The sequence below is a fragment of the Muntiacus reevesi genome, chromosome 12 (assembly GCF_963930625.1).
Source record: "Muntiacus reevesi chromosome 12, mMunRee1.1, whole genome shotgun sequence".
In the NCBI taxonomy this organism is placed as follows: Eukaryota; Metazoa; Chordata; class Mammalia; order Artiodactyla; family Cervidae; genus Muntiacus; species Muntiacus reevesi.
The window spans coordinates 32,574,831-32,646,919 of record NC_089260.1 but is presented as its reverse complement, the minus strand read 5'-3'; the positions used below and the strand labels follow the sequence as shown (position 1 = coordinate 32,646,919).

General features: G+C 40.2%; 1 protein-coding gene across 1 annotated transcript; it reads right to left on the bottom strand.

Moving 5' to 3' along the window:
- Positions 1-25,946: 25,946 nt before the first annotated feature.
- On the bottom strand, positions 25,947-62,927 carry SLC30A8 (solute carrier family 30 member 8). Its single transcript, XM_065903618.1, has 8 exons — positions 62,857-62,927; positions 53,698-53,897; positions 42,350-42,496; positions 39,016-39,169; positions 34,765-34,915; positions 32,311-32,416; positions 27,306-27,440; positions 25,947-26,092 (listed from the first exon to the last, which is right to left on the bottom strand). The coding sequence occupies exons 1-8, from the start codon at positions 62,925-62,927 to the stop codon at positions 25,947-25,949; spliced, it is 1,110 nt and encodes a 369-aa protein (XP_065759690.1).
- Between the last annotated feature and the right edge of the window lie 9,162 nt (positions 62,928-72,089).

The window sequence follows — 72,089 nt, the reverse complement described above, 5'->3', positions numbered from 1 at the left end:
ACAAGTGTCCCTTGCATTGGCAGGTGGATTCGTAATCACCAGATGACTAGGGAAGCCCAGTGCCCGGCACTTCGAAAGTATTATTTCAGCTTTGTGCATATGTGCTCAGTCACTTCAGTCATGTCCAACTCTTTGTGACCCCAGGGACTGTATGTAGCCCACCAGGCTCCTCTGTTCATGGAATTCTCCAGGCAAGAATACTGGAGTGGGTCTCCATTCCCTACTCCAGGGGATCTTCCGAACCCAGGGATCAAACGTGGGTCTCCTGCATTGCAGGCAGATTCTTCACCCTCTGAGCCACCAAGGCTCTGGACCCTTTTAGTAAACAGCACATCAAACAGAATCAATGTGTGATGTCTAACCATTGGACACATCACAAAGACAAGGGCAAAGTGAAGGGCGTTAGGAAAGGAGCATACAGAATCCCAGGACTGGCAAGAATGGGAGCCACTACCAGTCCCAGCCTCCAGCAGGTGAGGGTGGTGACCTGTGCTGAGTAGAATAGGAGCTGGAGTATAGTAGAAAGATCCAGTTGACACATGATAAACTAGCCCACCAAATTCCATCGTTTTTCATCTTAACTTTTCTGGAAAGGGAAATCACATTTTCTTTATCTTTAAAGCCAAAGAAATTTCTCCTAATCTGCACCTAAGAAAAAGAACTTCTGTCTTCCCCTATCATTTAGTTTTTGTTTGATTTATAGACCTGACTGTAGTTTCCCCCTTCCTGCTTTGTGACTATGCAATTCTGATTGTTTGGATCTTTAATGATAGGGATGATGTCTTTCTCATCTATGTATTCTCATCAGTGTCTAACAAAATTGGTGCTCAATGAGTTGAATTGGATACAAAAATTTGATTTACCCACTGGACTTTCATGAGCTCATTGAGTGTTACGTCAGGACTGATGAAAAGATAAAGGCATCAGACAAAATCACTGGCGATAAAGTAGCAAAGATGAGAATTCATTCATTAGAGATGATGCAAAGCATGCAATCTATTTTACTGAGTGCTATTTTTCTGTCAAGTACTCTTTTTCCAGTTTTCTATGGGGCAAGACAAGTATATTGGCCATCCATTCACTTATTTGTTACTTTCACTAATATTTATGCACATGATCAAGATAGGGAATAGGATACAGAGTGGTATATCTAGTGTGGATCAAGTGTGAGGTGGCTTTTATTCAACTTGATGAAGACCAGAGGTAAAGAAAGAGTGCAGTGAACTCACATAAGAGACTAGAAGGGCATGACCACTAATGCCAAAAAATTAATATCTTCTTGTGGGCCATCAGCTCTCTCTGAGCATTTGCGATTAACAATGAGGAAGAAAGGCAACAGCTTTTATCATGGAGACAAACCAACTACAACCCCTATTAACACATAAGGGCAGACAGAGGAAGCTTCTAATGGTAATTCAGGCAGAAGCAGTGAGAGAAGTATGGCTGACAGAAAAACAAACAGATTGATGATGACAACAAAACTTCCCAGATGGAGAGTGATGTTTCCTGGGTAGGAAAAGGAACATGGTCAGAGCACTCAAATGAGATTGTTCTACTGTGCAGGAGGCAGAAATTTTGAATTGCCAAGGGGCTTAGATAGACAGTTACTCCATTTCTAATGTGTCACTTTTAAGGACTAAAAACCCTGGACAAGAGTTTCTTTGGTAAAAGTTATATCAGGAGAAGGTCTCATAAACAAGATTTATATAAAGATCAGGTTTTGACTACAATTTAGAATCATGCCTAGAAGCAGCTACCTTGAGTCTCGAGGGGTTCCTCACCTTGAAGAGGATAACTGCCCTATCTCTGGGGTGAAAGCACTTTGTTAGTAAGTATCTTAAGGACTGGAGTTTCCCATGGACTGGTCAGCAGAATGAAGTTAATTTTCCATCCCTGAAGATGAGTTCATTCAAGGGAAACTACAAACATCCTGATTCTGGTCCTCTTGAGAGAATCAAATGGAAAAGCCGGCTTTGGGGGCGAGTGCTAACATCAGTCACCCCTAGCTGCTGTGGCAGTGACAAACAGATCTATTAGCTCAGTGCAGCGCATGACCTCAGTGCCCTGACATAGAGAGAACTTCTGAGAAGAGCCAACTGAGCATCCATCCGTGAGAAGCAGTATTCCTTGAAATAGAAATGGTGTGATACCCAGGCAGACATGGGTTTGAATTCTGACTCTGACACATTCAATAGTTCTATAACCACGGGAAATGGGAGCTGGGGCTGCTGGAAATAGCAAACGAACTAATATGTTCATTTAGTCAACTTCTGTTTATTCAGTGAGTAAAGAATCTGCCTGCCAATGCAGGATACACAAGAGACACAGGTTTGATCCCTGGGTCAGGAAGATCCCCTGGAGGAGGGCATGGCAGCCCACTCCATTATTCTTGTCTGAAGAATCCCTGTGGACAGAGGAGCCTGGTGAGCTACAGTCCATGGGGTTGCAAAGAGTCAGACATGACTGAAGCGACTTAGCATGCACACACACTCACACATGTTTGGTGCTAGGGACACAGTGATGAACAATAGAAAAGTTTTAAAACACACCTTTGGAGATTTTATTTCAACTTCAATCAGATATCATGCAGGAAAGTGAATAATTATGATGGTACCTAGAGTTATGAACAAGAAGATGTGCTCAATAGTAACTACTTAGGAGCAGGGGGATGGGCACCACTGTACATAGTGTGAGCTTAGCTGTGAAGACGTAAATCATGGGAAAGAGTGAGGGAAAGGATATTCTTAGCAAAAAAGGAGCAGTAATTCCAAAGACGCCTTGAGCAGAGTTATCTACTCTCATCCTCGTTGCAGCACTACTCACAATAGCTGGAACACGGAGACAACCTAAGTGTGCATGAACAAATGAATGGATAAAAGAAATGTGGTATATCCATAGTGGGGATATTTTTTAGCCTTAACAAAGAAGGAAATCCTATCATTTGTGACAACACAGATGAACCTGGTAGACATTATGTTAAATGAAATAAGCCAAACACAGAAAAATGACTACGACATGATCCCACTTGTATGAGGTATCTAAAGTAGAAACTCAGAAGCAGAGAATACATTGGGGGAGGGAGGAGGTTGGAAATGGGGAGTTGTTTACAGTTATACAAGACAAAAATTCTAGAGATCTGCTGTACTAAACATAATGCCCGCAGTTAACAATACAGTGTTGTGCACTGAAAAATTCGTTAAAGGTAAGTCTCATGTTAAGTGCTATTGCCACACATACACACAGAACAAACAAAAGCAAGAGGTCACAAGAAATCTTCTGGAGGTGACAGATATGCCTATTACCTTGATTTTGGTGGTGTTATCATGGGTATATGCTTATGTCTCATCAGTATATATACATTGCATCTGTACTAAGTTGCTTCAGTCATGTCCAACTCTTTGCGACCCCATGAACTTTAACCCATCAGGCTCCTCTATCCATGGGATTCTCCAGGCAAGAATACTGGAGTAGGTTGCCATGCCCTCCTCCAGGGAATCTTCCCGGCCCAGGAATCGAACCTACATTTCTTGGGTCTCCTGCATTGGCAAGTGGGTTCTTTACCACTAGCACCACCTGGGAAGCCCCATGTATATATTAAATATATGCAATTTTTTGTATATATGCCATTAAAACTGTAAAAAAGAAAATAAAAATTTTAAAATTAAAAGTATATAAAATAAACAATTATATTTAATAGCACATTCCAGATTTTTAACAAAAGATTAATACTACTACTATTACATTGATAATATATGCATGTTTAATTCTAGTTTAGAAAAAACAAAGTAAAATTTAAAAATCTTAGATTTTCACACTACTACAATTTTTTTTTTCCCCTCCAATCTCTTCTGCATTCTCCTTTCCAAAGCAGAATCTGAGAAAATTACCCATAATGTGCATTGGGTCAACACTATGGTATCATGCTACATTAGGTGCCAATGTGTCAACTGGCACCATCTGGACTGAAACACGTTTTCTTCGCTTGATATCAAAAGAGCAAAGACAGCAGAAGTCATATTTAGTGTGCTGGAAACTTCTAAACATCCATCCACAGAAGGCTCCTGAGGTTGAGAAAGCAGAATCCTAAGAGTCACATATAGCCTGAGAGTCCTGGAGTTGGCCAGGAAGCTTAATGGAAGACATAGACAGAGAACACAGCCTGCAGTCTTAGGTGATATCACTTCCCTCACCTATAGATGAGAAGTGGAAAAGCTGCATTTGTCCTTCACCCCTGGTGTAGACAGCCCCAAATGGGATCTGTGAGTCGATGGGTTAAATGAAGACCAGAATCTCCAATGTCATGTTGGGAGGAGGGGCTCTAGAACTTTCTTTGGGATTATTGTCAGGCTGTAACGACTCCAGGCCCCAGTGACTTTAATCCCATGTAAAGCAGCTACTGTTTCCCCATTTTGTTTTGAAATGCTTTTAAACATGTTTTATTGAATTTGTCATAAATAAGTAATCTCTCTTTTGGTGTTAATTTTTTATGATTTATTTACTTTTGGCTGTGCCTCATCTTTGTTGCTGCACAGGCTTTTCTCTAGTTGCAGTGTGAGGGCGTCTCATTGAGGTGTCTTCTCTTATTGCAGAACACAGGCTCCCGGACGCATGAGTTTCAGGAGCTGGGGCCCATGGACTCAGTAGTTGAGGCTCGGGGGCTGTAGAGCACGGGTTTGGTCACTCTGAGGCACGTAGGATCCTCCCGGATCAGGGATAGAACCCGTGTCTCCTGCATTGGCAAGCAGACCCTTACCACTGAGCCACCAAGGAAGCCCTGAGGTTTGCAAGCACAAAGTGTTCCATTGTATAGGAAATTTCTGACTTCCGAGAAAGTAACTTCTGAGTCCTCAGACTCACGTGTCACTGAGCAGTTGGTCAAACAGGCATTAACTTCCCCATGAGGCTCTCACAGCCTGTGCTCTAGAGTGGATGTTTCTGAAAGCATCTGAGTTTTGTGCAGTGGGCAGGCACACATACAGCAAATCATAGACAATTCTTAGGATGGCCAGAGAGAGTACACTTTGGGTCTTGCTCCTCCAAGTAGCCCATTTTTGCTTTATTTTTTTTAAGCAATTAGTAAAAATTTACTAATTGCATTACTTATTTTTACACCATTAGGAGCACATTGCGTGTGAAATTTAATGTCATATTTCCACTTTCCTTAGTGTTATAACATACATTTTTCTATGTGATTTTTTAATTGAAGTTTAATTTACATTATGTTAGTTTAAGGTGTGCAACATAGTGATTCAATATTTTATAGATTATACTTCAAAGTTATTATAAAATATTGGTTATGTTCCCTGTGCTATACAATCTGTCCTTGTAGTTTATTTATTTACTTATTTATTCATGTATTTTATTGAAATATAGTTGTGTACAATATTGTATGTTATAAGTGTACAATATAGTGATTCACAATTTTTAAAGGCTATTCTCCATTTATAGTTCCTTTAAAATGCTGACTCTACTTCCTGTGCTGTACAATATATCCTTGTAACTTATTTTATACATAATGGGTTGTACCTCTTAATCCTCTAATCCTATATTGCCTTCCTTCCCTCTGTCCTAACCACTAGTTTGTTGTCTATTTCTGTGAGTATGATTTTTTGTTATATTCACTAGTTTTTTGTATTTGCTGCTTATTTATTTAATACACAATAGTTTAAGCCTCTTAATTCCATACCCCTATCTTGCTCTTCCTCACTCCCTTCTCCTTGCTGATAACCAGTAGTTTGTTCTACTATGAATCTATTTCTCTTTTGTTATATTCACTTTTTTCATTTTTTAGAGTTCACGTACAAATGATAACATAAAGTATTTGTCTTTCTTGGTCTGACTTATATCCCTAAGCATAGTACTCTCCAGATCACCCATGTTGTTGCAAATGGCAAATTTTCATTCTTTTTTATGTCTGAGTACTATTCCATTGTGTGTATATTTCATATTTTATCGATTCGTCTATTGATAGATGCTTATTTTGGCTATTGTAAAGAATGCCACTATGAACTTTGGGGTGCATTGTATCTTTTCAAATTAATGTTTTTATTTTCTTTGGATATATACCCAAGAATGGAATTGTTGGATCATATTCCAAGTAGCCCATTTTTGAAAGTAGTAGGGCTGAAAGTAATTTTAGCTATTGATACCCACATTCCTCTTTTATTTTGCATTCAACATAGTAAAAAATTACAGGGGTTTAATGATCAGCTACCCCACTGACAATTATATTTTCTATGTTTCTTATAGCTCCTTCTCCAAATTTCTATATGCTTAGCTTATTTTGACTTATATGGTGACTTATCAGAATGGTACTTACAAATCCCTAAGACTCACACTTTGTTGGATCCCAGAGTGGGGCATCCTGATCATGCTAAACAAGATTGAGATGAAGCACAATGGATCAGACTACCAGGGCCCTTAACCTCAACCAAACCAATAGTTTCTAGCCTCCAGGTATAGCTGTGCTTGAGCATAAGCGCTCGTAACAATTTAAAGAAACAGTACGACCTGACCTACAAGCTCTCTGAAAGATGAAGTATAAATCAGCATGACGGTGGGGCCCTTGTCCAGAGGAGGTGAGCAGGGAAGCCCCACAGTTGGATAAGGTAAATGTGCCCCTAACCGAGTCTCACATCTGGAATAGGTAGTCAAGGCTAGGATCAATCACTTTACCATCAACGCGCATGCCCAGCTGAGCAGATTAAAACAAGCCATCCAAGATGGAAAATCCTGTATGTACCATTCTATTTTGAAATTCCATATGAAACACCTTTATTAGTGGCTCCTCTGCTTTAGGAGCCTAAAGTGCTGCTCAGACCCTGACACCAGGAGAAAGGCCCTCCGTTTGAAGGCTACAAGTCACCATTTGGCAGGAGGGCAAGGTGACAACCATATCTAATGAAGGTCCCCATGCCTCTGTCTCTGTTCTCCACTGGTCCCAAAAGCCCTGGGGTGAAGTTGTCTATGCTCTCAAAGGAGAATTTTAAAACTCAACTCCCAAACAGGAGCCTATATGTCTACAGGAGGATGTATCATATGCATGTTTATATACTTTCAAAATGGATTATCATGAAAAGGAAGAGTAGTCACAAGATCACCAAAATCCTGCTTCCCACTGACTTGCTAGTTGGTAGAGCTAAACTTTTAGGAAATTTAAAAAGCACACTAATTTGCAAAATAGACAGCAAGGGCTTCCACATGATTCTCAACTATAACTTCCAATTTACAAGTCTTTCATCTGTCTTCATCTATTATCTGCCCTTTTCCCCTTCAACATTATTTGAACCACAACATTCCCATCAGCATGGAGGTTCTGAAGAATTGCCTGAAGGCTTCCCTAAGGAGTACAGAACCATCTATTCAGATATTTTAGGGTACTTTCAACTATAGGACAATGGTCTCTGGACACATGACATATGTCAAATCGATTGGTGAAATCCAATCAGCTCAGGATCAACTTGAAATAATAATAATCATAGTACATATTAATAACAGTAGTAGTGGTATTAATAGTAACAGCGGTAGTGGTAATAATAATAATGATAGTAGTAATAGTCCTTGCCACCATTTTGATCGTTTACATTGTCTCATTAAATGCTGTTGACAAGCTGTAAGATAGCACTTTTAAAAGAGGAAGAAGCTGACTCTGACTTCTAAAGCTGTGTAGCTAATACATGACAGAGGCAGAATTAAACCCAGGTTCAGTTACCCGTGCTGTTAACTGCTTCTCCACGTTGTTCCTTGAGAGACAAAGATCAGGCTAATTTGCATGTTGCACAAGTGCTAGACTGAAACCCTGGACCAAGATTATTGTTGGCTTTACCCAAAGATGCTCAAACTGCAGCTCTTAGGGACCCAACAGTCACAAGGCAGGCAGAACACAGATAAAGATGAACCGTACACCCGACATGAAGCCCCGTCCTGGAGCTTGGATCATGCCTGGGAAGAAAGACACATTGGAGGGTGTGGAAACTTGAGAGAGACTGACTCTGAGTGGAGAGTATTTTGAGGGCAACCAGAACAAAGGAGCAGAGCAAAGTGACAGGTGGCATGCAGCAGAGGTCATGGCTCCTTACCAGGAATGTGGCGTGGCCAGGTCAGATGCCATGCTCTTAACCTTGGGCGCTGTCAGCACTCAGATCATTGTAAGTCACAACATCCCTAAAATGTCAACTTCTAATTTGAGTTCATGCCCATTAGACTTTCCTTTATAGCTGTGATTATTATTCACTAGGCCAGGTGGCTGTGTAAAACACTGGTTAACCAACTTTGCTATTATTTTTCATTTAAATAATTTCTACATACTTTTTATTAGGTTCAATATATTTCTGCCCCTGGCTTCTGTCTTTGAAGACTATAGAATCTAGTGGGGAGTTAGACACATAAATAGCTACTAGGATCTATAAAACATGTTAGAAGCAGTGTAGTTGAATTTTTTTAGAACCACTTTCTTGAGGTATGGTTGACATACAAACAGCTGTACATATTTAATGGGTACAACCTGATGAGTTTGGAGATAAGTGTACACCCATGAAACCATCACCACAATTTATGCAGTAAAGCTATCTGTCATCTCAAAAAGTTTCTCCAAAGACTTGTAATAACAGGTGCATATTGATAAACTGAAAACTGTATTTTTTATTATGTAACGCAGGGTACCAACCATAGCCAAATAGCATTTATTTATTCATTTATTCATCCAAAATGTATTTCTCAAGTCTCTGTTAAATGTCAGATACTACATTCATTGCTTGTATATACTTACAGTCAATGTAGGGTGACAGGGAACAGACTTTTTTAAGGTCTATATTAATTAATGCTACAGAGAGAAGTTCAAGAAGCTATGGGGGTGCAACATGGGGGATCTACACCAGGCCTAATTGAGTGTCATTTAAATCAAGACTTGGCTGAAAACTTAGTCCCTTTTTTGTGAGAAAGAAGATCAGAATCTTCCAGGCAGAGGACTAGAAAATGCCAGGTGCCTGAAGGAGAAGACTGGGATGAGTAGAAATGTGGCTGAATTAAGAACAGAGGGAAAGAAAAGAGGTACCAGGTGAGGCTGGAGACAAGGGTCATGGAAGACATTGTCAACTGTAGTTTATCCTATGGTTGACAAAGGACTTTATTCTAAGGGTACTTTATGTATGTTAACTCTATGGGTGGAAATCTGATCTTCTGTCTTTTGTACTTGGGGAAGCTCATCCTTAGAAAATTTCAGTGAGAACTTGGGTTCACACCGAAGCAGTCTGGCTCCAGAACCCAGTTGAACTGTTACTTGACACGGCCTCTGATGATTAGCTTTGTGTTTCAGAGAAGAGTGCGTGGGTAAGCATGTTCTATACATCAGTCATATCAGCTGGATATGTGAGTGAACAAGAATAGACTCAGATTTCAAGAAGAAATCACTATTCATCTATCTGCCTTGAGTACATAAAGCTAGAGGAGACCTTTTGACAAATGCAACCATCACTGGCCAAAGTACTTTCTGTGCCTATAAGACGTTTTGCACTTAAGAGACTCTGCAAAAATAGGAGTGGTCCATATTTCAGCCACTTCCATTAAGCTGTCATACACCTTCTCTGCATTTCCTGCCTTATAGCAAACCATGGATTAATAAAAATTTTCTATGTTTAATGAGGGTTTTCCCCTCTCACCTGCCCAACCATTCTGTGTTCTGCTTCGGCTATCACAGTTTAATAATTTTAATGTGACCTGCACAAGATCAAACTCAGATCTTGGGCCTTGAGTGATTGTGAATCATTTAGCAACTGCAAGCCCATCTTTAATGAAGGCTGGAAAGGATTGAAAGTTTTGAGCTTTTCTTTTCCCCAAATGAACTGTGCCATAGAGTAGTGATAATCATTCTGATAAGCAAATATGCCTTTTCTGCAATTCTAGATAAAACTCTTCCCCACCCTAATACCTGAGTATGAGAAATTTCTGGGAATATAATTTAAAAAAGCTAGTCATTTTGTGTATTTTATATATATGGGAAAGTTGATACACTATAGATACTCAATAGATGTAAATGTATTTTAATTAAGCACTTCAAGCTATTGAAAGTGGTTTTCAAAGTTTATTTTTCAATAAGTAATACAGTCACTCAAAACAATTTTCCACCCATCTCACTGAAACATTATATATATTTATGTCCAAATACATATATATATATATATATATATATATATATATACCTATGTGCATAAACAAAATTCTAGTTTCTCATTATTTAAGTAGAAAAATTGAGGCCACATTCAAGATCAGCGAGTTATTTAGGTCATTCAGTGTTTTCAAGACATTGCATGTGTGGGTTGCATTTATAATTCTACAGCTAATGACCCTAAGTAATATTGTGAGTATTATTCAACAGCTGATAAAATTTTCTCTGAAGCTGTATGGTCATCATCATCACCATTATGATCAGTACAATTGCCTTTTTCAAATGAGGCAGAATTCACTACTCCTCAGGGTAGTGGGTCCAGAAGACAGAATGCAAAAAAACACATATATATAGCTTTACTTGACTTTCTTCACTTCTAGTCTGCTCACCTCAGTCCCACCTTGTCACCTCACCAAGAAATTTTGCTTCTTTAGTGTTAAACAAGGAAATTGAAGGCCATCTCTCTCTCTCTCTCTCTTTTTTTTTTTTTTTTTTTTGGCTGCACTGTGCAGCATGTGTGATCATAGTTCCCCAACCAGGGATTGAACCCCCAGCTCCTGCAGTGGAAGCACAGAGTCTTACCCACTGGACAACCAGGGAATTCCCTGAAGGCCTCCTCTTGACCCTCAAGTCAGTTTTCATGTTATTTATGTAGCTATAACGAACTGGGGGAGGAGTATAAAGTTTTAGAGCATGCATTTTGGAATATCACAAACATGGACTTGAATTAGTGCTATTATGTGTTAGCTTTGGGAAGTTCATTTATACCCTCTGAGTTATTTCCCATCTGTAACATGGAGGTTGGGCTTCCCAGGTGGCTCAGCAGTAAAGAATCTGCCAGCAGTGCTGGAGACCCAGGAGACTCAGGTTTAATCCCTGGGTCAGGAAGATTCCCTGGAGGAGGGCATGGCAACCCACTCCAGTGTTCTTGCCTGGAGAATCCCATGGACAGGGGAGCCTGGTGGGCTACAGTCCATGGGGTTTCAAAGAGTCGGACACGACTGAAGTGACTGAACATGCACGCACGTACAACATGGAGGTTATACACACGTCATGAAATTTAGCTGAGAGTCAAATAAGAAAATTTATTTAATTTCTCAACCCAGTACCTGATACCTTGCCGGGCCCTATTAATGTTATCATCAATGTTATTGTCAACAACATATCACTATTGTGATTATCCTTTAGAAAAGGTTAACCCTAGTCTCTCCTTCCAGCCATCAATTCAGTATCTCCAGTCTTTTCTCCAAGATTTTTGAAGAGACATGCCAAGTTCAGGCTGTTAGTGTGGACTCACTGAGCACTGAGATGGGGTGGCATTTGTGGGGCACAGAAGGAGGTGGGGGCAGCCTCTCTCGCTCCGAGTGAAGCTGGAACATGAAGCTGGCTGGATGTGTGGCTGAGGGTAGCACAGCCAAAAAAGGCCATCTGGACCAGTGCAGAGAGGGCTTTCAGGAAGCCTGTGGGGCCTCTGACTGAACCAAGTTATTTGGCTTCTCATCAACTTAATGTTCAAATTCTCCAAGCCCTCCTGTCTGAGATGATAATTCCTCCTAAAGAGGTGTGTGATGTATAGAAACCCCTATCAATCAGGACAGTGATTTTTCTTCTGCTTCACTTCACTCCTGTCAGCTGAACCGATTCACTGGAAAGCAGAGATTTTCCTTTATAATAAAGCAAAACCCTAATTTGAATAAACACTGCTGCCAGACCCTCACTTTAAGAGCCTGAACACGTTTGTTTGTGGCTTTGCCACTCCAATAATAATTCTCATAGAATAGATGCCAGGTTCGTTTTCCTGTTAGGAAAGCGGTCAAGCTTTCTTGAACCAACCGTACCTTCTGGAAGCACCCAGCCCTTGACTTCCAAACCTTCTAAAAATTGTCTGAAGGTCAAGAGTATCCTGAATTCCAATGTAACATTAATATAGAAGCTGTCTCCTCCAACATGTTAATTAGTGGTAGGATTCTATTTTAAGTCACAGAATGCATCCTGTAATTACTTTCTTTACTTCATTACCTGCTTCAGCCAGGTATATGGCATTCAGAGATGTCTAATTGTGTCAACTTTCCCACAAGTTAATCAAGACCTTCCTATTAGAACCCTGTATTATAAGGTTAGCCTCTGGTGCTGGGGCAGGGGGAATTTGAGATCAGACACTCTACTTCATTTTCCATTGCATCACCTTGAGTTCCCCAAATACAGGGCCAGGCATATAAAACTGCTTAGCCAATGTTTACTGAAATGATAACAGCACTTGCCACAAGAAGAATTATTTCTGAGTCTCCATGGATTTGCAGCCTTATGGTCAAGTAGCCTTAAAGGAAAATCTCGGTAAGCAATTCGCTACAACTCAGACAAGCAAATAGTGTATATGTGTGTGTTTTAGGTAGATTGAAGGTTGGAGAGGGGAGGCAGATATACTCTTGTGGAAAGAGATAGATCTATTATATAATCTCTACAATATAGTGCCTATAGTAATTGCTGCAATTAGTAATAATAAAAATAGATGCTGATTATATGATGGTTTGGGGCTTTGATATGCAGATGATACCACCCTTATGGCAGAAAATGAAGAAGAACTAAAGAGACTCTTGATGTAAGTGAAAGAGGACAGTGAAAAAGTTGGTTTAAAGCTCAACATTCAGAACACTAAGATCATGGCATCCGGTCCCATCAGTTCATGGCAAATAAATGGGGAAACAGTGGCTGACTTTGTTTTGGGGGTTCCAAAGTCACTGCAGATGGTGATTGCAGTCATGAAATAAAAAGACGTTTACTCCTTGGAAGGAAAGTTATGACCAACCTAGACAGCATATTAAAAAGCAGAGACATTACTTTGTCAACAAAGGTCCGTCTAGTCAAGGTTATAGTTTTTCCAGTAGTCATGTATGGATATGAGAGTTGGACTATGAAGAAAGCTGAGCACCGAAGAATTGATGCTTTTGAACTGTGGTGTTGGAGAAGACTCTTGAGAGTCCTTGGGCTACAAGGAGATCCAACCAGCCCATCCTAAAGGAGATCAGTCCTGGGTGTTCAATGGAAGGACTGATGTTGAAGCTGAAACTCTAATACTTTGGCCACCTGATGGGAAGAGCTGACTCGTTTGAAAAGACTCTGATGCTGGGAAAGATTGAAGGCAGGAAGAGAAGGGAATGACAGAGGATGAGATGGTTGGATGGCATCACCAACTCAATGGACATGAGTTTGAGTAAACTCCGGGAGTTTATGATGGACAGGGAGGCCTGGCATGCTGTGGTTCATGGGGTCGCAAAGAGTTGGACACGACTGAACGACTGAACTGAAGTGAACTTGGGGCTTCTTTGGTGGCACTAGTGGTAAAGCACCTGCCTGCCAGAGATGTAAGAGATGTGAGTTCGATCCCTGGGTCAGGAAGATCCCCTGGAGGAGGGCATGGCGACACACTCCAGTGTTCTTGCCTGGAGAAGCCCATGGACAGAGAAGCCTGATGGGCTACAGTCCATGGGGTCACAAAGAGTCAGACACGACTGAAGCAACTGAGCATGCACACGTGATGATTTACAGGTCACCTATGATATCCCATTTGGTCTCCATAACAACTGAAGGGAGATTCTTATTCCCATCTTACTTGTGGGGAGATAGAACTCCAGAGTTCGCTGTGAATAATTTACAGAACACAATTGGCTCTGTTGATGTCTCTCCCGATTAACTTACTTCCACCTATTCCATCTGTTCCCTTACACTCCCTTTCCTTAAGGGTGTGATCAGAGATCATGAGCCATTCCTATGTTTTAGAAGTTGATGATGTGAACTTGGGCAAACGTCGGGAGATGGTGAGGGACAGAGAGGCCTGGCATGCTGCAGTCCATAGGGTCACAGAGTCGGACACAGCTAGGTGACTGAACAACAACATATTCTATAATCACTCATTTGACAAACTGTCCCATGATTACTTAAATGCTGGGCACAATGATAGTTTCTAGGGGAAAATAAAAAACTAATTAAAAAGCTACCATGGGCTTCCCTGGTAGCTCAGCTGGCAAAGAATCTGCTTGCAATGCAGGAAACCCTGGTTTGATTCCTGGGTTGGGAAGATCCACTGGAGAAGGGATAGACTACCCACTCCAGTATTTTGGGGCTTCCCTGACGGATCAGACGGTAATGAATCAATGCAGGAGACCTGGATTCTATCCCTGGGAGGAGCCTGGTGGGTTATAGTCTATTGGGTTGCAAAGAGTGACTTTCATTTTAATATAAAGATAATTGCTTTTAAGGGACTCAAAATCTAATTGGGAAAGTCATAATTGTAAATAAATATTTTTTGTGGAATGTGATAAGTGCCTGCTGCTGCTGCTGCTGCTGCTGCTGCTGCTACTAAGTCGCTTCAGTCGTGTCCGACTCTGTGCGACCCCATAGACAGCAGCCCACCAGGCTCCCCCATCCCTCCCTGGGATTCTCCAGGCAAGAACACTGGAGTGGGTTGCCATTTCCTTCTCCAATGCATGAAAGTGAAAAGTGAAAGTGAACTCGCTCAGTCATGTCCAATTCCTAGCGACCCCATGAACTGCAGCCTACCAGGCTCCTCCATCCATGGGATTTTCCAGGTAAGAGTACTGGAGTGGGGTGCCATTGCCTTCTCCGTGATAAGCGCCTACAAACTGTCAAATAAGCAAGAAAGGTGGATGAACTAACTTTCTGAGAGAATAAGGCAGAAAAACTTCAGAGTCAGTCTTTGGTGAGACTCTGGAGGATGAATGGGAGTTTTTGTTGTTTTGGTTTTCTTCCAGTTTTATTGAGATATAATTGACATACAATATTCTGTAACTTTAGGGTGTATAACATAATGATTTAACATATATACATGTTGCAAAATGATTACAGTAATTTAGTTAACATCAGTCATCTCACATAGTCACTTTTTTTTCTTGTAACCAGAACTTTAAAGATATACTCTTTCAGCAACTTTCAAATGTATAATACATTATTGTCACATATAGTCACCCTATTGTATATTATATCCTCAGAACTTGCTTTTTTATAACTGGAAATCTGTAGAATATGAGTTTTTTAGGAAGAGAAAAAGGGAAGGGAGGGTTTCTCAGGAAGGGAAATGAGCCAAAACCCAGAGCTGTGAACTGTGATGGCCTGCTCATGAACAGGTGAGATGCTCACTGTTACAAGTACAGAATACTTGTGAACAGTGATAATAGTTGAAACTGGAAGGCGAAATCAGGTCAGACAACCTCAGCTGAGCAGTCTAGTTTTTAACCCTGTGTGAGATGAATATGTTCAGAATGTAGTTTCTTAAAAGGCAATAAGTTTTGTAAATAATAAACTTCACAATTCCTTATCTGGAGAAAGACCAAGTTGTCCCAGATTAGGTATGAATAGGATGTGGGCCTTGAAGTCAATGGTGGGGATTGTATGGGTACTATGACTTTCCCATGGTGGTTGCATGGAGAAAGGGGATATCTCCTACAGACCCATGAGAGGAATTCATGCCTTAAAATACACACACACACAGAGTAAGCTAAACACCACACTCAGGGAACTACAGCCCATGACCAGTGTCAGGAGGGTCATGAGGTGGAGGTGAGAGCCAGATTGACTAGATGACTAGTGAACCTGCAGGCTCCTGAGATGCATCTCCCCTTTGGAGCTTTTGTGCTGTCTGCCATCAGCACCATTTAAATAAGATAATAATAAAATAAAGGCTTCCCAGGTGCTGCTAGTGGTAAAAAAAAAAAACCCGCCTGCCAATGCAGAAGACATGAGGGACACAGGTTTGAGCCCTAGGTCAGGAAGAGCCCCTGGAGGAGGGCATGGCAACCCATTCCAGTATTCTTGCCTGGAGAATCCCCATGGACAGAGGAGCCTGGTGGGCTACAGTCCACGGGGTCACAGAGTCAGACACGACTGAAGCAACTTAGCATGCACACACACACGTAATAAAATAAACCCACACTTGGTTTTATTTTCCCCTGTTTCATTTTATTTTCACTTTTAAGGCATATCTGTGTCTGTGTGTGTTTATGTTTTAAAAACCAAAGCATTTCTTTACAAGGGATTTTTTGATAGTCGGTAAATCTTTGATGAATTTGTCTGAAAATGTATTTTGCCAAAACAACAAAGCTACAGAATTGTAACAAACCACATTTCTGCTCAGATGGTAAAAAATCTGCCTGCACTGCAGGAGACCTGGGTTTGATCCCTGGATTGGGAAGATCCCCTGGAGGAGAGCATGGCAGCCAACTCCAGTATTCTTGCCTGGAGAATCCCGTTGTCAGAAGAACCTGGCGGGCTACAGTCCATAGGGTCACAAAGAGTCGGGCACGACTGAGCGACTAGGCACAGCACACAGCGCGTTTCTGCTGTAATTCCTCCTTCCATCCGATGTGGGTCTTCCCTCTTTACTAAGCTTCCAGCTTTCCTCCCTGTGGTGTACAGGCCTCTGTCCAGCTGAGCCCAGTGTGCCCTCTTCCCCTGGCCTTATTTTCTTTTCTTCAGACAGGCCCAGTTCTTCCTGCCTCATGCCTTCACACATGCTGCCTACCCTTCACTCCACCATTGTGCATGACTGGCTCCTTCCTAACATCCGGGCTCCGCCCACATGTCATCGACTCATAAAGGACCTGCATGATCACCCTGTGTAGATATCCCACACCAGTCAATACCATATCATCTGCTTTCATTTTCTTCTTACCACTTGGCACCATCTGAAAATGTCTTATTTACATCTTTATTTCTTTATTGTCCATGTCCCTACTAGAACATGGGTCCATCACCATCCTTGGATCCTATGTCTACCACAGAGCCTGGCACATGTTAACCGTTAAAATCTCATTAAATAAACAAGTATATTAAAAAGCAAACTCAGTTTTAGGGTGACTTAAATTTTGCCCTACCCTGGCATTAGTATTAAAATGCTCCAATTTCTGTTGGCTTTGCTAGTTATGGAGGGAAATGCTGTCTGTTACTATACTTGCATCAAGTTATTTCAGTGTCCTCCATCCAAGATATGAGTAACTTATGAATCAGTTTTACTCTATTATTCTCAACCTCTTACCCTTCTGTCTCCTGTATCCCATTCTTCATCACGTGTCCCCACTTTCCCAGTTTATTCTATTTTTGTGCACAATAGGAGAGGAATTTACACTTATTACCTGGGCCAGTGACCTAGCAAACGAGACACTATGCTAGGCATCTTACATGCATGATCTCAATGCAGTTTACTTTAAACACCTTCCAAATTTTGTCAGGTCCTACAAATTTGCATTATAATCGCCTTCAGGGTTATATCCAAAACAGTTATTGCCCAAACCTATGTCAAACTTTTTCCCCTTTGTTTTCGTCAAGTAGTTTTATAATTCTTGATCTTCCCTCTAAATCTTTAATCCGTTTTGAGTTGGTTTTGTACACAGTGTGAGATGAAGATACAATTTTATTTTTCTTCACATGGATCTCCACTTTTCCCAATATCATTGATAAAAGGGACTATACATTCCAAACTGTGTGCTCCTGGTACCTTACTGGGGTTCAGTTGGCCATAAATGCATGGATGTATTTTGGGGCCTTTATTCTGTGGTGTTGGTCTATAGTCTGTTTTTATGCCAGTACCATATTGTTGATTCCTGTTGTTTTGTGATGTATTTTGAAATCAGGAAGTGTAATACCTACAGTTTTGATTTGCTCAAGATTGTGTCATTTTTTTCAGGGTCTTTTGTGGCTCAGTATGAATTTTAGGATTTTTTTTTTCTATTTCTGTGATAAACTGGAATGGAATTTTGATAGGAATTACATTCAATCTGTAGATAATTTTGAGTAATATTAATATTAATTTTGAGTAATTTTAACAGTATTAATTCTTTCAATCTATGAACACATGATATATTACCATTTATCTGTGTCTTCTTCAGTTTCTCTCATCAGTATCTTATGGTTTTCAATATACAGATTTTTTTTACCTCCTTGGATAAATTTATTACTAAGTATTTCTTTCTTATATATTCCGGCACTAACATTCCAAGCTTATCTAATCCTCAAGTCATTGCCCAGTAATTTCTATTGTACAGTGAGAGGCACTGATATCTCAGTAATTGGAGAGAGAAATGAAGTGAAGTATTTTAGAGCCATCAGTAAAATTTCATTAGGAAATGGGGCTGATTTCATGATTTGATTGCACCTGAGCAATGCCTCTATAAAATACATTTTTAAAGGAAGAATGCAGATATGTTTACTTCTCAGAGTTGATGTCTAACATATGAGTATTAAGATGTTTTTCAGGACCTCTGAGGTTTATCTAGTCATTTCTTAATCTTCGATATAAAAAAAGTCTTCTAGACTATGTATCTAAGCAATATTATACTCCCTTACACTATGTCTCGTGTGTTCGATCAATAAATATTAGTAAAATCAGTTGAAAAAAATGGATTACATGAGTTAATAAATTAATGAAAAGTTTCAGGGTGGAATTAGAAGTTTTCTTTAAAAACTGTATACTGAAGTATATGTTGTGCAAATGTTTATACCCACATAAAACACCGTCCTTAGTTGGTGTATAAATGGTAAAGTCTAAGCTATTTAAAAGCTATCAAAATAATATTAATTATGATAATAAGAAGAAAAATAATTGCCTCCCTCAGAATTTTCTCTTTAGTCAACATTAAAGATGATCTCATCTCAAGATCCTGAAAAATCTTCTCCATGGTTTTCTGTTTATAAAGGAATGGTGATTGAATGGAAAAAGAATCTGCTTCTTACTTATGAATTCAGGGCTTACTGAGCCAGGGAAATCTGAACTGTCCTTTCCTCATCCAAATTCATACAAGGTGCTGAACTTTATGAGACAGTAGAAACCAGAAGAGGAGGCTTCATCTTTCTGGTCTATTAATTATTCATAGAATGTATTCCACTAATGAAATGTCAACACAGGGTACTCATATTTTTCTGGTTGTGGATTCTGCCATGTCAGAGACACATTTGGAGTGGAGAGTGGGACAGTAACAGAAATTATTGTTGATAAATCCCATGTTCAGCCCAAAGAAAATCCCCTATTCATCACTGCAGAAAATAGGAGAGGGGATGGAAAAGAAACAGGGCATTAGTTGATGAAGTTCCTACTGAATTCCATTTGAAAAATGCAGTTCAACTTCAAACAAAACCCCCAAATCACATCTGATGCTGATTTTATTGTACAGGTTAACTCACCATGCTTTAGAATATCTTCAGTACGGCTGGCACCCTTTCTTCTTCTGTAATAACCCCAAACACTGAAACTCTACAGGTCTAGGGACACAACATTTGATGGTACCACTGGACTGTGTACAACGATCACATGGTTTTAATGGCTCCAAATAGGACAATTATGTTTTCAGCAAATGGGCACCCCTTTGAGGAAAGGAAATGTAGGGCAATTATATTGATACATTGTCTCCTGGGGCTTTCTTGACCCACCTGAAAAGAGTGCTTGATCTGTCTCAGCACTTCCTGGCCTTTATGGCTGAAGAAGCTCAAGTGTGTTTGAGTTTTTAACAACTGTCAAGGGCTACCATAGCTTCTGACCACCAACGTCTAACGCCCACTGGGGCTTCATAGTAATGACCGGCATTGTTCAAAAGTGCCTCTGATTCTTAGATCACCTTTGATCTCTCTTAGACCAGTCCGCTCCTCAAATGCATTCCTCCCTCCATTAAAAGACTGAGAGTGGACATTTATGTCCTCTCAATACAGTCCTGACTGGTGTCACGGGAAATATTTCCTGTCATGATTTTAGTGATCAAAAGATGACGACTTAATCCAAACTCTCTCTTTCCTCATTTTGTCTTAAACATACATTAACATTTTAAAATAGAATTTAAACAGGTGCCCAGTAACAGAATGACAAACGTTAAGTGTGAAATCTGAAAGTTAGGAAACTGAACCACAGATGGTCACCTTTTTTTCTTCCCTCAACATCCGCCTGCGCTGGACGGTTAAGTGGTTCCATCACTGTCAGGGCAGGCAGGACTTGTAAAACTGGGGGTGTGGGTGTTCAAAGACAACATTTGCTTGGTGCCTTTAATGATTTCTGTAATTAGTCATTTAAGCAGATTGCCCTGTGATCCCAAACAGGGAATACAGGGAGATGAGCTGAGAAAATCATTTCCTGAAGGTACTTGAAAGCTAATTGCGGAAAATGAGGTCTGTCTCTTTGCAGGGTTCTCTGGCTCCCATTTCATTGGGGGGGATGGTGCTGGAGAGCAACATTCTCCAAGAACCTATAAAATGTGTATGCCCAGGCACACTTTTTTTTTTTTTTTTTTTTTTTTTGATACTAGAGTGCTAAAAGCCTTTGTTGGCTTTCAAAATTTAACAGGTAAATATGTAAAATAGATGACCAGTGCAAGTTTGATGCATGAAGCAGGGCATCCAAAGCTGGTGCTCTGGGACAACCCAGAAGGATGGGGTGGGGAGGAAGGTGAGGGGGGTGTTCAGGACGGGAGGATACCTGTACACCCATGGTTGATTCATGTCAATGCATGGCGAAAACCACCACAATGTTATAAAGTAATTACCCTCAATTAAAATGAATTAATTAATTTTTAAAAATTTAACAGGTAAGTAAATGATCCAAATACAGCAATGACAATTTAGAGACCAACAGAAGGAAATGCACCTAGCAAGAGCAAGTCTTGACTCCATGAGAGAAAGAGACATCAAAAAACCAAGAAAGTGATGTTTCATAGGAACAGGGTACAAGCTCTGGTCGGGGGAGGGGTCCTCTGACTGCCTTCATGGAACTGGACAGTTAAACAGTGCTAATAAATGCAATCGGAATGCCTCATTCAGCTTTTACCTCAAAGATAAAAGTAGAAGTTTTCAGAGCATGTCAGAAAGGGACTTAACTATTTTAATGATTCCAGGACTCCCTTACTAGGTAACGCTCTCTCAGATAAGCCTTTATCTCAGCAAGCCTCAATCGCTCCCTGTGAGAGAAAGGGCTGTTTGATTCTCACCAATAATTTGGGCACTCTCTTGTGGGAGTGTGTTGATGACTCAAACCTTTTAAAAGTTGGCATGATATGAATCTCTGTGACACATACATACAGACTCACTTTGTACATAACAACAGTAACAGTTAAGATACTGAGTGCTAACTCTCCGCTATAAACAAATCCAACCTCTTTGAGTCCTTGTTTATGACATTCTTATGCATCCCAATAGGGAGGATTTACTGATCAGGAAACAGGGCCAGAGCATTTAAATCACTAGCTGGAGGTCACGGAGCTAATGAAGGGAAGGGCTAAGACTCAGACTCAGGCAATTGACAGAACTGCTGTTCAAAGGATAAGCATTCTTTCCTTCATGTCCTTCAGCGTTCCCATTTTCCATCTGTAACCAAACATATGGAACATATACATTTCTTTTCTGGGTCCTAACCTCACCACGGACCCCTAGATAAATCTTGAGTGGATTCTGGATAACAGTGAAGCATAGTAAGGATGGAGGGTGCCAGTGGAGTTGGCTTGACTTTAGTATTCTGCAGAATAAAGCCTGTTTCTTTGAAAGACATGAAAGATCATTAATGTTTCAGTAGCCAGAGAAAATACCACGCCACAAAGTAAAGAATTCTGCGGCACAGTTGCAGTCAGTTCAGTGGCCTGGAGTTCTGACCGTGACGGGGAGGGCGGCAGAGAGAGAGGGCTAGACCTTGAGGGCTGATGCCTGGCACGTGAAATCCCTTGATGGTAGCTGCTGTTTCATCTCAAATCCTTAAAAACCCCACTTCAAGTTGTCTTGACTTTAACACAAAAACATCTACCATCCAGAATTTTCAATCTAGTTGACTAAAGAAGGAGAATTTCAGGGAAAGAGCAGAAATGACTGGCAGCCATGAGATACTGCCTTTGGTTGACATACAAGTCCATCTCCCTCGGGGTGACCTGGCATTCGATCTATTTCTGACATCAAATTGAATATTAACACAATTTCAGAGAAAAGCAGAGCAGACAGTGCCCCTAGAACTAGTGTGTTTGCCAGGTCGTCTGTCCTTTAGAGCTCTGTTCTTTACAAAGTATGGAGAAGCAAAACCACACAGCAGCCCTTGAGATGGGAGACGGAGTTGGCATGAACCATTCCTTCTGTTTCGAGAGCCAGCTGAGGCAGAAGCCACTAGGAGCCCAGAACCTCTTATTTTGGTTGCCTAAGCTTGTTTCCCGAGGTGGGGGCATGCCTGGCCGTCTCCAGAGAGCAGGGCGAGCCCTCAGCAGAATGCCGGGAGGTCTTTCAGCAGTGTGGATTGACTTGCAGAGATGGTACATGTGTGACCCCTCAGTCAAAGTCAGTATTTCCTTGGCCCTCAGAATTTCAGAAAAACACAAACGTAAATAAAAAATAATGACAAGGCCCCAGAGTCATTGCCTCAGCAATTATTAATGCCTGCTAGGTTTCTAGCACCCTGCTGGATGCTGACAATGTCAGAAAAATCATCAAAGGCAAAACTCCTGTTCTCCTCAATGTTAATAATGATAAAGTAGCAAAAATTACATTTTTAAACATCACAGAGTTGATCATTTTCTTTGCCACATATATTCTGCTTTTCAAATTAAAAACCAGCAGGAAAACACAAGCATGATTTACACGTAGCCTTCTCTGTCTAGAAGACCTTTTTCTTCATCTGCCTGGAGAACCTTCCTATATCATTCAAACTCCAGTGTGGCTGTCAGCTTAATGACATGAAGTCTCAGTCTTCAAGCCCACAATCCTCACCACTCTGTGCTCCCTTCCTACCCCATCCACATGGTTGCAACTTAAGATATCATTGTAGGTCCCCGGGTGTGTGTCTGAATCCCCACTTAGTGACCTCCTTTGGCTGAGGCTCTTCTAGACCCTGTCTGTTCTTTAGAATCATCTCCGGGTATTTTAAAACATACAGAAGTTCAGGTTCCAAACCAGACCCATTGAGGCCTGCACATCTTTATTTCATGTTACTCTCCACAGGTGAGAGACACGCAGAGAATAATAGCAGAATACAAATAAAAGTTCCACATCCTTAAAATCTGAAGCAGGACCCAGTAACCCAGTGAAGTGCCTCCCGGTTTAGAACACACTGCTCCAGCTGGAAGCTGAAGAGAGACTTCCCTTTCCTTTTTACTGCTTGAATCTGAATCTTGAAACCAGCACATTCAGTCCTCTCTGCAAAGATGGAGTGGGCTGGGGAAGAGAGATGGGTGGCCAGATTTGCACTGAAGGCCTTGGCCTAACTCACCTACTCAGCTCTCTGCTCAGAGGGGTTGGAAAAGAAAAACAAGAAAGGAGAGAAGCATGACTGACCTGGAACAAGGAGATACTTTTGTCTGGGTTTATCTACCAGGGAAGCAAGGAGAGAAAAATGAGATCAGTTGTCCGTGGCTGTAGACACAGGAACCCTGTCTAGGAGAAAACCACAACCCAAAGAATGTTCTTGCCTCAGATGAGTCATGTTAAATACTCCTGTCCCCTTGTTGGACAGGCTGAAATGTGCACAGAAGTGGACCTGGCATGTAAGGAGCAGCCTCAGATTACTTCCTCTTATCCCACTGACTTTTGGTCAAAAGGCACTTTTAGCAGTGCCTAAAAGTGCCACTTCTGAGTCATCCTGAGTGCCAAGACCTCCATGCCCCAATCAACTGCCATTTCCCCATTTAGTCTGTGTGTGTGTGTGTGTGTGTGTGTGTGTGTGTGTGTGTGTGTGTGTGTGTGTGTGTGTGTGTTGGAGAGTGCTAGCAGTAATTAGTAGGTACAGCCCAGGGCTGCCCCCTCTTATGATGCGTAAGAATAACTTTCTGCCATTGTGTTGTAACATTCCATCCACAACAAAGAGTGATCCGACCCCAAATAATGATTCCACTATGGTTGAGAAACTCTGGATTGAGAAGAATATCTATGGAGTACTCAGTTTTTACCACACAAAGAACCTTGTTCTTTACATTTTTACCCCACATAGTTCTAACAGAAACCCATTGATGAAAATATAATTCCCATTTTCAGATGAGGAATCTGAAGCTCAGAGAAATGAAATGGCAGCAGAAGGTCACAGATCTGGAAGGCAGCAGGAGGGACTGACCAGATTTCTCATTCCTTCTAACATTCATTCCTTACCACAGAGTCCCCTGCTTCCACCGCCTCACTCCTCTGTCCCTTTCATGTCCCACGTCACTGGCATGACTCAGGGTCTCCAGGGTTGAGGCTGGCCCACAACCACTTCCAGTACTTTAGGTTTCCTCTTTCTTTAGCAGACTCCTGTGTGGCACAGTCCTAGTACCACCTAAGACAGGATTTATTACAGAAGCACCTGTCAGGGCTTTACTTTTAAACACAGCAGTTTGTTCATCTCATTCCCCTGAGGAACATAAGCTCCTCTTTTGTAGGCACTTCTGAAATAATGACTGATTGTCAATGCAGATCACTTGATCAAAAAAAAAAAACAAAAAAAAAAAACCCCCCACCCAAAACAAAGAAAAAGTGTTCAAAGAGAAAGCATAGATGGGATTTTGGTCAAAATAGATCTGGTTTCAGCTACTTTCTTACTTGGACTTGCTTGTTTCTCCTGCTTTTTTTTTTTTTTTTTTTTTTAACTTTTTCAGCCATGCCATGCGGCATGTGGGGTCTTAGTTCCCTGGCCAGGGATCAAACCCTTGCCCCCTACATTGGGAGCACAAAGTCTTAACCACTGGACCACTAGCAAAGTCCCTCTCCAGCTTCTGGTCCTTCATATTCTTTAACTCACTCTTTACTTAGAACGTTCTAGCCACAAGCACCTTCCCCAGTTCCTCAAATGCACCCACTTCTTCCTTCAGGGTGTCCCCTCATTCTCTTGCTTCCTCTGGAATGTGCTTCCTGGTACAGTGCATTTGGCTATCACCTACCTCTTCATTCTAGTCTCAACTTAGATGCCATTTCTTCAGAGATGCCTTCCATTGACCTCCCCAACCTCAATCAGCCTCTCTTCTTTCATATCACTTGCTGCTATTTGTAGTATATTCTTGGTGGTGTTTATTAGTATAATGCCTGTCTCCTCCCAAAGGGGAAAGAGTTCTGTGAGGGCAAAGAGCATGTCAGCTTGCTTTACCAGTACTCTGCTCATAGCCTGTGCTGAAAAAGATTTTTAAATGAAAGAATAAATGACTTTGGTGGATTCACTTAACCTTTATGGCTTTATCTATACAATGATGGCATTAATTTCCACTTTTTAAAAGTCATTAGAATGAAATAAGGGGACGTATCTAAAGAGCCATGCATACATACTCATGTGCTCAGTCATGTTCGGCTCTTGAATCCCATGGACTGTAGCCCGCCAAGCTCTTCTCTCCATGGGATTCTTTATGCAAGAATACTGGACCTCCAGATTCGCTTTTACCCCTGACTCGGCTCTCCTTACTTTCGCTTTTCATGTTTTGGAAAAATTTTTGTGACTGTTTCCTTGCCACTGATTCCTGGTAAGACTCCTTCCTGAGTTCAGCTTTGCCCACTCAGCCTTGGGATGCATTACTGAAGGGAGGTGAACTTTCTATTACCTGCGGTTACAAACAGCTGTTATTTCAGCCCCAGTCAGGAATAATCTATACATACATTTCTAGAATGAACACAGCTAGCGATGGGTGGGTAATCCAATTGACTGATGAATCTAAGCACGTTTTCATTTATGGTGGACGGAGCTAAATAAAGAAGGATGCAGTATGCATCGTCCTGTATCACGAGTTTCTCAGACTTCTGTTGGTTTCTTAGAAACTGTGGAGCAGCACGCCTTGGCCTGTCAAACGTGGGGAGCTGGCAGAGCAACTGGCTAGTCCTGAGGGTCTTCGCATAAAAGGCAGTCGGGATCCTGGTCGGCTGGCAGCTCCATCTGAATGGTGAGGGAGTGCACGGGAAAGCGCCTGCTGAGGACTTGCGCAATTTCTCTCCGAACCACCTGGCTGTCCCGGCGGGCTGCTGTTGATAAATACTGAGAGAGATTGGCACTGATTGCACACACAGGGGCGGCGGCTCGGAAGGAGCCGTGATGGCTCTGACAGTCAGCTACGCGGACACAGACACGGCTGCAGCGCCCTGTCACTGTGGGGACTTCCTGCCCACAGTCCTCTCTGGGGTCTGGCCCTAGGGGCTGAGTGTGACAGAGGAGATAAGCCAGGGAAAAGCCAAGTCAGAACTACTATTTCTTATACAGCCCTGCTCACTGGCTCCCTGGGTTCTCTGAGTTTTCACCCTTATATCTAATCACAATTTATCTCAAGGATAGTGACAAGAACCAGGAAGCATTTAGAGCAGCAACCCTCTCTGCTGTCTTTTTCTCTTTTCCCAAAAGGCTGTGAAGTTCCCTCCATGGTAACCTGAGTGTTTACTAGATCCTTCCATTTGCAGTGAAATATTGGTGTAGTGGAGGCTGTAAATTCCCTGCAGCCAGATCCAAACCTCTCAACTGAGATGAGGATGTCTGAGAAAGCACAGTCCTCCAATGACTCTTCCTATATCCTGCCTCTAAGTAACTTCATGAGTTATTTCACAGCAGCCTAATATATCATCCTTGGTCTGAGCTGTCTCCCAAGCCATTGCCCATTTTCTCAGCCCTAGGATGTATCTTGAGCAAAATCACCTTCTACTTGACAAAGTAGTTTTTTAGGGTAAACCTCACATCCTAAGAGTTATCTCACATGGTTACAGAATTGCTAACCGTCAAGTAAAGGAATCACCATTAATTCTGACTAGTATATCTTTTACCTTTTTAGAATCTTAAGGATGGGACCTGTGTCTCCTTCACCTTTCTCTCTTTGATGCTAGGGTAAAACATCTCACACACCAAAGATAATCAGTGAAGGTTTCTTGTTAAATTTATTCCACTCCTTTAACCAAGAGGACATCGAGTCGAACAGAGTTTAAGGCCTTGAAGCTTGGGTGGCGTTTTTTCCTTTTTTTCTACTCTCTAAACCTCTACCATTGACCTCCAGGGTGGTCATAAGTAACACTGTTGCCATGACGACATTGGCACGGGGAAGGGGGTTTCAACTGCCCTGGGTCACACGAAGCACATTGCAATTGTTTGGGCATGCAACAGGCACCCAGGGCTGCTCTACCAACAGGAGGAAAATTACTGATATTATAGGATAAGGCTGAATTCTTGTCCAGGATGTTTACCAAACTCACTGACCTGCAGCAACGTGAACAGAGAGAATCACTTGGTTCATTGTTAGCGACCAGATGTGCAAACTGTGCACAGACACCACCCCATCCACTGCTAAGATGAGTTCTTTCACACCATTGTAGCTCAGGTGCTTTGGCACACCTGCCAAGAGGAGAGAACAGGAGGCTGGAGTTAGCAGGTTATCTCATGAAATATGGCTCAGTGCAAAGATTAATTGGGGCTGCAAAGTCCTTACTCAAATGCTACCTTGCCCTCCCCATCTATGGTTTCTCTTTTCAAATGTTTACAAAAAGCAGATTCACCTGTTTCAAAGGTTTTGCCATCAGCCACAGGTTCACAAAGAGCATTTGCAGATTTTACTCTGTGACCATCAAGACAGTCATCACCCTTCATTTCTTAGAGTGTATTATTCCCCCAATTACATTTGCAATTATCTGGAAAACAAAGTGGAATCCCATGGGATTTGGTATTGAATAATCTTGGGTTGGCATTCTGACTACAACTATTATCAATTTTACCCAGCACTTGGAACTTCTCTAATCCTCTGAATATTTGTAGTAAAATAGGTATGATAAAAGCAATATGTAGTTAATAGAGTCCTATGGGGACTCTAATCATCTCAGAAAACATCTGTCCTTTGTAAACTCTAATGCTATACAAGTGTTAGTTATCCAACCAGTCCCTTAGTGAACTATAATAGGAGATCCTAATGTTATAATACCATCTCATTATTCTGTCTGTAGAATTTCTATTATTTTAAGTACATTAGTAAGGATTTACTATTCAAGCTACAGAATGTAGTAGTTTGATTGTCATCATTGTTTCTAGAGGAATACTGTGGGACATGCAGGGAAGGTGGGGAGTTTGGCAGCCAGTCAGCTATGTTTTGGGGCTGAAGTAACTGGAGTGTCTCTACCTGGAGATGGGAAGGTGAAGGGAAGTAGAGCCATTGTTTTCAAACATTGCGAGGATTGTCACATAGAAGATGATAGAATTCGAAAACATAAGGGCACTTGGTTTGGCTGGCTAAATACCAAGTCAATGATTGGTTAAAATCATAAAAGGTATCAGGTTGATATAAGAATTTTTTGAAAATCAACTCAACTAGCACCACTGTGGTAAAGCCATCTGATGCAATAGGTAAATCTCTGTCAACTGAAGATGATCCAAAGAGGATTCTGTAGAAAAGATTTCTAAGGATGAACACTTTTTGGCTTCCGCTTCAATTATATACATACAACACAAACACCTGGTATGTTGGTTATAAATAAATATGCCTTTGCTCCATTAAAATTCTCCTGAAGAAAACATCTATGGATGAGGCTCTGGAATCTATATGCTTTCAGAGTGGCTCTTGACCTTGGATGCACATTAGTGTCACCAGAGATTTAATAACTCCCAATGACCAGGTTATACCCAAGACCAATTAAATCAGATTTTCTGGGGATAAGACCAGCATCAGTATTTTCTTAACTCATTTGTTGATTCTAACAGAGTCAAAGTAGAGAACCATTGCACTAGTATTTACAAGCTGCTGGGCAGCCCTACTTTGAAGTGGTTCTCAAGCTTGCCTACATGTTAAAAAAAAAGTCAGAGCCAGTTTCTATTAAATCAAGATCTCTGCGTCTAGGGCCTGGGCATAAGTATTTTCCAAAAGCTTCTCAGGTGATTGTAATAAGCTGCCAGTTTAGAACCACTTTCGTAAAGGGAATGGGGAATCCTTAGCCCTCCTTTTTCAGGATTTAAGGACGTTGCTCATAGAGATTCCCTCCTTGGAGCTAACCTAAAATTCAGTACAATTTGAGTTTATGAAACATTTTATATTGTTTCATAGAACAAAGAGCTGGTCAACATGATTTTTTACTCTATGAGCTCCTCAAAGCTTAGGGTACTAGAAACAAATTAAAGAAGTTCTTGTCCCAGATTAGCCATAGAATGTGCATATAGTCATGGGTGAAAATGTTATACAATAATAAAATAATTAATAATATTAGCACCTTTATTAAGAACCTACTACTATAGGTTAAGGTTTGTGCTAAGCACTTTATAGTAATGATCTTATTTAATAGTTGTAAAACTTTAAGATCTAATCAGTGTTAGAACTGTTTGACTGGAGAAGAAATTGGGAGTCAGAAAGATTAAGAAGAATTTGTAAGGCCACATGGGTAAGTGGGATGCCAGACTCTAAGATCCCTCTTCTGGGTGTGAAGTGTTTTGTAAACATTAGACCCCAGGTATGGTAACCCAGAGATGACAATTATGCCTAATGTATCATCCCTGGAGAGTTTCCTTTGACCTTATGCTGTCATTCATCTGGGACTCTTGAGATGAAGTCAAGATGAAGTCAATACCCAGTCCCCTCTTTTTCTCTTGCCTCCTTTTATCACTTTACTTTTATGGAGAATGCACGTCTATGGCTATTTATTTTCCTCTATAAAATAATATTGACAAGCAAGAGGATATGTTCCTGTTAACCTCAGTATTAATCACATCCTAGAAACCTTTTTCTTTCTGATGGAGAGCCTGCAAAAATATTAATGCATCCAGGAAAAGTTCAAAAAAAAATTACCCAGGCTAATACATATATAAAAAATTACTCAGTAGGTTTCATAATTAAAGATTCACATAAGATATAATATATTCACCTATCAGATTAGAGGAGAATCAACAGTTTGATAATATCCAGTGATGGTGAGGATGGGAAGAAATGAGCACTCATACACTGTTGGTGGGAAAGAAACTGATATGGTCTCTTTGGTAGAAATGACAATATCTATCAAATTTTAAAAGGTCTATAACTTCTGAAACAGCAATACATGTCTAGGAATTATTCCACAGATATAAGTGCCAAGAATATAATTGAAGCATTATTTGTAATGTCCATCAATAAGCAAGTGGATGCTAACAATAGAATACTTTTTACCCATGAAAAAGAAAGAGGTTATCTATGTATTTGCCAATATGGAAAGATTTCTAGTTGAAAAAAAACAAGGTGCAGAACAAAATACGTGTATAATCTTGTTTGTATGAAAAAAGACATATATACACACACTGTATACACACACACACACACATACTCATGTATATATACACACATATGTATGCACATATTTAGGGTTTCCCTGGTGGCTTGGTGGTAAAGAATCTGCCTTTCAAGCAGGAGACATAGGTTCAATCCCTAGGTCGGAATGATCCCCTGGAGACAGAAATGGTAACCCACTCCAGTACTCTTGCTTGGGATGGGGTTGCAAAAGAGTCAGACAGAACTTAGTGACTAAGTAACAACAGCATACACGCGTGTGTGTGTGTGTGTGTGTGTGTGCGTGTTTTATCACATATACATATATGTGTAAATGCATTGTTTTTGGAAAGATATATGTCACCTTTTACCTTATTAGTAAATGTTAGGCTTGAAGATTGAGAATTTAAAGGTGAAAAAATGGGGAGAAGTCTTATCATTTTATGCCTTTCCATTTACACATATATGTGTATGTATGCCTTTCTACACATATACATGGGTTTCCCTGGTAGCTCAGCTGGTAAAGAATCCACCTGCAATGCAGGAGACCCTGGTTCAGCTCCTGGGTTGGGAAGATTCCCTAGAGGAGGGCATAGAAACCCTCTCCAGTATTCTTGCCTGGAGAATTCCATGGACAGAGGAGCCTGGCAGGCTACAGTCCATGGAGTTGCAAAGAGTCAGACACAGCTAAGCGACTAAGCACACAGCACACACACACACACATATATATTTAAATTTTATCAAGTACAAGTATTATTTTATGCTAACCTAATTTAAAAATAAGTATATTTCATATGGGAGTTACCTGCCTATCTGATAGGAGTTTCAATAATTAGCTACTTTTCCTTACATAAAAAAAGATAATCACGAGAGAAGAGCTGTACTGAGAGAGAACACTGAATATAGTCATCGTAAATTGTATATGCATTTGTCTCTTTTCAATAGCTTCTGTAAAAGCAGCAACAGCTGCAGCCCGGCTCTCAGCCCCCAGGACAGGAGGTAGAATCATCTGGGACCTAAACAAATACCCAGTCCCCTGCCAGGCGAGGGCGTTCACTTGTCACACAAGGACTTTCGCCTCCATTTCCTGTTTCACTGTGGTCAGCACAGTCACCTACCAATGATTATGGTGCCAGCCGAGAACAAAACCCTTCATGCGTCCTCTGCAGTGAAGGCTAAGCTAGGGGAGGATGAACTGTTGCGAAGGCAGCTGCCCTCTAAGACTGTGCCCGCCTTTGATCACAGTGAGCTGGACAGAAGAGCTGGACAGAAGAGAGCAGCTCAGCCAACATCTGGGTGGTTTTGATCATCTGAATGTTTGGTAGGATGCAAACCTCTAGCTGTGATTGGATTTTCCAAGGACTGCTCCCCGTGCCCTCATGGAGGAACCCCTGAAGTGGTATGAAAACACTAGTCCAGTGGTTCTCAAAGTATGGGCCCCAGGACAGTAGCATCAACATCTTGTTAAAATTCAGATTTCTCAGGCCCCATCCCATCCAGGTCTACTGTCTCAGGAACTGTCCGGTGGGCCTCACAGTCTGTTTTAACAGACCCTCCAAGTGGTTCTGACGCCACTAATGTCTGAGAACTGCTGGCCTAACAAACATTTTACCTTTTCAGTATCATAGTAGTTATAATGCTGCCCAAGACACAGAGTTACACAATCTTTCTTAGGTAATTTCCATGTATTTAGGAATAAAGGTATAATTTTGCTGTTTCTCCTTCACTGTTTATCTCTAGTATTTGTCCATATTGCTTTTATACTATGCCATATGATACGATAGTTGCTAGAGAAGAAATAGAAGTCAATTCTTTTTTATTTATTCCCGTATGAATAAAACTCATAATACTTGTATTCATAAAAGTTCTTTATAAGTTTACATTTTCCTTATGATGCAGGCTCACAGTGAGCATGCCTTGAGATCATTTCCTTTTGTGGTTATAGGGAAAAGAAAACACACATGCTTGAAATAATATGAAAATCACTCCTACCTTCCATGAGTAAGATGGAGAAGTCCTTTAAGATCATGACGGTGCTGGCCAAAACCAGGCCAGAAAAGACAAATGTGCATATCGGGTCTGCTATCTTATACTCTGGCTAAAAAAAAAAAAGGAATTTCAGTTCACTGAATCCAGGTCTCCCATGCAGAAAGTCTGATTGATAAAATAAGTAAACCCCCATGCTTCCTTCCTTTCCTGTCACCCATTCACCCTCCTCACACTTCACATCCAAATCAGAGACAAGAATTCCTAAAGACGTAATCCTTCACGTAAGCTTTCAACTCTCAGTGACTGAAGAAGGGAGACCACAGGACATGCTCTCCCCACAATTTAAGAAGTAAGGAGGGGGACTTTCCCAGTGGTCCTGTGGTAAAGAATCTACCTTCCAGTGTTGAGGACGAAGGTTTGATCCCTGGTCAGGCAACTGAGATCCCACATGCCTTGGAGCAGCTAAGCCCACACAGCACAGCTACAGAAAGCCTGCTCACTGCAGTGAAAAGCCAGTTGTTGCCAATTTTTTAAAATTCATTAATTTATTTTCATTGGAGGCTAATTACTTTACAATATTGTGGTGGTTTTTGCCATACATCAACATGAATCAGCCTTGGATATACATGGTCCCCCCATCCTGAACCTTCCTCCCACCTCCCTCCCCACCGCATCCCTCTGGGTTGTCCCAGTACACTGACTTTGAATGCCCTGCTTCATGCATCAAACTTGCATTCTATTTTACATGTGGTTATATACATGTTTCAGTGCTATTCTTTCAGATCAGGAAAAGTCAGAGCTGCCATTTTTTTTTTTAATGAGGATAAAAAAGAAGTAAGAGGAGAGACATCCTTGAGTACTCATTCAAAAGGCCTCATTTAATGTCTCTCAAATTAATAGAAGTAGAGAGGATGGATGAAAATATGCACACGTGGGCACAGCATTCAGTGACTTTTCAGCCTTAATTATGATAAGAAAGGGAATCATCTGCTCAGAGGTTGCATGTGACCAAGGTACAGCCAGAGCTTGGTCCTGGCAGATGGGGTCAGTATATATCTTTCTCTCTTAAGTATGTTACAGACTCAAGGTAGGCGTCTTTGATACAGTCCAAAAAGTACACACAGAGGCCTCATTCTCACGCTCTCTCACCACTGGCGCCCTTGGCCTCAGGGTGAAACATCTCCTATCCTGCCCTTGCTGAAGTTCTGTGCCACAGAAAACTCTGTGCCTCATTACTTCTAAGAAACTTGACCAGAGTGACCTTCATAAGAGTACTTTCAAACTCTACTCACCTGTACAACTTGAACAATTTTGCCTTAAACTTAAATCTTTCAGTGAAGATTTACTCCGTTGAATTCTTTTTTATTTACATGTTTTAATTCTTTAGTAAAACAATAGAGTCCCTGCTAAATGGACAGTCATGACACAAATGGACAGAGATGAATGCCCCTCTCCTCCATTACCCACCTGCCTGTACTTCTGCCCTCACCCACCTCTTTTAGTTCTTGTTATTACCAAACAGAGAGCTATAGTGAATATTTGTTTAGGGTCAGAGGCTCACCCAGATCTACTCCAGGTTTCCATTAATACAGTTCTTTGGGGAAAGAAGTTCTCTTCCTCCCACGTGGAAGAGTCGGTCAATGGCTCTATCCACCCCATCCAAGCAACAGAAACAAGACCCAGTCTACATCAATTGTATTCCATTTCCCAGAAACATGAATTTTCAGCAGAGTGACAAGAAGAAGGAAAAAAATTAGCTGAATTACATTCATTTCAGGCTTCCCAGGTGACTCAGTAGTAAAGAATTCACCTGCAAATGCAGAAGATGTGGATTTGATCCCTGGGTTGGAAAGATCCACTGGAGGAGGAAATGGCAACCCATTCTAGTATTCTTGCCTGGAAAATCCCATGACTGAGGAGCCTGGTGGGCTACAGTTCATAGAGCTGCAAAGAGTCGGACACCACTGAGCACCGAGCATGCACGCACACATATACATTCCTTTCAGCATGGTGCCTGGGACAGAAGTTCTATAGTTTCTGAAATCTGAATACCAAAAGTTTCCTTTATTTCTACCTTGCTTTCTTAGAGGAGTACCTCTAATAAATTTCAATCAGTGAATCTATGTTTTGCTTAAGTGAGCTAGAGATGTTTTCTGTTGCTTATAACCCCAAAACCCTAAGTTTTTCATGGTTCTGTTGCTGTCCACCTTAACCCCAAGACAAAAGAACTGCTTTCTTAAAAGACTGGCAGCCCTATAGTTAAAGACATAGCTCTTATGAAATTGGAAAATCTAAGGTTTCAAGCTTTGAATGTTTGTTTGTTTACACCTAGAAAAGTAATTTGTGTAGGCAAATCAGCTGTCTTCATTACCATGTGAGGTAATAATGGAGGGCCAGATCATGTACCACCTAATCTATAAAGTCACTGGAACAGTGAGTAGACTCCAACATACTCACCTTAAAGTAGATAATCAGTGCACTGGTTAACACACTGATGCTCTGAAATAGATCTCCAAGGGCATGTACAAAAGCAGCTCTGACACTGGCATTGGCTTGCACTTCTTTGTGATTGTGGGCAGGGCATTTCTGGTATAAAATCACACTTAGCCTGAAAGAAAAAACAATCTCCTTGGCACACATGAGATTAACCCTTAAAAATCTTTGCAGTATCATGAGGGAGTTGACGGCAGCCTGTGTTATCCAAAGTGGCAATGGATTGAAACATTACTGCTTTATAATGGACTACTTTGGAGTAATTTTGAACACAGGGGTATCACAGAATTTTCAAATTTTCACACAAGGACAGACACTGAAGATTCACATCAGTTTTCTCTTTCTAATTAATGCTGTGCTGTGCTTAGTTGCTCAGTCATGTCCATGTCCGACTCTTTGTGACCCCAGGGACTGTAGGCACCAGGCTCCTCTATCCATGGGGATTCTCCAGACAAGAATACTGGGGTGGGTTGCCATGCACTTCTGGGGATCTTCCCAACCCAAGGGTTGAACCCAGGTCTCCCACATTGCAGGCAGATTCTTTACCATCTGAGCCACCAGGGAAGCCCAGGAATACTGGAGTGGGTAGCCTATCCCTTCCTCCAGGGGATCTTCCTGACCCAGGAATCAAACCAGGGTCTCCTGCATTGCAGGGAGATTCTTAACCAGCCGAGCTACTAGGGAAGCCCAGTTAATGCTGTGTTTCATTTTAAAACTAGAGAGTAACATCTGTTAGGTAAATGCCAAGTAATTGACAATGAGGAGGGGAAATATCATTTATCAAGTGTCTACCGAGCTAGACTTAAAGCTGAGCTTTGGTGGGAGCTTAATTAAATGTGCTGGTTTCAAATACAAAAAGCAGCAGAAAGCAATACAACAAAATAAGCAGTGAATTTCATCAAGGTTGAGTTTTTTTAAACTTTTATTTTACTCTATTTTATTCATTTCCACTAGAACTTGAAATGTGAATGATTCCCTAATGGCCAATTGATGAAAGTAATGTGCTTGTGTAAATTTGTAGCTGTTTATCAAAACTGCAATATATTCATGTATATAAATGTTTTATGTGTATATAACATATTGCAAAATTTAACATCTCTAATCCAATTTCAAGAGATTAGTAGTGGGCCCTATAAATTATTTACCCAATTCTGTTTATCTACAACTTTAGGAGTAATATCTCTTATGTTTTGCCTAGAAACACTTTCTGTGCATTTTAGAACAAAGGTGTAAAAAAATAATTTTTCAGTGCCACATCCCACAGTCTATTTGCAGGTAAAGTCTCTATTAAATCTCAGGCCATCATCACAAGCAGAGTGACTTCTATTCATCAAGATTTGATCATTATATAATCCACAAGGTTTTATATTGTTAGTGTTTGAGCAGAAATTCACCTTCTATTAGAAGCCACCATTTAAATTTCTTCAGACAGCCATGTATGCCTGGCAGTTAATAGACTTTCTAGGCCTGCCATGTATGCTCATCCCATTGTCATTCATTCTTTTACTCATTTTATATTTAATTAAAAAAAACTTATATAGGGATTTTGTATGCCAGGCACTGTTAAATAATTGGAGCATAACAGTGAAAATAGACATGACCCCTCCCCATTATAACTTTAAGTATGATGGAGACGGCAGAAATTCTAAAAAGACACACATAAATGGAAAATTCTAATTATACTAAGCCTATTAAGAACTGGTGTTACAGATAGTACAACAAGGGAGTCTGATTTAGTTAGACAAAGCAATTGAGTTGGGTTTGAAAGGTTATACTAGAGCTAAATGGGCTAGGAGAGGAGGAAATGTTTCAGGCACAGAAAACTTAGCCTTAAGGCTCTATCAATAACCTTTATCATAGAATCCCTTAGCAACTTCTGCTAGAACATTCTGCCCTGATTTTGGGCTCCCAAGGAATAGATTTGTTCCCAAATTATGGTTCAGATATCTCTGTAGTCAGACAATGCAGCATCTAGCACTTGAAATCTGTAATCCCAGTTCTCTAAGTAAACATTTTAGTCATTCAGTATGTTTATCCATAAAAACTGCCTCCTTGTGCAGGGAAGTCAATGCTTTCAATTCCCTGGTCTTTGTAAGTATGAAAATCACCTGCATTACGCCCAGAGTTTGAAAACAGTTGCAGTAAAAAGAAAATGTGGATGGTATCTATTTAGAAAGTCAGCCTCAATCCTCAAGGTGCCAGATTTACAGGGTAGTTAACTAGGTGCATCTTCATCTTTAGGCAGCATGGACACAGCCAATATGACAACGACTCTTGGGAAATTAATAATATTTTTATTGTTACTGCTGTCCTGGGGACATATTGTTCTTCTTATGCAAAGATGATGACATTGACCCCCGGTCAGCAGGACGTGTGGTCTGGCTTATTTGTCTCCTAGGAGTGATAGACTTATATTGATCTCTTCATACATTTTCTCCCCCTGACAATGTGAAATGCATTTTCAAGTTAACTGGGTGGAATTAGGGATCTCATCAGTGACAGCAGATCAAATACCACTTTTCTGATTGTTTTATCTTAAATATTTTGAGCAATGGGTCCCAAACTAAGAAGTAAGGAATTGAAGTAGGTACAAGGTCAGGATATGAGAGTATCTAGAGGAGCTTATTCAAAGTATGCATGCTCAGGTTGTCCTCTAATTCCAAGGACTCCTTTGTACCCTCTCTAAAATTTAAAAAAAAAAAAAAAAAAACACACTGTTTAAAATGCCACTCTCCTCTCAGTGTCTTCTTCATTTTTATGTGTGAACCTACCTGATTGCATGTATTATGTCACATTGCAAGATAGGTGATACATAGATGGTATCTGGGTTTCCTATTGCTGCCATAACAAGTTACCACAAAGCCTTTGTGGCTTAGAACAACATAAATATATTATGTTATAGTTCTGGAGGTCAGAAAGTGGGCAGGACCACATTCCTTCTGGAGGTTCCAGGGGGAAATTCATTTTCTTACCTTTTCCAGCTTCTAGAGGTCACTTCTGTTCATTGACTCCAGGCCCTTTCCTCCATCTTCAAAGCCAGGAATGCATCATCTTCTCTCACCTCTGACCTTATGCTTCCCTCTTATAAGGATGTTCGTGGTTATGTTGGGTCTATCTGGATAATCCAGGATAATCTGCCCTTCTCAAGATCCATCCTTAACTTAACTACATTTGCAAAGTTTCTCTTACCATGTAAATTGACATATTCAGGAGATCCAAGGGTTAGAATGTGGAAATCCCTGGTGGACCCTTATTGTGTCTACCATAGATGGTAGGTAGGTAGGTAGATAGATAGATAACAGAGTTTTAAGTAAGGTTACCCAAAATCAGACTATCAAATAAGAAAGAGCAAATCAACCAAAAAGGGTCAAAGTCCTGGCCTCAACTCCCCATTGTCATGAGTAATCAAGCAGTTCATCTAGGAAGACCAGACCAATATGGCAATGATCCGATGTCCTATGAGAATGATTTAAGACTGTCTGGATAAGAGAATGGACCAACAGATGGAAACTAAAGAGAGAATTTAGCTAACATGGCTTAAGGAAGAATTTTCATGCAGTCATAATGATGCAAAGATAAGATAAGTTGCTCTTGAGAGAAATAAATTCCCTGTTATTCTGTTAAAATATATATGAGACTAATGATCATTTTATGGGGATATTGCAAAAGGGAATTCAAAAGTAGAAAAGGGATAAAGTAAACAAAATTTACGATCCTTTCCAACCCAAGTCTCTGGGAACCCATAATGTGTTCATGTAACAAAAACGAGAGGGGTAAGTCACATCCCACGTGGAACTGTCAGTTTGCGTGAGAGAGTAGAATGGCTAGAAGCCCAATTCTGGGTTTGGTGGATCTATTTTCAAATCCTCCTCTGCACAACCTCATTGGCAATTTATTTACCCTTACTGAGCTTCAATTTTCCTAATCTGTAAGGTATTTGTGTTGTGAACTTTGAGCTTGACAATGTAGATCAAAAGATCTTAGCAGTCTCTGGCACACAGGAAGCATTCAAGATGGTAGCTCTCAGAAGCGGATGTTAAAATGCACGTTAACTAGCACAAGCTGCCTGATCCTTGGTCATAGAGCCGTGTGAACACCCTGTCAGGTTTCTACCATCCTCACAAGTGGAGGAGTCAGAAACAAGCAATAACAACAACAAAACCCCACAGATCTCTGTCCTGACAAGCTTCTCGGGCAGCGTGTGGGGCTACTTACACAATGTTGCCTGCCACTGCACAGCTGGAAACGATGATCATCAGAGTCGCCCGGATCTGGTAATCGGGGTACAGCAGGCGTTCACTTGCCAGGTACACCTGCACACCTGTCACCACCCAGACGCACAGAATGGAGAGCAGGGCACCGAGGATCTCTAGGGATACAAGCACCCAGACACCCATGCACAAAGGACCTGTGAGCCGCCTTAATCTCCCCAGGACTCAAGACATTAATGCCCCACCTCCCCACCAGAGAAAAGAGGCCTCACAGTACTTCAGTTAGTCATTTACAAAGCAGAAGTGTGGATGAATTTTAGCACTAAGATGAGACACTTTCTTCTTGCATTCATAAAATATCAGTTCATTATGCTCCATATTACTAAGTAATTTTCAGCAAATTTTTAAAGCATATTAATTGCTGCCTGCCCTTGCTGTTTTCCTGAGGGATTTTAATTTAAACAGGTGCTAAAATGATTGAAAGTTATTAAGAGATGAAATAATGAGACACAAAGGGTAAAATGTGTTTAGAAACTCTTAATTCTACCATAAAACATTTACAACTTGCCAGCACTGTAAAATAGTAAAAAGGGAAGGTTTCAGAGGCTTAATGAAAATGAGTTTCATTTGCCAACCCAACATACTATAAATACAGAGGCAAACTCCAAGGTATGTCAACACTCTAACTGTATTTTATGGGCAAGAGTAAGGAAGAAAAATATCAGAATAGAGACATTTACATGAATATTTAAAGATAAGACAGTGTTCAAGCTTCCCACTGAGCAAAGCATGCTTGCTTACTTAGAAGCTCCTTTACCCTCACCTTGATCTTTCACTCAACCTTTTAGATCAGTTCTAAAACCCTACAAGCTCTAGAAACACTCTGTGAGTCAGTGGTCAGGCACATCCCATAATTTCAACCTTCCCCCCTTTTAAGTAGAGCAGTGTAACATATCATTTCCCAGACTTCAATTATTTACATATGCAATTTATGATTTTTGCTATATCCACATGCCGCCTGTCTCATGGGCCACTTAACACTCTATTCTTTTATTGAGAGGTGTGGTTTATGGACAAAGTTATATAAATTTCAGGTGTATGAGATAGTGATTCAAAATTTTTTTAATTATATTCCATTTATAGTTATTATAAAATATTGGGTAGATTCCCTGTGCTGTATAGTATATCCTTGTAGCTTATTTACTTTATGTGTAACAGCTTGTACCTCTTAATCTCCTATCCCTGTCATGCCCCTCCCCCTTCCCTCTCCCCTATTTTGTTTTATTTTTTAGATTCCACATTCAAGTGGTGTAGTATTTTTCATTCTCTGTCTGATTTATTTCACTTAGTAGAACACCCTCCCAGTCCATCCATCCACATTGATGCAAATGGCAAATTTCCACTCTTGTTATGGCTGAGTAGTATTCTACTGTGTGTGTGTCTCTGTGTGTGTGTGTGTGTGTGTGTGTGCGCGTGTGTGTATGCCCATCTTATCTTTATCAACTCATCTGTTGATGGACACTTAGGTTACTTCCATATCGTGGAAATTAAAATAATATTACTATGGACATTGGGTGCATGTATTAACATTATCTTTACCTAAACTCACTTTTTATACTTAGCTTCTTCCTAAACAAAGTTATCCATGAAGTTATATGTTTGATGTACTAGTTGATTTTCACCTGTATGTCTGTGGAGGTGCTGCCTATTATGGTAGCCATCAATCTAATGTGGCTGTTTAAATTTAAAGTAAAATTAAATATCCAGTTTTTCACTAGCACTGGCCACATTTAAATTGCTGCATGGCCACAGTGTACTATCTATTGTACAACATTTCTCTTGAAACAGAGAGTTCTGTTGAGCAGCCCTGGCCTTCTAGAGTGTCCATTCTCACTGACCTCCATGGCTAGGAGGAGAAAGTTCAAGTAGCAATCTAAATTCTGAGTCCTCCCTGTGTTTACAAAACAGCTTTGACCAATGGTATCAGAAAGGGTAAAATGCATGCAAAAATTTATGAGGATCAGTAATGGGTGCTCAGTCAAAGGTACATGTTTTCCAAATGTAGCCCTATTAGAGACTGAAAAGCATCTTCAAATCACAGTGTCACCAAGTCCTTTTATTGATGTTTATTTCCTCAGTTCTCCCTCTCCCTCTCTTTCTCTGAATGTTAAAGGAAAGACAGTGCAAAACACCTCTGATGATAAATTGTTTGGTATGAAATTGTTATTGTTCAGTCAAACCAAATCACGTCCAACTCTTCGCAACCCCATGGACTGCAGCAGGCCAGGCTTCTCTGTCCGTCACCATCTCCTTGAGTTTGCTCAACTTCATGTCCATTGCATTGGTGATGCCACCCACCCATCTCATCTCATGAAATTAGAATTTACTATCATTCTAAGCATGAAAAACCACAGTTCACAATCATCAGGCTACAACCTGTGGTCTGTGTCTAGTGGCACCTTTTAGTGAAGGCTGTCTGTGTTAGCATGTTGGCCAAAGCTCTGCCCTCAGATCTCTTTCACATTGATTTTCTCAACTGGTGTGAAAATATGGAGTTATAACTCTTAGTATAAATGATTTTTACATTCAGTCAGAAGCTCCTGTTATTCCTCTGACAGAAGAAATAACACAGAGGAGGAGAAGTAGAGAGGCAGTGTGTGTTGAAGGGATGGGTGGACTGTAAAAATGAGCCACAGTAAAAATTTCCCTGACTGTAAAGCCTCATCATACCTGGTCCCCTTCCTAGACAAGAGCAAGCCATCACCCCATTAAAGACCTAGCTCTAAGAAACAAGGAAAAGTAAACTTTCCTCCCCTCTTCCTCCTCCTTTTCTTGTGGTTGTGGATGCTTGTTTGAAAAAGATATCCAGCTGAGCCCTTCACTGAATGTCTAAATGCCGTGTGAACTGGAAAGTCCATATTCTATCCCCAGCCCCTCTAGGAGAAGTTCTTCAGTCTTTCCAACTCTCTGGGCTCTCTGTGCTTTATTTTGCAAAATGTCAGAAGCTTCACCCCGCCCTCTCTGCCAGATGCCAAGTCATTTAATGAGTAGCATCATGGCTGTTACCACACACTGAGATCCTTGGGCTGAGGTGGCTGCTAAAATCATGCATGTGTCCTGTTGTCCCGTCGGAGTCGGGGTAACCGCCGTTGATCTGGTTGCTAGTGGAATTAGCATTGAGAGCACACAGTCCATTATACACATCTATTTCACTCTCTGCACCAGAGATGTGTCTCTAAGGGATTTTCAAACAAAGCTTGGCTTCATCCCTTCCATTTTTACCCTTGATTTGACTCTGCAGCATTACTCTGCATCAATGCCCAGTTGATGAACTATACCTGCTCGGTGCCATCCAAAGGTTAGCCTCTTGGAGGGGGGTTTTGATGACAACCACAGGGAGAAGCGACTGAGCAGGAAACTGGTCAGGTCAACTAAGAGATGAGCAGCATCCGTGATGACAGCAAGACTCCCAGCAATGTGCCCACCTAGGGGATACAGAACAGGATATGGGGTTAGGGCCCCACGGTGCCACCAGATCGTATGTGTACTAACCATGGTTTGGTGAAAATGCCTCAGACTCACAGGATTGAAGATGAAAAAGGCTCTTAACTTGGGTATAATTAATCTACATCTTTTCCCTGTTTTGACAAGTAAGGAAACTGAGACTGAGAGGGTAAGTAGAATTTGAATATGTAGAAATGAATTGCATAAGAGGGGCCATTCCTGGGAAAGCTAAGGTACAGAGATTAGAAAGTGGGGCACATTTGAAGAATATTCCAGTTAGATTTGGGCATAAGGATTCAAAAAGGGAAGTATGAAAGGATGAGACTGGAGAGGTGTAGGCTGCATTGAAAGGGTCTCCAGACTGAGGACTGGAATTTGTCTATAAACCAGATGACACAGTCTGGCCCACTGATATGCTGTTGTTTGATGTGTAATTTTACCATAGTCTTCACTACTTCCTTCTGCTCCATTAATTTATCTTAACCACCTGGGCTTGAAATCACTGTTATGAATATTGGGGAGGAATAAGAAGAAAGGACAGGTACCTTCTAATGAGATTCTTTTTTAAAATGTTTATTCTATATTGGAACCTAGTTGATTTACAATGTTATGTTAGTTTCGGGTGTACAACAAAATGACTTGGTTGTTCATATACATATACCTATTCTTTTCAGATTCTTTTCCCATATAGGTTATTATAGAATATTGAGTAGAGTTCCCTGTGCCATACAGTAGGTCCTTATTGATCATCTATCCTATATACAGTAGTGTGTTTATGTTAATCCCAAACTTCTAATTTATCTCCCCCCTACCTTCCCCTGGCTTCCCTGACAGTAAAGGCAGACAGTAAAGCGTCTGCCTGCAACACGAGAGACCCGGGGTCGATCCCTGGGTCAGGAAGATCCCCTGGAGAAGGAAATGGCAACCCACTCCAGTATTCTTGCCTGGAAAATCCCATGGACAGAGGAGTTTGGCAGGCTACAGCCCATGGCATCGCAAGTAGTCAGACATGACTGAGCAACTAACACACACACCTTCCCCCTTGGTAGCCATAAGTTTATTTTCTGTGTCTGCAAGACTATTTCTGTTTTGTAAATAAATAAGTTCATTTGTGTCATTTTTAAGATTCCATGTGTAATTAATATCATATGATATTTTACTTTCTCTGACTTGCTTCACTTGGTATGATCGTCTTGAATGCAACAACAATCCAGTAAAGCATAGGAAGAGAACCCAGACCATAGGATACCTGTCGTGTTGTCTCTCTATTTGGTTTGTTCCCTACACTTTCATTTAGTTCTCAGTTGAGAAAAGACCTCCAACCTCTAAAATAGAAGTCAAAGAACAGCCTTGTATTTTCTCAAGCAGGGCTTGTTGCTTGAGTGCAATAACCTTTATTGCTCTTGTTCCATCTTCCCAGCAAAATGCTTCTGCTGATGGATTAGTCCTTCCAGAAGCTGTTTATCACCTTGTGTATTGCAAAGTGACGGAGTCTGTCAGTCATCAGCCCCTCCATCATCAGACTCACCTTGTCTCAACTAATGATTTTAAAAAATTACATATAAGGTTCATAATTGCAGTAATCCCCACAGATTGCTGGCTCTAGCTGTAGTTAATAACTGGTTTGTCAAAGTTTAATGGTCTGAAGCAAAATCGTCTTCAAGCTTGTTACTGAGCTGTCAGGGCAAAAATCGGAATGATTCATTAGCCAAAAAGCAACATTTTGCTAACAAATCAGCTGTCCTTCCAATTATCCTCTAATGTTGCTCTGTCTGCCAAACTTGGGCCTGATAATAAAGCTGTGTTAATAATGCATTATTTCTACCCAGAGGAATGACTACATGCAGATAAGCAGCATGCCACAATCCTTAGCAATGAGTGATGGTGATGACTCTGTATGCTGGGCTAAAATCGTAGCTTCAGTCAAGGAAATGACATCTTATAGGAGTTCTTCCACAGACTCAGCCGAGTCAGGAGGCACCTGGGAAAGAAAAAGGACTTACTTTGGGAGAAGCACGTTTGTATGGAGACCCGGCAACTGAGAACTGTTTTATAACCATCTGAGCTTCTTATAAGAACAGTCCAGAAATCTGTGGGCCCTCATGCTGCATCTTATGGAGTAAATTGTGTTTAATGGTACATATACACCATGGAATATTATTCAGCCATTAAAAAGAATTCATTTGAATCAGTTCTAATGAGATGGATGAAACTGGAGCCCATTATACAGAGTGAAGTAAGCCAGAAAGATAAAGATCATTACAGCATACTAACACATATATATGGAATTTAGAAAGATGGTAATGATAATCCTATATGTGAAACAGAAAAAGAGACACAGATGTACAGAACAGACTTTTGGACTCTGTGGGAGAAGGCGCGGGTGGGATGTTTCAAGAGAACAGCATCGAAACATGTATATTATCTAGGGTGAAACAGATCACCAGCCCAGGTTGGATGCATGAGACAAGTGCTCAGACCTGGTGCACTGGGAAGACCCAGAGGGATTGGATAGAGAGGGAGGTGGGAGGGGGGATCAGGATGGGGAATACATGTAAATCCATGGCTGATTCATGTCAATGTATGACAAAAACCACTACAATATTGTAAAGTGATTAGCTAATAAAAATAAATGAAACTAATAAAAATAAATGAAAAAAAAAAAAAAGAAGTCATCTTGGCTGAGTTTGCATTTGCTTCTGAAAGGTGCGGATATTATTGACGATTAATTGAATCATCCAGGCGGGATGTATGGAGCCCTTACTATGCACAGTGCAAGGGTAGGGTGTACAAAGACAAATAAAGTGAAACGGAGCCCGGGCCCTCTCTGCAGTGATCTCATTGTTTGATGCTCACTGTCCAGAAGACAGGCGACTTGAGCAAAGGGATCAGAAAGTCCCTGTCACTGGGAGCCCTGATGAACTTTCCACAGAAGGGATGAGTAAGAATTAACTAGAAAGGAAGTGTTTTTCAGGAAGAGATAAGAGCAGGAACAAAAACAGAGAGAAATGAAAGATCAGGGCACCTTCGTTGAAAAGTAAATGGGGGTGAACCTTTGCCACCAAAGGTCCATACAGTCAAAGCTGTAGTTTCTCCAGTAGTCACGTACAGATGTGAGAGTTGGACCATGAAGAAGGCTAAGGGCTGAAGAATTGATGCTTTCCAGTTGGTGTACTGGAGAAGACTCTTGAGAGGTCCCTTGAGAGACTGCAAGAAGATCAAACCAGTCAATCTTAAGGGAAATCAACTCTGAATATTCATTGGAAAGACTGATGCTGAAGCCGAAGCTCCAGTACTTTGGCCACCTGTTGTGAAGAGCCGACTCATTGGAAAAGACCCTGATGGTGGGCAAGATTGAAGGCAGAGGGAGAAGCAGGTGGTAAAGGATGGGATGGTTGGATGGCATCACTGGCTCAATGGACATGAATTTGAGCAAGCTTCAGGAGATAGTGAAGGACAGAGGAGCCTGGTGTGTTGCAGTCTATGTGGTCACAAAGAGTCAGACCGGACCTAGCAGCTGAACAACAACAACAAGAGGGGTGGCGTGTTGGAGGAATAATGGGCAATGAGACAGGAAGGGTGGCTTGGGCTTTTTGTAAGTTGTCACACCTCATGCTAAAGGACTTGAATATTATCCTGTGGGAAAGAGGGATCTTTTTATGATTTTGAGGCAAGGTTATGCCATGCTCAGATCTTTATTTAAGGAGATCTTTGCCAGTGATAGGGAGGATGACTCGGAGCGAGGAGAAGCTGGAGGTTAAGACAGCAGGAATAGCCAAAGGAAATTGCAATACAGGCATAGGGTGATGCAGCAACTGTCATATTCCTGGAGTACTTGACACAGTGTAGAAAGCAAGGCACTGAGAACAATGTAGGAGAGGTGCTAAGGACTGACTCCTGGAAACAGACTCTTCTGGGGCCTGGCGGGTGGAGATGACCATAGACAAGCAGGGAGATGTTGGACCTGGGTTTCACGTTCACCTCAGATCTGGAGGGTTGGTGTCAAGCACTCGTGATGGTTTTCGTGAAGAGCAGAGAAATGCTGACAGGACTGAGAGAACTCATTGTTCATCTGACAATTGTAGTCTTGTGTCCTGGTACTAGACAACTCCCAGTATATGTTGTTAAGTCATATTTTAAAAAGTGTTTGTTTTATGAGTAGCATTATTACGCTGTATATAATGTTATGTCAAAAATTCATGATGTCATTATTTTAAAAGTATTTCAAACACATCACAGTTTGCTTTGGCACATTTTCTTAAATTTTTAGTACCAGGAACCTCAAGAAATATAAGTAACCTAAGCCACGGAGACACTCTGGCTCTAGTACAAAACAAGTACCCTTATTAATCAAGCTTGTGGTTCTCACACCTCCCAGGTTTGGCTTTCTCTTACTAAGAGAGGATTTTTTCTCCCTCTGAGATACTTACCATCTTCCCCACCCTGCTGCCAGTGCTGTATTCCTGTCCAGCAAGCTAGTGCTTCCTCCATCCTTACTTAACTCTTAACAGTCCTACCTCAGGATGTCTTTCCCTGGCCACTCTCATTTTCTTCCAGAAATGGCCATACTTGAGCTTACTTTTGTGGGTTCTCTGTGTCTGTAAGTCTGTCTTCTTAAATACGGATGCATATTTACATATGCAGTGTTACTCTGCTTAATAGCCTTTCTACAATTAGGACCTTTCATGAGCAATCAGAAAGTATTCCAATTCAGTAGGTTCAGAGGCCCATTCACAGTGGCTTGTAGCCTTCTTTAATTCCTTCTTCCTATCTGCTCTGTACCCTGTGGCCAGTTCTTTCTCTAAACACAGCTCTATGACCTATTCTCTCCTGTTCTAAATGTCAGTTACTCCCCAAGGCCTATAGAGTAAACCCAGATTCCTCAGCCAGGCCACACAGCCTTCTGGAACCCTCAACCACCATTCTAGTTTCATTCTCCACTAACCATGTTGTACCCCGTACCACTGCCTCAGGTTCTCTCAGTTGTTAAGTCGTAAACACCCAACACAAACTACTTTAAATAGCAAAGTGGTCATTTATTGGCTCAAATAACAGAATAAGTCTGGCTGGAATTGGATCAGGTACAGCCTAATTGTAAGGGTCAAAAAATCTTATTGGGGCTCTGCTCTGGCTCCATTTATTGCTTTTTATTTTTCTGCTGAAGACAAACTTTCTCCCCTTGAGGAAAAAAAAAGGAAAAGTGGGTCTCTGAGTTTATATCATTTCAGCATAGTATTTTAAAGGAAAACGAGAGAGCTTTTTTCCAAATCTCCTTGTATAAAGACCCAGAGACCCTGATTTATCCAGCTTGGCATCTTACATCCCACTGTGCCTGTGAACTTGAAGTGCTTAGGCCAGAAGGACCAGAGCTGCCACCAAGACAATAAGTATGAGAAAACCTTATTGGACAGGTAATTCCAGTCCACTGCAAACAGGGGCACCCAAATATAGCTACACAGCAGAATCACTTGGCTTGCTTTGTAAGAATACAGATTTCTTGTCCTGATGCTGACCTACCCACTCAAAATCTTTCCAGGTGAAGCTGATATTTATGATCTCCTGGGCCACATGCAAGCCCCTGAATGTGAAAGGCCCTTCTCATCTCCCTCTTCGCCATCTTTCAATTCCTACTCATCCTTCAAGGCTTTGTTCAGACCCCACATCCTGCAGGAGGACCTTCCAGATTCCTGAAAGTCATCTGATCACACTACTTGCTTTCTCTGACTTGGTCAAAAATGGTTTTAGAAAGGAGGTGAGCTGTGGGTTGAGGTCTTGAATGATGGTCAGGGTTTTGACGAGTAGAGAATGAGAGGGCTTTTCCACATAAATCAAAAGGCATAAGCAAAGGTTACAGAGACCTTAAAGTGCAATGATTATTTTGCATAGAATGAATAAATAGCTGAAACAGAAGAAACGTCATATAGGGAAGTAGTAAAAGATTGATAGTCAGTTTGGCAGCCAGATGGTGGAATAGCTTGAAACCCAAAGTAGAAGTTTTCACTTTGTCCAGGATGCCAGAGTTTTCCAATGTGTTGATCTCTTTTCACCTGGGGCAGCCAAGTAGAGCTTAACACAGAGAAGGCCCCTGAATCAGCCTTTTTCTGCTGCAAGTATGCTTGTCAGTTTATCTCTGTGCTCGGTAAAATTTCCTGTGCTTGCTGTGATGGGGAAAAGGTTGTGAAGGACTGAAATGGCAAAGGTGAGCCACTGGAGAATTTTGAAGACAGGATTAACACAGAGAGCAATGTTTTAGGAAAATTAGCTCAGTATCAATACAATTCAAATTCCAAATGATTTTCTGTCAGTATCCATTGAATTCCTTTACTGACAACATCACTTTCTTCTGACTCTGAAGCCAGATTTGAACTCATAGACTAATTATTAGAAATAAGAAGGAAAGGAGGAGATTGATTTGCTTTCTCCAAGTGAGTAGCATCTCATTTCCCCTCTAAAAATATGTCATTTTAGAATCAAAGTGACAGGGGTGAATGAGAGACCATCTCATTCCAGAATATTAATTAGACATCACCTGCAGAGATTATGTGTCAGTTCTCAGCATCCACATGATTTCAGGGCAAAGCAATAGAAGAAAGTTGTGGAGAATACAGGCCAATTTATGCATCCTGCCGAGGTGTGTTCACATGGGGGTGGTGGGTGTGTGTTCAGTCGCCAAGTCATGTCCAACTCTTTGCAACCCCATGGACTGGTACACCAGGCTTCCCCGGTGGCTCAGATGGTATGGGATAGGGTGGTACCAGTACTTTATCTGGAAGGTTATGAATTTCCAGAATATTACTTTTTCATATCATGTTTCAAATGGATTCTGTTTTTTAGATTTTCCATTTTGTTGATCTCTTATAAAAGCAATTGAAAATTGTGCACAATCTCATGGATTTCCTTAGTTAAAAAGAATGCCTCTCTAGTATAGATATCAATGGATTTCCAGAGGGAGATTTCCAGATTGGAGCTGCTAAAAGTAACCTCTTTGCAGCCCTATGAAGTTATTAAGTCGTTCATTCGAAAGACTTACCCTGGTTCTAGAAATTATATGGGATTAATTTTTTTAATTTGACTAGAAAGTTATTTACCAACTCTGGATTCATCTTGAATTTTATTAAGGGCCTAGGCTCTCTTCCCTGATGCTGGGAAAGATTGAGGACAGAAGGAGAAGAGGGTGTCAGAGGATGAGATGACTGGATGGCCTCACCAATGCAACAGACATAAACTTGGGCAAACTTTGGGAGATAGAGTACTATATAGTCCATGGGGTCGCAAAGAGTTAGACACAACTGGGTGACTGAACAACAAGCTCTGCTCAAGTTTTCCAGTTTTCAAAAGCTACGAAAGTCTATGTGTATAGGTCAGAAGACTCAATAGCTTGAAGAAACAAATTAATTCTGATTGCTTGCTATTGTAGTACCAAAAAAATAGCAAATTCTCCTTTAGTCTTAGATTGTTATTAATTTAGCACCCATTTGGGGTAGTAAAGAGAAAATGAAGCCAAAATATCAGTAGGAGAATGTAACAAGTAATAGTGGTAAGAGTGGTATTGAAAAATGAAAGTGTTAGTTGCTCAGTCATGTCTAACTCCTTGTGACTATCTGGACTGTAGCCTGCCAGGCTCTTCTGTCTATGGAATTCTCCAGGAAAGAATTCTGGAGTGGGGGTAGCCATTCCCTTCTACAGGGGATCTTCCCAACCCAGGGATCAAACCCAGGGATAAAACCCAGGTCTCCCACATTGCAGGCAGATTCTTTACCATCTGAGCCAACAGGGAAGCCCCAAGAGTACTAGTAGCTTATGGCAAAAACTATATAAGTGGTTTATAATGTTATTTTAAATTATTTTGGTAAAAAAATTATAAATAAGATAACATAGCATACCAAAACCTTTGGATTGTTCTTAACTATACAAAGCTTTGTTATTAATAAAAAAGAATACAAATATATTAAATAAGAATATAACTTAAGATATTAAAATATGCAATAAGACTAAAGCTCTGACAAAAGAAACATAGAGGAAGTAAAAATATTTTTAAAGCCAAGGATTGTGAATTAGAAAACAGAAGGAAAATTAAAATAATATATTCAATAAAAATATTTACCAATAAAATAGACATCTACCAAGTTAAAATTAAAGAAAAGAAGTGAAAATATACAGACAGTATTAAAATGAGAAAGGAACTGAATTAAAGACAGTACCAATGTGAGATACCATGTTCCATTGTATGATAATAAATTTTACAATTTCTGAGATGAATCAATTTAGAGATTTATAAATAACCAAAATTTACTCAAGAAGTAGAAATTTTTAATATGTCCATGAATGAGAAAGAAGCTAAAATATATCAAAAGATTATATCCAAGAATGTCTCTGAAGTCAGAAAATTTATTAGGGAGTTCTTAAAAAAAAAGAATAATTACAATGCCATATAAACTTTTAGTTTTTTTATATAAAAAGGAAGTTATTAAAACTAAATTTTTCATTTCAATATGCATAACTCGGATTCAAAAACCTAGAAAAGTAGTTCCAAACAGAAAGCTATAATTAAATTTCAATGACGAGAAAAGGTATAAAAATCCTAACAAAAATATCAGTGACTCAGATTGAGCAATGCATTGAGAGGATGGTCCACCAAGGTCAAGTTCAGAGGCACCATATGGGAGCCTAAGAACTTGAGCTCTGGAATTCAAACTGCCTGCCCCTGATAGGTATGTTACTAAAGTCAATACTTTACTCTTTGTGCTTCAGATTTATGGTCTATAAACTGCAATTTATAATAGGACTTACCTCTCAGGAATGTCATCAGAGTTAAGTAAGGTAATTCATGGAAAGCACTCATCGCAGATCCCAGCACATAATAAGCATAAATAAATATTAACTGTTGTCACCATAATGTCAGAAATGCATGGTGATCTCTTAATATAATGCACATCGACAATAGGTCAAACGTTTTAAAAAACAGAATGAACTTAAAAGAAAAGGTTTTGATAAAAGGCAATACTCATCCTTGACTATTTGTTAACCATTAAAAAACTAAGAGGACAAGAAGAATACTTTGTTAACATAATAAAAATACTTAGCTCCTCAGGAAATATTTCACTTAACAGTTAAATAGTTGAATATATGACTTGATTTAACATATTATTTAACATGATAAAAATATGAAACATACAGAAGAGATATAACTATTGAAAGCAAGGAGAAATAAAATTTTTTGCACAAAAGAGGGTTATCTCCTGGGATGGGGAGGAGGGATGACAGGAACAAGGAAAATTAACTGAGTTACATTTAGAATGGCAATAGTTCAAATGCATTATTGAATTCAAAGTGAATATACAAAATGAAAACTTTCCAAAATACAATAAGTAACAATCTACAAAGCAGGATGTGAGAAAAGAAAAGGAAGACCCCACTCACCTCTGGAAAAAATAAACCAAACACACAAAACTACTATAAACCTAGCAAGAAATAGATTGTCCATGTCTTTAAACAAGCAAACTAAAACCACAGAACCTTAAAGAGAGATGTATAGTGTTGGGGTAAATGGAGAAACATACCATATTCCTAGAAGGAAAAACTGAGTATTTTAAGAAGATTTGTGTTCCCAAATTAATTCATATACAATGAAATCATAATTAAATTTTGAAGGAAGTGGAACAAAATTATTTTCATGTTCAATTAGAATAATAAACAGGAATGAACAGCTTTATATTTTTTTTTCTGTTAAAGGATAATGAGGGAAGAACAACAGACATTACAACATGTAAATCTACATTAAATAAGTTAACTGCCGACAGATCAGCAGCACAGGTCAATAAAACACCTTAGAACCTAACTCTGTTAAGCTCAAGAGGGAGGTGACATATGTCTGCTTATGGCTGATTCATGTTGTTGTAGAGCAGAAACCAACATGTTGTACAGTAATTATCCTCCAATTAACAATAAATTTTAAAAAAGAAAAAAGTAATATGGAGAAAAATCAATGGAGGAAATAATGAACTATTCCATAAATGATGCTGAAATCTTTGTTAGCTCGTTAGAGAATTTTCAATCTTGAGAGCATATATAATTCCATATTGATTTAAAATTAAATGTGAAAAATTGAACAACATAGTGATATTTATCTTCTCAGTAGATAAGAAAGGCTTACTAAACACTAAAATAGTGAAAGAGTAGTATAACAAAACAAATCAGTTCAAAATGAAATATTTGATAGAATTACCTATATAAAATTTGAAACTTCTCTAAGTCAAACCAAAAATTAAACCAAAATTAAAAAGTAAATGATAAATTAGAATAGTGCTTATAACAAATGTAACAGAAGTTAAATATCCTAATATATAAAGAGCTCCCAGAGATCAATACAGAGAATTACAAATTATCTGACAAAATACAGATCACTAAAACATTAGCAGAGGGAAATAGAGATCACTAATAAACATGCAAATAATGTTAACAGTAACAATTAAAGGAATGCATATTAACATAAAGCATATTCATCTATACATTAGCAAAGATTTTTAAAAGATTGAAATAAATTCTAGTAACAATTTGGAGAGAGTCATTCTGCAAAGCTGGCAGACCCAGGAATTGTTTCAAGCTTTCTAGATAGCAGCTTGACAATGTGCACAAAGAAGTAATAAAAATATTCATATTCTTCAACCAACAATTTCCACTTTCAGGAATCTCTTTGAAGGGATAAACCAGAAGAGTAGGCAGAGTTTTATTCAAGATTTTTCATTGCATCATTGTCCTTAAGCAGGGAAAAAACTCCCTAAATTTCTAACAATGGAGAGATGGTTATGAAAATCACAAGAGCATATTATAGAATATTGCTCAGGCATAGAAATGTTTTTTGAAGAATATTTGATGGCATGGCAAAAAGCATTCAGCATGCTCTCAGTTATATTTTAAAAAGTTGTGAGCTATGAATAGAAAATATACAGTACAAAAATACTCCATAATGTTATTGGAGATTATCATTCGATTGTGGGATTTTGACGAATATTATTTTGCTTCCTTCTATTTTCCAACTTATCTACAATGAGCATATTGTTACTTTAAGTGTACAGAAAATATTCAGCCTTTTTTTAAAAGGACTTTAGACAACCCTCCTGTAATGACGTGGGGGTTTCATTTGTTTGTTTGTTTAATCAGAGACGTTTTGAGAAATACTCACCCACGACCTCTGCAATCATGAAAACTAAGCATACTCCTGAAGCAGCGCAGAGCTTCCACTTGGCGTAGATTTGCTCCTGCGCCCTGTCCTCTGTGGCCTTGCAGTTGTGGTGACAGTGATGGATGACTCCTGACTCCGGCTCCTCTGGCTTTTCTCCAGGACACTGATCTTTATTCAAGGGTTTCTGCTGGAGTTCCACGCTGTGGAGGAGTTTGACAGAAGCAAGAAGTGAACATGGTTGCAAACAAACGTCTCACTGACAGCCCTACCGATTCTCAGAACAGCCAAGAGGACATTTGCTGACTAGCTCGGAACTTCGATTTCACAGCTCCTTCTCGGCGAAACATCCAGTGTAAGGAACAAGCAAGAGATTTTCTTCTGAATTCTCAGTTTCAAAAAAGTTTTGCTTTTATGTAAGCAAACTCATATTTAGTCTATACTACCCCTGATTAGGGCTTCCCAGGTGGCTCAGTGGGTAAAAGAATCTGCTTGCAATGCAGGAGATGCAGGCAGACTCAAGTTCAATCCCCAGCTCAGGAAGATCCCCTGGAGGAGAGCATGTTAACCCACTCCAGTACCCTTGCCTGGAGAATCCTATGGACAGAGGAGCCTGGTGGGCTACAGTCCATGGGGTCACAAAGAGTCAGGCACGACTGAGCGACTAGGCAGGCACACACACCCACACCTCTGATTAAGAGATAGCAAAGGAGGGACTTCCCTGGGGGTCCAGTGGTTGGGAATCTGCCTAACAATGCAGGGGACACAGATTTAATCCCTGGTCCAGGAAGATTCCATATGCAGTGGGGCATCTAAGCTTGCGAGCCACAACGACTGAGCCCAGGCACCCTAAAACCCATGCTCCGCAACAAGAAAACCCACTGCAGCAAGAGAACCCACCGCAAGAGTAGAAGACCCCACAATGAAAAAAAAAACAAAAAAAACTATGCACCTGCAACAAAGAGTAGCCCCCGATCGCTGCACCTAGAGAAAGCAAGCATGCACGCAGCAAGGAAGACCCAGTGCAGCCAAATATAAATTCATTTTTAAAAGAGATTACAAAAAAGGAGAAAGGAAGCAAATACATTTTGATTCATTTCCTTCCCAGTTACTTCACTGAAAAGATTTTGGACACTGCTATAAATTTAGAAAAGGGCAGTGATGAGATTATTATTATTAATGAGTAATGTGTGTATAAGCCAGCCTGGTGATGGAAATACTCACTGTGGCGTGCCATCACTGTCTTTCTTCCCAACAGTCACATTGTTAATAGGTTATAGCACTTTTTCCTGCTGAGTCCATATGGACCCTTTACACAGTTTTGCAGAAATCTCTACCCATCTATCAAAGTTGTAATGAGAGTTTGTTGTTCTTTAGCCGCTAAGTCATGTCAGACTCCTTTGCAACCCCGTGGACTGTAGCCCACCATGCTTCTCTCTCCATTGGATTTTCCAGGTAAGAATACTGGAGTGGGTTTCCATTTCCTTCTCCAGGGGATCTTCCCAACCCAGGTATCAAACTCACATCTCCTGCATTTGACAAGCAGGTTCTTTACCGCTGAGCCACTAGGGAAGCCCAGTGAGAGTTAAACCTACTTGGACTTCCCAAAAGAGGCAGTGCATTTTTGTTCTGTTCAAGTATAAAGCATTCATAGAAATATGGAGCCATTTATAGACATACAGAGTTTCACAGATGCAGAGATTGTGGATGACATTAATCCAGTGCCACAGAGAGGAGCCTGTCAGTTATAGTCTGTGGGGTCACAAAAGGTCAGACACAACTGAACAACTAAACAGACAATACAGTTTCTTACTGAAGTAACTAAGATTCAGAGACGTTCAGTGATTTCCTGAGGTCAGATAGCTGGGAAATGGCAGAGCTGGGACTCCAAGCTCAGTCCTGTTTTCACTGTGCCCACATTGCCTCTCTATCTGAACATCGGTATGCTTAAAACCAAATTTTACCTCTGCAGTGATCTCGAACTACTCAGGCTTATAGTTTTAATAAACTTATTAGAAGACATAGATTATCAAAAGAACTTTGCATTCATGGCTTTGAAAGGCATAAAGATGGAAATAAATTATTTTCCTCCACTTGAAGAGTTACTTCATTGGTCTTATCACCATCCAGAAAAAGATCTGATGGTTTTGGCCTAAATGATATTTATGATTATAACTCTAATTATCATTATATATTTTTTCTGAATAAAATAACATACATATTCATTATAGAAAAACTGGAATTACAGAAAGGTACAAAACAGAGGGAAAAATCACTATTAAACATACTTCCAAGAGACAAATATTATTGATAGTTTTTTGTTTAGCTTTGTAATACTTAAATGCACTCTTTTTTTTTACTTAGTTGTTGTTGTCGTTCACTCACTAAGTCATGTCCATCACTTTGTGATCCCATGAACTGTAGCACACCAGGCTCTTCTGTCCTCCACTATCTCCTGGAGTTTGCTCAAATTCATATCCATTGAGTCGGTGATGCTATCTAACCATCTCTCCTCTGCCACACCCTTCTCCTTTTGCCTTCAATCTTTCCCAGCATCAGGGTCTTTTCCAGTGAGTCAGTTCTTCACATCAGGTGACCAAAGTATTGGAGTTTCAGTTTCAGTATCAGTCCTTCCAGTGAACATTCAGGGTTGATTTCCTTTAAAATTGACTGGTTTGATCTTGCAGCTTCTTAAGCGACCTCTCAAGAGTCTTCTCCAGCACCACAATTTGAAAGCATCAGTTCTTCAGCACTCAGCCTTCTTTATGGTCCAACTCTCATATCCATACATGACTACTGGAAAAGCCATAGCATTGACTAAACCCACTAGGGCTTCCCTGGTGGCTCAGATGGTAAAGAATCTGCCTACAGTACAGGAGACCCAGGTTCGATCCCTAGTTCGGGAAGATCCTCTGGAGAAGGAAATGGTAGCCCACTCCAGTATTCCTGCCTGGATGACTCCATGTAAAGAGGAGCCTGGCAGGCTGCAGTCCATGGGGTTGCAAAGATTCAGACATGACTCGGAGACTCACACTTTCACTTTCTTTGACTATACAGACCTTTGTTGGCAAAGTGATGTCTCTGCTTGATGTCTAGATTCCTCATAGCTTTTCTTCCAAAGAGCAAGCGCCTTCTAATTTCATGGCTGCAGTCACCACCCACAGTGATTTGGGAGCCCAAGAAAATAAAATCTGTCACTGTTTCCACATTTTCTCCTTCTATTTTCCATGCAGTGATGAGACTGGATGCCTTGATCTTAGTTTTTTGAATGCTGAGTTTCAAGTCAACTTTTTCACTCTCTTCTTTCACCTTCATTAAGAGGCTCTTTAGTTCCTCTTCACTTTCTGCCATTAGAGTGGTAATAGCTGCATATCTTGAGGTTGTTGATATTTCTCCCAGAAGTGTTGATTTCATCCAGCCTGACATTTCTCATGATGTGCTCTGCATACAAGTTAAATAAGCAGGATGGCAACATACAGCCTTGACGTACCCCTTTCCCAATTTTGAACCAGTCAGTTGTTCCATGTCTAGTTCTATTGCTTCTTGACCCACATAGAAGTTTCTCAGGACACAAATAAAGTAGTCTGGTATTCCCATCTCTTTAAGAATTTTTCCGAGTTTTTTGTGATTCACTTTTTTCTTAGAGACAATATTAATGATAATGTTTTTCATTGCAAGTAGAGAAAAACAAAGCTCATGCTAAGTAGATGGGAATTATTGGTTTTGCAGCTGAAAACATCTAGAGGCATCAGGCCTGATTTATCAAAGCTCCAGAGCCATTGCTCTGCAGTTCTCTACTACTCTTTTACCACAGGCCAATTTTTATCATAAAGTGGAATAGTTGCCCAAGGTAATCAGGACTGTGTAGTTGTATTTTCTTATACAGGGAGAAAGAGTGTTCATTCTCCCAACTGCTAAACAGGAGTCCTGAGTTGCATGCTGATTTGGCCAGCATTTAAAGTCAGAGGAATATGGATGGGCTAACTGGCTTAGACCTTGTTACAGCCAGAAGACTGGCTAAGCCCAACCCCACTGACTCTTAGAGCTGAGAGTAGGGTAAAGTCTACCCAGATCACATGACTGCCAACTCAGTGGGGGTGGGCTGGGCTTTCCACCAAAGATACAGTTTTGGGAGCTAATTTTTAGCTGTATATATTATTAACATTTTCTCAATTTATTAAATACTCTACATCATTAGTTCAATATAGAGAACATTATATTTAGTATAGCTATATCACAATATTTCCTAAAATTGAAAAATTGACTCTTCCAATTATTTGCTTGTATAAACTCTGCTGTGATTCATATCCTTAAATTTCATCTTTACTCAATATATTATTATTTCCTCAAAATGTAATCCTGAAAGGGGAATTACTGAGTTAAAAAATATCTGCATTTTTAAGGAATTTCATGGATGTTGACAAATTGGCTTCGGAATGTTTTTGCTGGTGATGTTAATAGCACTCAGGATTTTGAAGAGTTCTAAATAATCTAATTGGAATAAGAACCATTTGGCAAAAGACACGTATAGTTCTTATATCTGTAGATTTTCATCTTTGTAATGTGATACATACCGGTAATTAGCAACCATATAGCGTAGTCATGTTAGTCACAAATGGCCATTGACTCAGAGGAGCCAGAGAGCTGACAGAAGAGCATGCTGGAGATTTCCTTTTCCTTTGTGCTGAGAAGGCAGTGTGAGAGGGACAGGTCACCGAATGTTCTGGCATCCTTCTTGTGACCACTGGTGTACTTCGCTTTATTTTCTGTTTTTCATAACCTTGTAGGCAGACAAAACCAGGTGGAGCATTTTTGAAGGCAGAGTGTGCAGGACTCCTACTAGGGGCACAGCCTGTGTGCAAAGCCACAAGAGGAAAAGTGCACAAAACATGGCCAGGTTTTACTTTTAATCCTGCTACCTTGTCCTAGACAAGGACAAGAGCTGAGATTGTTTCTTGAAGCATTAAGCCAGAAATCCAAAAGTGGTACTGAAATTGGATGCAGTGTGTTCATACGTGTATATCTATGTATTTTATGGGGAGAGGCAGGAGCCCACCATCTTCACTGGACTCCCCAAAGGGTCTACAATCCCAAAAGAAGTTAAAAACAGAAGTTAAAATATATTCCTCATCACCTCATAAGACCAAAGAGATCTAACTGTCTCTACATGTAGGACAGGCCCTCAATCTGAAAGTGATGCAAATTCTAAGAATTTTAAAACATAGGTTCTAGAAAGCAAACGCTAGAATATATAAAAAACTGAAATGTGAATCTGTCAAAGAGTAAATCATCAGAATTCCCACCCATTCAAATATGACTGAGGCTTTGAAAAGCAGGAGCAATAGGGTGGAGCAAAGAAATTTACTGTAGTATCAAAGAGGAAAAAAAAAAGGCGGACGGGAGGGAGGTAGAAACAGAGAAGAAAAATAATGAAATATTAGAAAATTTGACATCAGTGGCCTAGAACTTTGAGTTTATCCCTTTAAAAAGGAATTAAAGAGTGGAGCTTTATTTTGTGACCTTGGAGAATCTTATTTTTTTTTTTAATTTTGTGTCTTATTTTCATTTGGTTTTAGAGGTTAAACATTTTTGTTTCTATACCTTTGAAATGGAACTGGTAATATCGGGCTGGCCAAATAGATTGTTCAACATTTTTGGCCAACTAGGTAATTTTTTAACCTCTTATTTATACATTGACTACATAAAATCACTTTGTTTTTATACTTTAACGTTACTTTTCCCCAGAACCTCAAATCGCTAGTCCTGTTGGGAGAGGAAGTAAAAGCTTAGGTCCCACCATGGCATTTCCACCACTTCATGTATTCATCCATCCAACAAATGTATTGCATGTCTACCATACATCTGCCCCATCAAAGGTGCTAATGATACCATGTCCTTGATACAAACAAAGCTCTTGATCTAAGAAGCTTTATGTCCTAGCAGAGCGGGGACATGGCAAACCAGCCAACAGTAACAGAAGCCGTGTGGTATCATGGGCAGTGCCTGGGAGAGGAAAGTTTTAAAAGAGTGGTATATGGGAAAGTTGAGAGACCATAGATGTAAATGTATTTTAATTAAGCACTTCAAGCTATTGAGAGTAACTGGTTTTCAAAGTTTAGTTTTAAATAAGTAATCTAGTCACTCAAAACAATTTTCCACCCATCTCACTGAAACCTTATATATATGTATATTTAGATCTAAATAGCCTGCTTCACTGGTGGCTCAGTTAGTAAAGAATCTGCCTGCAATGCAGGAGACTCCAGTTGGATTCCTGGGATGGGATGATCCCCTGGAGAAAGGATAGGCTACCTGCTCCAGGATTTTTGGGCTTTCCTGGTGGCTCAGACAGTAAAGAATCCGCCTGCAATGCGGGAGACCCGGGTTTGATCCCTGGGTTGGGAAGATCCCCTGGAGAAGGAAATGGCTACCCTCTCCAGTATTCTTTCCTAGAGAATCCCCATGGGCAGAGGAGCCTGGCGGGCTACGGTCCATGGGGTCACAAAGAGTCAGACAGGACTGAGCAACTAATCTGATATCCAAACAGAGCTTCCCTGGTGGTTCAGATGATAAAAAAAAAAATCTGCCTACAATTCAGGAGACCCGGGTTCGATCCAATCCGTGGGTTGGGAAGTTCCCCTGGAGAAGGGAAGGGCACCCACCCCAGTATACTTGTCTGGAGAATCCCATGGACAGGGAAGGCTGGCAGGCTACAATCCATGGGGTTGCTAAAAGTCAGACTGGACTGAGCAACTAACACACACTCAAATAACCATCACCACAATCTAGTTTAGAACTTTTTCATCACCCCGAAAAGAAATTCCATACCCCGTAAATCCCCATTCTCCTCACGCACAGTACTACCTGAAGAAACCACTAGTCTACTTTCTGTCCGTGTAACATTGCCTATTCTGGAGATTTTCTATGAAGAGAACCGTGCGTGATGTAGTTTCTGTGACCAGCTCCTCTCATTTAGCATGCTGTTTTCAAGGTGTATTCAGTTATAGCAAATCTCAGTACATCAGGACTTTATTGCTTTGTATTTAGTGTGTCTGCAGGAGAGCGGGAGTGGAGGGGAACAGAATTCACAAACGGGAGGTGTGAGTCCACATCCCAGCTCTGCTGTAATCAAACAGATGTCGGCCTTAAGAATGGTGCTCATCCAGCCCAGGTTGGATGCATGAGACAAGTGCTCGGGCCTGGTGCACTGGGAAGACCCAGAGGGATCGGGTAGAGAGGGAGGTGGGAGGGGGGATCAGGATGGGGAATACATGTAAATCCATGGCTGATTCATGTCAATGTATGACAAAAACCACTGCAATATTGTAAAGTAATTAGCCTCCAACTAATAAAAATAAATGAAAAAAAAAAAAAAAAGAATGGTGCTTATTCTCTTTGCAATTCCCTTTCCTATGTGGCAAAATGAGGGATTAGGATAAATGATATACGTAGGTTCAAGTGTTTTTGGGTTTCTTTGTTGTTGTTGGCAGCACCCATGTGGCTTGTGGGATCTTAGTTCCCCCACCAGGCTCTACCCTGGGGAGAATCAGGCCATCAGAACAGTTACTTGTCTTTCCCTTAGAGGACTGATACTACTTCAGCTAAACGTTTCCTTGGCAGTGAAAACAAGGAGTCCTATAGATTCTATTGTTTTTATTTGAAAAGAAAATAAAAATGAGCTTGACAGTTTTTATCATCACTGTATCCTGAAAACTGTACCCATATATGAGGTGAATGAGACCCTATAACCATAAACAGTTGCTTTATTTGCATCACAGAGAGCTAAATGGTCTATTTTAATGAGAAGGGAAATACTATTAATTTAATGATGTAGAGATGCTCTACTAATAGTATCCATAGTGTTAACAATTTGTTGTTTAAAATTTCTGCCGACCTAACATGAGGCTTTATTGTTTATGATCTCAATAAATTCCATCTAATATTATTTTCCAAGAAAAATAATTCTTACAATATAATGTGCTAGATTCTTTGTTGTATATTTTTTAAGCAGAGTTATAATATCCTAAGGAAAAGTCCCTTTGCAGTTGCTCAAATATTTGATGCTATCAAACACAACACCACTACTCTTTGGAATATTAATTTGGCTTCATGAAATGCAGAAAAACATTAAACATACTATTATGGGTATGTATTCTCTTAAATTCCACTCCTAACATAAATTTTTTTCAGGTTCTCATTCGTTTATCTATATATTCTGAGTACATTTCTCTTGGATTGAATTCCCCAAACGCACCAAAATCTCATTCTTATTTTCCTCTATCTTTACCAGGAAATACCTCAGTCACGAAAACTTTTGTAACCCTACCTCCTATGTAGGGTTTCCCTAACTTCACTCTAACTCCTTTTTCTTTTTCAATTCTCAGTCTATCACTGCTGAAAAGCTTTCTCTGGCTCCCAAAGTCCAGCAAAGACCTAGGTTCCCTTGAGATATTCTTACTGAACGCTCCTAGAATAAACACATGCCATTTTGTAATTGCCTATTTCTCAAACACATTCTACATTAGACTCAAACTTTCAAGAAGACAGAGATCTGTGACTAGGAATGTTTTTGCTTTCATTATATATCCAGATGTGTTCAACCAATAATTGCTAAATAAGGGGGAAATGAATGAATGCGTTGCACATGGCACTGTGGAAGATAATAAAAAGAAATAGAGCTAGGTAGGCCATTAAACTCAGTTATATTTATTCTAGGTGTGAATATTTGATAGTGATATTATATAATTAAGGAAACAGCAATTAAGAGCAGTGTAACCACAATTTGCCACATAGTTGAAAAAAACGTTAATTCTTTCTAAATATAATTTACTAAAGTTTACCATCTTAAAAGTGGGAATAATTGAGGGAAAGAAAGGTAAACACATTAGATTGTATATATCAATTTTTTAGAAAATCTACAGATAAAAATATACTAATAAGATGTATCCTTCATGCACTCAGGATATGTAAGGAATCAAATCAACTAAACAGAATATGACCTTTTCAGAATATAAATTATACAAGTCAATCAACAGTTGATAAAATTTTGCAAAATGCCCCTGGGTTGCAAAAGCAAAAGTCTCCGATTCTGAAGCAGTAGGATCTAGGGACTTTGTGAATATTCAAGATACAGAAAATTGTGCAGCAGAATCGGATGTCTGTTACCTGTCTAGTGTGAAGGCGTACATCTTGGTGGCTTTGTCATTCACAAGGTAAGTTCTTTCCAGAAACTCCATGGTGGCCAGGATAAAAGCTTTGGCTGTTGTTGTTGTTGTTGTGTCAGCGGTGCTGCTCTTCAACTCACTGTCCAGTTTTGGAAGCAAAGCAGTGTTACAATTAGTCTCACAATTTCCAGAGAAAAAATGAAAAGACTTCCGGAATTACAGTAACAAGCCTCCCACATCAATGTCTTGATAGATCTGCTAAAATTACACTCTGTTTGAAATATCACCTGTCCTCATTCTCTCACCCACAGAAACTTGTTTCCTGCAGGTAGAAACATATGGAGTGTGTGTGTGAGTGTGTGTGTGTGTGTGTACTTCCCATATCTGATTCTGTTGTGCTTTCTGGGAGGTAGAGGAGCTCAAGGGTCAACTATTAATTGCTGATGTAGGGGGTTGGTCTTCAGAGCACACCTGAGTAAGCTGCAAACAGTGACCTTCTGTATACTACTATTTACCCCCCTCTCTTTTCATTTTCTTTTTCTTCAGTGGGGAATGGGGAGGTCTCTGAACCCAAAAACATTTCTCCTTGGATTTAGTTCTAAGATGCCCTCTAAGCAGCTGTCACGATTCACTTCTCTTCTCTTCTAGGACCATTTGGGGATTTCACTATTGAAGCAAGGACATGGGTCGTTAGTCACTGGAGTCTGTAATCTGAAACAGTTCCTGGTGCGGCAGCTTTGAAACCCTTTTGACAGGCAGGAGGAGGGCAGCCTCAGCTTCTAAATAAATAACAGCCCTCAGTCACACAAGAACTAGAATGATCTGTGCTCTCCCTGGCCAGGGGGTCCTTGGCTGAGGATAAAAGACAGGCCCAAGCCGATCCTACCAGGAAAACCCATCACATCTTAGAAACCCATCACCATCTTAGAAATAGAGTCTTCTCACTTGATCTCGAGAGAACGTCAACCCCCAAATTCCTGTGAATTGACCTTTTATTTCATGACAAAGAACTTTCAAAATAAGAGAAAGGACCGTGGCCCAAGGACAACAGCCTGGTCACACAGCAGACCTTTACGTGTGAACCAAAGACCACCCAAGAGCTATGGAGATGCACACAGGGGCAGACAAGGGCAGAGTGGAGAAGGGGGCCTACACCCTCCACCTCTGAGTCCTGAACTCCTTCTCCCTCTGTCGAGACGAATTCCCTAGTGAGAAAACTCAGAGTGGTGTAGTCCTGGAGTAGCCCAGTGGCCCAGAACCCTGGGGATTTACCCTTGTGACTGAGCAGAGATCTCCCACCATTAAATCAATATTATCTCCTGGAAGGAGAGTGGAATTCAATGGCAGTGACTATAGACAGTGAGGGGAGAAGTCACCTTTCACTGAGTGGCTGAGGTCTCCTATGACATCTGCCATGAAGCTGTACCTCTTGTCTCTTTTAAGATTTCGAACACTCTCCTCTCTAACATGAATTCTAAGGTCTCTTCATGCGGACCCCTGCCTACCTGATCATTAACTTTGCTCTGACAGATGGAAACCAGAGAAATGGCTCTGGGAGGCCATTTTTCTTCACAGGAGAAATTCTTGGTCTTGTGTTAAAGTATTTCCTTCTCTTACATCCTTATTCTTAACTTTGCAAAATAATAGGTTATTCTGTGGAGGCAAAAGTAAGAAACGAGGAAAGAATGTCTAATTGGTCGTGTGATCCATTGCCATACTTTACAGCTTGAATCATTTGTGACTAGTTTCTAGCACATAATAAAAGAAAGAGAATTCAAGTGAATGAGTATCAAAAAAGTGAAGCAACTACTTAAAACCAGGCTGAAATCCCTTAAAGATAAGTGCCAAGAAGAGGAGATATATATTATTCAAATGCAGGAATTAGAGTATTTAGCTATAACTTTCAACAGAGGAAAAAAGTAATCTGGAGGTTTGAGGTTTCACATGATGAGTTTGGTGGCTGGCACGCACACAGACGCACAGATATATTTGTACCTGTTTGTGATTCCATGGGCCTTTCCCTGGTGGCTCAGACAGTAAAGAATCTGCCTGCAGTGCAGGAGACCTGAGTTCATGATTCCATGACTATGGAGAGATATACATACATAGTTATTAATGTGAATTGCCAGTGAGAAGAGAATAACGTGGGGATATGTGAGAAGGGCAGAGTAGAGCTGATATAGACAGGGTAAGGTGGAAGTGGGAAAAGAGGAAACAGGGATCCAAGCAAAAACAGGTGAGAAAAAATGTATTCTATGATCACTCATGAGTTGAAGTATATAAAATTGCCATTTTTGTAGACCCAGCAGTTTCATATGATTTTACTTAAATATATATGCGTGTGTGTGTGTGTGTGTGTGTGTGTGTGTGTGTGTGTGTGTGTGTGTTAGTCACTCAGCCGTGTCTGACTCTTTGCAACCCCATGGACCGTAGCCTGCTGGACTTCTCTGCCTATGGAATTTTCAGCAAGATCACTGGAGTGGGTTGCCATTTCCTTCTCCAGGGGATCTTCCCCACCCAGGGATCGAATGTGGGTCTCCTGCATTTCAGGCAGACTCTTTACCGTCTGAGCCACCAAGGAACCCTGAACACATGTATCCATACTTCTAAAACACATATGTATGCATGTGTGACACATTTAAAAATAAAAAGTTAAGTGTGCATATACTTTAAAAGTACTGGGAAATTAGGTACTATTTTCATCAAAGCTTTGTGAATTCCCAAGTACTACCCTTGACGATAATTACTTGACTGTAAATCAAAGCTTCTGGTATAAGTAGCATAACAGCAGGGAATTACAACAAATAAAAATTTTCATATTAAAGAAAAGTTAGTTTTGCTGCCATAAATTTAGATGTAAAGTTATGATCAAGAATTGCATGCATGTTATGTAAGATATTCACCTATTGATTATCTTATCTTATAAACCCCTTTTAAACTGCACCATAATTCCCCTTCCCCCAATATGTTTATGAAAAATGTCCCACCCTCCCCAACTAACCTTTGGCCCACTTAGGCCTACACTGACCACTAGGGGTTAACGACCCAAATCAGATGCCACTCCACGTAAGTCACAAAATATGTACTGAGAAAGCAACACAGATCAGAAAAGAAAGCCCCCTATCTTGTTGACAGTTGGTTTTGGTGGGCATTTTGCTGCTTATCCCAGTTTCCTAGGCAACCAGCTTTCAAACCATCCTGAATTACAGGTTGTCCTCTCCGCCCACTCTCCATCACAAGCATGTAGCAACTGAAGGGGCAAAATGCAATTTATAACAGTTAACTCTGGGAATAAATATTCTATCAGCCACAAGAACATAACTGACACAACCAAAGATCTGGTTCTGCTCCCCAATGCTAGCTGTTGTCAACAAAAATTTCTTAATAGGATTTTACATGTGGTAGCTAACACATCTGGAAAAATAATTTACATGTGTGTCTTACACATGGTTTGCTATTTTACTTGCAGAAAGAATGTGTGTACGCGAAAGCATTGTAATCATCCCTACACGCTGAAGTACTGAGTTCTCACAATCTGCATTCCCCAAATTTAAATTCTTATTTCAGGAACACTTCATGTTTTCATTGTTTGCATATAACTGTTCTTTACAAAGGCATATGAAAATGTGCTTGTTTTTAAATACAAATGTGGATTCTTGTTCTGTTTGTATCCTTGTTGTTTGTGTGTAGAGGCAGTGGAATAGAGTAGTTTTGTTTGTTTTTTTCTTGTTCCCTTGTCCAGACAATGCCCTACCCCACAGAAACAATAGCTTTGATTTCTGTCACCATTGATTAGTTCCACCTGTTTTTGAACTTCATAAAAATGGAATCATATGGTATTGACAGTGTGCAATATTTTGTATATGGTTTCCTTCTCTCAACATAATGTTTTGGGGATTCATGCATCAGATTGGTTTAATGTATGGACTTTCAAATGCATGCATGCTAAGTCGGTTCAGTCGGGTCTGACTCTCTGCCACCCCATGGTCTGTAGCCTCCAGGCCCCTCTGTCTATTCAAAAGTATAGACAGACTTAGTTTCGGTTTCTGGTTTGACCCTTTTCTTCTTTCCTTGAACAAGTTTTCTGACCTCTGTGGTTTTCAATTTCTCATCTGTAAAATGGGGACATTATTTAGAATCTATCTTACAGAGTTCTTATGAAGAGTAAAGAGATACTGTATATAACAGTACTCCATGTAGTATCTGCCATGTAACCGATTTTATCTAGATGTGAGCTGCTATGTAATTGGCCATGTCTAATCATAATACCTTGGCTGTCCAGTAGAAATTGACCCCAGTCTTAGTAGAGGCTAAGAATAACTCAAGGAATGGAAGTAGAGGTTTCTGGGGAAAAGACCTGGGAACGTGAACCTGCCATTAGCTGGATGACTCTGAATAGATGCCTCAAATTCTCAAGCATGAACTTTCTCAAATAAGAGGTTTGTGCCTGGCCTATCCTTCCCATCTAGTAGTAGAGTGCCATTCAAGATGTGTCCTCAATAAAGAGGACACAATAGGAGAGAAAATGCAGACTCCATCAATATAATCACCTACTAGAGATTCTGGACTTACACATTCCCACAGAGACTATGAATGTATTATTTCTAAGTTGGGTAGCATTTTCTTAGCAAGGTGGTTTTATGGTTATTACTACAGTGTGAGTTTTTCAAAAGTTCCATCCAGGAGCTTGTAAACACACTGGAAATTTAATTGGATTGTATTTTAAAGAACATTATGAAAATTTCATTTTACTCTAAAGCGTACATGTATAAAAAGCATCTGCCAATATTTCATACTTTACTTGAAAATGTACCGAAAGCCATCTGAGTTTTATTTTTTTTCTTGATAAATTGGGACTATATAATTCCTTGGGCAGGGGAGGGAGTCGGGCATTTTTATTTTTAAAGAGATGAGCTGTAGCAATGTTCCAGTGCAAATGCAACTTGTATTTGTTGAGAAAAAAAAGGCTTGATAAAATATTGATACTAAAACAATAAAAGAAATATTTTATTAAGTGTAATAGGTGCAAATAAATGATACAAAAATAAACAAGCAGTGTTTTAGTGGGGAGAAATATTGAGGCTAGGTGGTTTAATGTTTACGAAGTGAATATTTTATTGATTAGTCTACATGTCTCATGCTTCCTTTTCCAAGTCTTTTGCAACTTATACTAGTTAACCCTTAAACACATCTCCCAAGTCACATATGATTGTGTCTTGCAAACTCTGGGTCGGTTTTCTGCTGGCTTCATATTCTCATCACAGTGCATGTCTCTCTTCTTTATTTTATTTGTATTGGCAAGCAAGAGAAGGCCCCAAGGACCTAAACCATGATTTTAAGGTGTTGGAATAAGAAAGGCAAACAAAAGCATGCTTCCTAATATTCCAGCTCCTTGATCTATAAATGCACAGAGCATCACTGAAAACCAAAGCACTGAATTCCTGAATCTTAAAAAAAGAGAGGGAGAAGAAAGAGAGCCCTCTTTGATTATCCAGAATGTCTCCATTTAATTTTCATGAGTACAGTTTACTTTCCATTAGTGAAGTCTTGAGGGGCTGATAATTCGTCCTAGGAGAAGGATTTTCACAGCAAGTCCCCAGATGAATGCCAAGAGAGCAAAGGCATAGCTCATCTTCTCCAAATCGTGAAGCCTGGATTTATTTCACTCAAGGCTGACAAGCCTGCCTCTCAGGAGATAGTCCAGGAGACAAAAGCCTCCTCAAAGCTTTCCCCTGAAAGACTGAGTCATCGCTTTTTACATCAAACTCAAAGTGCATCAGGGGACAGCAGCTGGGTTTTCTGCTTGGAAGCGCAACTACAGGGCATCTCAGCTAACTCATCTCTTCTTTTGGTATTAGTGAATTTGCATGCAGTGAATCCACATTTTTAAATGTTTCTAATCCAATTGTAGCAAAGCTCACCACCATCGCCAGAGTAGGAGTGTTTTGACTTTGCATCCAGTACAGCAAGTGAGGCATCCTATTACCTTTTCCACCCCAAGACTCACTATTCATTCATCCAGATATTGTCAGTGAGAAACGATGGGAATTTCCATTTCCTTCACAGTCAGCTAACTCTGAAAAAGAAGAAAAAATATATAATTATAACAAGCTAACAAATAGCACATCATTGAAAAACATTGTCTTTGGCAGCAGATTTTTATGTGCCTAAGATAATATTCTCCTTTAGCCTTCAGAATCTAAAACTAAGATCTTTCTCTGAGTTTGCACCAAATTTGTGATAATTCGTCATTCACTGAATAAGCATTTCATTTTAAACTTTATAAATATTCAGATTAAACTGCTACAGAAATGATACCCAAGGCAAAGACAATGGCAATTAATGTTCTTCTATAGTTTAAGCTTTATGTGTGCAACAAAAATCAATATGGCAAAACAGTCTGAAGAATTTTTGATAGAAGTTGATTAGAATGGAATTTGTCATAACCTGTATTTCCTAGTCACAAGTTAGTTTCCAAGAGAGCTGGTAAATAGTAAACTCAGTTGCCCCTTGGCCATTTTCTACTGAAGGAAACAGAAGGAGAAATGTCTTCTATGATTAATGCAATGTCCCAATGAGTACTAACTCTTCATCACTTCTTAGAATCGTCATTGTTATGGATGCTGCTGTCAGCAAATGGGGAATAGTTCTTTTGTAATTTATTTTTGATTGAGGTAACATTGGTTTAAGCATTATATAAGTTTCATGTGTACAATACTGTATTTTTAATATTATTTCATTAATACTAATTCTAGCTGCTGGGTCTTTGTTGTTGCATGAGCATTTCTCTAGTTGCGGTGAGCAGGGACTACTCTCTAGTTGTGGTGCATGAGCTTCTCATTGTGGTGGCTTCTCTTGTTGCAGAGCATGAGCTGTCGGGCGCCAGGGCTTCAGTAGCTGCAACCCGTGGTCTCAGTCGTTGCGGCTCCCTGCCTCCAGAGCACTGGCTCTGCTGGTGTGGGGCAGGGACTCAGTTGCTCCACAGCATGTGGGATCTTCCTGGACAAGGGATCAAACCTGTGTCCCCTGCATTAGCAGGGAGACTCTTTACCACTGAGCCATCAAGGAAGCCCCTAATATTATATTTTTATTTTTGCATATCCTATAGCATGCTTATCGTCCCATATTTAGCTTTCATTCTGCACTATATAGTTGATTCCACTCTACCCATTCTGTCCTTCTCTGATCCCATTTTCTTTCTGGTAACCAAAACTCTGTTCTCTGTATTGATATGCTTGTTTTTGTTTGGTTTGCCTGGCGTGCTACAGTCCACGGAGTCGCAAAAGAGTCAGATACAACTTAGCGACTAAACAACAATATGAAATAGTCATTTCTCCTTTTTAATAAAGACCAGGCCCCCCCAACTAAAGTGAGGTATACTGGTTAGTTCTCATATTTGAACATAGTGGAGTCGTTGTCTGCCTAAATATACCCGTTCCTATATTGGCTGATCAGATTACAGGTCTCGGACATCCCACTCTAACTCACTTGATCATTTCCTACTAATTCAAACTGTTTGCTTTGGAAGATGCAATTTAATTTCTACCTAATGGCTTAGACAGTAAGATATACTCACCTGCATTACCCTCTTCTGAGAAGATATTGCCCTTCAGGGCTAGCTTATTTGACACCTGCATCCAGCCCTGCCACCCAGTTTTAACTGATTTCACTGCTACACTGACCATATTGTTGTGCTGAATGCACCCACTTTGTAAATTTGGCTGCTGCAAGTTCTCATTCTATCCTTTTTGCAAATTTTCTATGTGTCAGTGAATACATTTGCTCCTTTCTACCCCAATTTCCTAGCCAGAAAATGTTGAATGATAGTACTAAGCCACTTCAGAAGACTCTTCTGAGTAAAAATAATCTCCTTCTTCCTTCAGAGATAACAAAACACTTCCAAAGTTTTTAATATTGTTAAATACATTAAAAATTGAGAAGTCATTTATGGATAAAAGCAATAAAACATACCAGAAGTTAATAACCACGTATATAAAAATTTTAACACATTTTAACTTTAATATATATACACAGTAAAACATCTTTAAAATTCATGAAGATTGACAATGGATGGTAAATCCTCCTACCTAACATCCTAGGCTAAGATGGAGGGAATAAACCAAGTTTAAGAATATTCTGAATATCTTCATGGAATTTTTTGTGCATTTATGGGCACACATACACAAACATTTTTTGCAGTCCAAATTAATGTGTATTTGAGGAATGACTGCTTGTCAGCAGTTGATTATTTACATGTCATTTCTTAATTATTAATAGATTTTCTTTTCTTTAATGTCTCGGATGGTAAAGAATCTGCCTGCAGTGCAGACCTGGGTTCAATCCTTGGTTCAGGAAGATCCCCTAGAGAAGGGAATGGCTACCCACTCCAGTATTCTTGCCTGGAGAATTCCAAGGACAGAGGAGCCTGGCAGGCTACAGTCCTCAGGGTCACAAAGAGTCGGACATGACTGAGCGACTAACACTTTCACTTCACTTTTTTTTTTTCTTTTCTACAACAGTTTTAGGTTCACAGAGAAATTGAGTGGAAGGTGCAGATTTCTCGTATACCCCTGCCCCACACATGAGAAGCCTCCCCCATTCTCAACATCCCTCCCAGAGTGGTACATCTGTTTTACATCCGAAGTGTTTCCATTAGGGCTTACTCTTGGTGTTGTCCGTTTATGGATTTGTACAGATGTATAATGGGATGTGTCCACTATTATAGTAACATACACAGTTTCACTGACCTAAAAATTCTTTCACACACACCTTTTTATTTTTAAATTTTTAAAATTAATATAGATATGTATCTATTTATTTACTTATTTTTGGCTGCACTGGGTCTCCACTGCCTCACCTGGACTTCCTCTAGTTGCAGTGAGTGGGGGCTACTCTCTCGGTGTGGTACCCAGCTTCTCATAGCAGTGGCTTCTGCTGTTGTGGAGCAAGGGCTCTAGGGCTCACGGGCTTCAGTATTTGCAATGCGGGGGCTTAGTTGCCCTGCTGCATGTGTGATCTTCCTGGGCTAGGGATCGAACCCATGTCCCCTGCATCGGCAGGTGGATTCTTATCTACTGGACCGCCAGGGAAGTCCTACACACACTTTCTAAACCAAATTCACCCGATTTTTATGAGATTGCTATCTGGTGAATCCTACGGTGCATCAATAATAAAGCTATTGTCTTTCCTTTTGCTCTTGCTGGTAGACTCCCAGGCCTGTCCTGTCCCTACTGG

What these genes read in the sequence shown, in the direction of transcription:
- SLC30A8 (XM_065903618.1), bottom strand. Translation starts at nt 62,927, where the DNA reads ATGGAGTTTCTGGAAAGAACTTACCTTGTGAATGACAAAGCCACCAAG. An exon ending in TACGCCTTCACACTAGACAG is followed by an intron (nt 53,898 to 62,856) that starts GTAACAGACATC and finishes ACTCCTCCACAG; the next exon opens with CGTGGAACTCCAGCAGAAAC. An exon ending in GCAGTGGCAGGCAACATTGT is followed by an intron (nt 34,916 to 39,015) that starts GTAAGTAGCCCC and finishes TTTTTCTTTCAG; the next exon opens with GCTAAGTGTGATTTTATACC.